Source organism: Metopolophium dirhodum, chromosome 4 (assembly GCF_019925205.1).
Source record: "Metopolophium dirhodum isolate CAU chromosome 4, ASM1992520v1, whole genome shotgun sequence".
NCBI classification, from domain to species: domain Eukaryota; kingdom Metazoa; phylum Arthropoda; class Insecta; order Hemiptera; family Aphididae; genus Metopolophium; species Metopolophium dirhodum.
The window spans coordinates 39,023,233-39,090,823 of NC_083563.1; the positions used below are offsets into that span (position 1 = coordinate 39,023,233).

Sequence of the window (67,591 nt, forward strand, 5' to 3'; positions counted from 1 at the left end):
ATTATCGGCCTGAAAACGGTAATAATTTGTCATATGGGAAAAATAATAATGAGTACGGATATATTGGTTTGCCTGGTTAGTTTCACGCCTATAATAATTGTTTATGCCTGTGAATTGCCCACCCTCAAGGTCGTCCTGACGATTTGCGGGGCCCAGGGCAGAGTAAAATTGCGGGGTCTAAAATTTCATTACTCGTTATCACCAGTTGGCAGTGGCATATATTTAATATTATGATAATATATTATATCTCGGTAAGGGGCAACGCGCAAATATACTTAAAAATATATTACCTTATACTTACAACAATTATTGTTATTTATATTAAATAAATAAGTATATTAATTAATAATAAAACACGTCATATATTTAAACATAATATAATACTATTTATACATTAATCTATATATATAAAAAAGTGGGGAAGTGGATGTCGCTCTGCTGTACAGTAGGTTACAAGTGGGTCACTGTAATCGATGGTGTTAAATTTGAATTCAATGATATAATATCATTGTATAAGAAAAACGATTCTGAGCGAAAACGGTCAGTCAGCCTATATTACCAAGTATGTTTGATGGTATTATTGTGAATAAAGTAATTTATATGTAACCTATTTACGTGGAGTCTTGTTTTAAATTTTCTATCCTTAGCTATAAAAGTTGAACATTTTATAAATTTTTAACTAAAAAATAATTATTAAAATTAAAATTTGATAATTTTTGTCAAAATTTGAATTTTAAATACTTATAAAAAAATTTGTGCTTATGTATTTTTAATATTTTTAAATTGCTATTGTAACAATATATTATCAGGTGCCTTGCATTAAATTTTCACGCTTTGTTACCCAACAAACAAAATTTTATTGATATTTATTGAAAAAAAAACTAAAAAAATTTAAAAACTGACAATGTCCATAAACAGTTCAAAAAGAGTCAAAATATTTTCAAAATTTTATCGTGTATAGAAAATGCTCATTAAACATTCAGTGATATTTTTAAATATCTACAGTCATGTGTTTATTAATTACAACAAAATAAGAAAATCGCTACATGAGAAATCTAGTGAATATCAAATGTTGTAAAAATATGAATTTCAAACGCTCATAAAAATTTAATTTGACTTTCTTGTAGACTAATTATGAGGAATCTCGTATTACATTTTAAAATCTTAGATTTAAAAAGAAATTTTTTTATGAATTTCTAACTTAAAATAATTTGCAAATTTTCGTCATTTTTACGTATTTTGTCAATATTTGAACTCTAAATGCTTATAAAAACAAAATTGTGACTGTGGACTTGTAATTTTTTCATCTGCCTCTGAAACAATATACTAGGAGCTATCTATTAAAATGTTAAGCTTTTAATAGGAAAAGTTTTGCAATTATCAGTTTGGGGTATGAACGACATTCCGTCATTATGTGTTTGTTTGTAAGACAAGCGCCACACGATGGACATATTGAAGGGTCCTTTTTGCTCATTAGATGTCTGTGAGTGATTTGCATGTGTCCGATGCGAAGTCTAGTAAGAATGACCTGGAACTATCCTGGAAGGTCAGAGGAATGTGGCCATGTGAATACATCTTTTTTTGATTTCATGGAGTTTCGTGCAAACGAATGTCCAGTTTACCTGCCACATCTTAGTACAATGAAGTTTTAATAAGGGTATTACATATAAGTAAGTAGAGTAATATTACACTTATACATTTTTGTATTATTCAATATCCTCTGCCAAATGAGATTCGAACAAAAAAGAAAGCAAGTGTATATAGTTTACAGTTATTATACACTCAATTTGCATTTACGATTCACTACATATTAAAAAAAGGAACCATTATAAACTACAATTTTTATTTTTTGAAAAATCATATATATTTGTTTTTTTTGACTATACATTCATCACATTTCATTTATAGTAGAAACACAGTTTTATACATTTTCTTCCTTCTATGTCCATGTATTTATAGTGATATTTGGATAACTGGCAAAAGGAAAAGCTTCAATTTTTGTTGTTACCTAAAATCAAACTATAATGTAACTAAGCATAAATTTTAATTAGTTTTATTAATTATGCGTAAATGCGTTATTATATTTAAATAATTATTCATTATACATCCGTGAAATTTTCCTCCCTCCAACCATGTGGGACAACATACTTCAAGCTGGTATCAAAATTGTTCATATGAGGGGGGGAGGAGGCAACGTCTTTTACTTTTTTGAACAACAGGAATTTTATTGCTCTTATGAAACATTAAAAAAAAAATGTTTGACATTTTATTGTTTAAATATAATATAATGAAATCATAACTGAAGAATGTAATAAGTCTCTAGCCATTTAAATTATATAAAAATAAATAATACTTATAGAATTAAATAGGGTGTTCCATAAATTAATAAATGTTCTTTCGCCGATAATTGTCGTTAGATAGTTTTTTATAATGCGTAAGCAAAATTATTTTAAGGATATATTAACTTAAGAATGTTAATGTTTAAATGGTTTGTACAGTTCTTATGGTATTGAGTTGTAGGTTTAGGTACACTCACATTACTGTGACACAGGTATTTACGTAAGTATAAATATTTGTTTTCATATAACATTTTACCTTAAAAGTAGGATACAATAGTGTTTTCTTTGTTCTCAAATTTGTCCCCTTTGAATAACCGTCCCAATGATTTCCAGCTACTTCAATCTCGTCACCTACTTCTAGATCCATTTCTTCTGGTCCTTCTGATTTATGAGATATTATAGCTACATTCAGTCTGTGAACTTGACCACTAAAATAAAATGTGTCATCTAAGGAAGTGAACTTGGCTGATGCATCTGGTTGGAGGCTGTTCATAATTTCATAGGATAACCGGCACACCTGCAACGTATACACAATTCGTTGAAAACGAATTTACGTAAATAATAATTTTATTTAACAATTTCTGTTGTATGAAAGTAACATATTTAATAATGTATGACAATGTATAACAATGAGCTGATATAATTAAATATTTATGTGACTGGTATATATTATATTCTATCAGAAAATGCCCCACAAAGTACATATCATGAATTCCAAATATCTTACTAAAAGATTTCTTATAAGTTATAAGTTATAACCTTCTGGTTCTACATATAAGATGGCACTGTCATTATCGATAACTTATGTATAAGGTGTTTCTAAATTTCCATGCTTTTTTCAGGAATAGTAAATTTTTGTTGCAAACGAACCGGACAAGTTAGGATATACGGGTAACTTTTAAAAATTAAATATTTATTATTAAAAAATGAAACTGTTTTTAGAAATAAAAAATATTAAATTATTTGATCGTTTTTTTAAAGTTTTTTTTGTTTTGATTGTCTTGAGACGTTTTGAAAAAAAATGTGGTTACAGTTAGTTTTGTAAGTTTTTTTTTTTAAAACGTATTATTTCCATTATTTTAATTTTGTTTAGATTTTAGAAAAATATTAAAATATTTTTTCCTATACTTGAAATCAAGTTATAAAGTAACATTTTGAATACCTATGTTTGAAATATACAATAAGCACATTGAAAATATGTATTTATATTAAACCCAATAAAACAACCTTGGTACATATAAAATTTAGTATATGATTATTGATGGTTCTTCATGAGATCATACGTACTACATATATAATAATGTATAATAATAAAAATATGTAAATATAATAATATATTTACCTTCCTAATATCAAAAAAAAAAAATTAAGAATTAATGATTATTCAAAATGCATTGAATCATGATAACAACTAAATTATTTAATTAGCACATGGAAAATGTTTATTTATATCAAACTCAATCAAACAATAAGACAGCTTTGTTAAATTTAAAATTAGTACCTATATGAACATACATGACTCTTCATGAGATCATACTAAATAGATATTAATGTATATTATCCGCCAAAAGTTTGGCTCGCTTAGATTTCAACATAGCTTCTAATAGTTAAATTTTTTTTTTATAACTTCGGAGTTAGTAATATCCAAGACAAATTAATATATTTACATTTTAAAGTATATATTTTCGTCATTGAAATAAGCCGAAATATGGTAGTATGAATATTAATTATTAACACGATAACACAGCTTTGAGTACTATCACAAAAGCAGCTATCATGAACTTTGGCGGGAAATTACAATCATGTAGATATGGATGGGCTTATCTTATAATTTTTTTTTTATTTTCGTATAATTTTTCTATCCATAATTGTTGGTTTGTACTAAACAACATCATATTTTAATACGAATCAATGAAATAATTTTAATTTAAAAGGATTAAACCATTTTGGTATTAGCACGTTTTGAATTAAATGTAGTTTAATAATAATTGCTATATCAATAACATATATAATAACACGTTTTGATGTAAAATGGAAATAACTTGTTATGAATTCAATTATAGATATACTACGTTTTTCCAATAAATGAGAAGTAAGACATATGATTTAGTACAAGAAATAGTACGTTTTGACAAAAAATAAATCGATTTATCGCCATTTTTTCCATAAGAATTGATGTATAACTCGATTTTATTTAAAATAGAGATAACACGTTTTGCATAGAAAAACATCATTTTATGTTTAGCAAATCTACTAAGGGCCGTGCTTACAATGTAGGATAATTTATTACCGGCAGAATTCGGCCGGTTAAGTGTCGGTTAACTTTAACCAGACATTGTAAGAACGGCCCTAAGAAAAAACGCTAGCTTTATTATCTGGATTTAACTCCCTGGCGTTTGTGGTAACGAGAATAATACGATGTGAATAATATGCAGAGATTGTACATAGACTCATCACGGATCAAGTTATTAATTAATTTTTATAACTATTAAATTTGCGTGCATAAGTAGATATCTACAATTTTTAAAAGTGCACAAATGTCTTATATGTTTATTCAGACTTTGTCCGTGGAAAAAATGAACAAACATAAAATATTCGCTATATAGGTGTACATAGGTTTTATTGTACCTCAGGCCATCGGTGCATCTGGCTCTGTGAACTAATTCAACGGATATAGGAAAAATATGAATAAAGCACTTGGTATATTTTTGAAAGTAGTTCAAAGTTTTCTTTTCTTTCTAAATTCTCCTAAATATTTTTAAGAACACTCAATAAAACTTTCGTTAAAATCATTCAATTTTGAATCTATAACCTACAAATATACAGACATTGCCTTTTGTTTTACATTTGATTAACAAGCAATAAATCTAATATTATTTTCTATCCCTTCTATCTATTATTATCTAAACCTAATTATATAAAAAATGTTCACTTTTATAATTAGTTATTAATGATAATGCATAATGATTTCGAGAAAATCTAATTTGACATACATTTGACGAAAAAGTACAAACTAAGTAGTCACAGTGATGAGACAGAAAATATACGTCGGTGATGATATCCATAATCGAATCGTCCAACTCACGCTTTCGAAGGGACGCTGCAGATTTGGATATTTCTGGATCACCGATAATATCGTACTCGGGATATCTAATAAAACACGATTTATTATTTACTATGTCTACAAATGAATGAAAGTATGAGAATATACTAGTTAAAACATGAAAAGTTCGAACACACTTGAGTCTAGCTTCATCAAACAATGTTGGCTCGTCAGTGGCCAAATAAATGCGTTTCGTGTCGTATACGCCGTCCAATTCTTTGAGCTTGTAATATTCTTCAACGTGGTACATATACTCTTCGAGTCTGTGCAACGAAGCTTCTTTGATGAGTTTGTCCGTTCTTCTGATATGCAATCTGCACACCAACACAAATTTTATTCATAACTATATAACACCAGTGACCTATAGCAATAAGGCAGTGTACGTGTACATGGCTTGAAAGTACAGTAGTTGCCGCTTATTGGACTCACGTCTAATAGACTCAATTAATTGGCCAGGCCCGGTGTACACTTACCTATACTAATACACATAAGGACAGTATGTCTATTGGACTCCCTACACCGGTTTTATTGCTGTAAATATTCTCTATTTTCAAAGACATATTTCCAAATTTATCTGATTTTAGTATTTTACTTAAAAAAATTTTTGAAAAAAAAAATATTTTCTATTTTTATCGTTATCCCAACTGTATGTAAGTGCGTGACGCTAGCACCCGCAAGTTTGAAAATAAACACAAAAACCTCTTCAGTAATAATTGTTATACAATTTGTACAAATTTGTAACAATTAATGTTGTGGTTTTTGAGTTGATAGTACAAGTATATTTGAAACTGGATGGCAGCGTCACGTGATGCTGGCACCCGCAAATCAATTTTGAATTTTACAAGCGATGGGAGGGTGTACACATTTTGGAATTGTGGTTACAAATTTGTATAAAGTGTATAGAAATTTCTGAAGTGATTTTTGAGTTTAATTTCAAATTTGCGGGTGCAAGCGTCACGCACATTTGTTATGTTATTTTTCTTTAAAAAGGACAACTTGCGTTTGAAACACATATATTAATATAAATAGATAATAATGAATATTTATTGTTACAAAACCAAATTAAAAAATTTTATTGCAATAAATATGTATTAACCATTTATTATCTGGTCCCAAAGTACAATAATAGAAGACAACTAGCTATTTTTTTTTTTTGCAAAATACATGGACACATCTTTTCTTCTTTCTCCCTCCACCCAGTATCTAATTTTGTAATTAGGGTTATGAAGGGAAATGTTAACTGAATGAAGTCCAATTGCGATTATCACTTATGAGTGATTACGCCTTCTCACACAGAATAAGAAACTAATAAACAAGTAACAACTACTATTAAAGTATCGTTTTGTTACTGGTTAAATATCTTGTTCCAACTACGATTATCATTTATAAGTAAAAATATCATAATTGGGAATTGAAATTGTACATAATACGACTTACGAGTATTAGTATACTATATACTAATATATAGTATATAGTATATATATATAGTAGTATAGGTATATTAGTGACGCATTTCATCAACAGCTGTATACTCATGCCACTTTTGGGCTCTGGTTAACTACGTTCTAATTTATTTATTTATTACGTGTAAACTTGACTTCATCGCGACCCCGGTCTTTTCAAAATTATTAATTGTAGCAAATACGGTAAATATTGGTTAAATTGAATATTACAATACGGGTTGAGTGATGTGTCAATAATACGATACGATGTAATATAAATATGTTTACCCGACAATTGGCTTTTGGAAATGTACACGCTTGGCAAACTCGTTAAACGCAATGGTAGTGGATGGTTGCGGACGGAAGATGTATTTGAAGAACTGGCCTATCCACCATACAGCGGGATCGCCGTGCAATATGTTTATTCGTCCAGCTAAGTCCTCGGGCAACACGACCGGAATGTAAGGAGGATGAAATTGTTTGGGAGTTGATTCGGGTGTGGGCACAATATAATTTATGACTTGAGTGGTTTCATTACCTATAAATTATAATATTATGTGGGTAATCAATAAATTCAACGAAATTGTTCATTACGTTTGGATGGTTGCGGTATACGGGTATACCTATAAGTATTATTTATACTCTATACTAAGGTACGTATTTGCTTGGGGAAACGGGACATTGGGCCACAACCACTCGAACAAGGACACACTTCCCTATGTTGTAATTCATTTAATCATTGCGTACTACGTGTCATTAGTGCAATTCGACATTTTTGTGTGATGAGGGTCCTATCAAGAAATGTAAGTGTGAATTTGTTTTATTATCATGTATTGAAATAATAATATTGAAAAACATAATAATATTATTAATCATTATTTATTACTAAGGTTGGTCAAATAAGAAATATTTTAATTAACGTTTTTTATCACATATCGTACAATGTGACAAACATTTTTGTCGGTGGGAGGGGGTTTCAATTTGTTAATAAATCGGTACATAAAACACCATATAAGACAGACTGAATAATTGGACGGTGCGCGGGTAAAAGGGAATAAGTCAATTTTTATAATTAAAAATATTTTGTTTTGTTTTGTAGGTAATTTTATGCTGAGTCGACTGGTGACACTGAAATTTGGATATCTCATTCTTAACAACGTTATAAAGAAAGATAGCCAAAATGCAGTGTCACCAGTCAAACCAGCGTAAAATTACCTACAAAACAAAAAATATATTTTTATTTATAAAAATTGACTTATTCCCTTTTACCCGCGCGCCGTCCAATTATATGGATACTTTTATAATCTAAAATGTACAAGAATAATGTTTATGTGTTTGATTTATTATGATCAACGTTTCACTTACCTGGCCAAGGCGAAACTGTTTCACCGTTTTTTGATGTACACGTGTCACTAAGTGGTAAAAATACATTTTCAAAACCACGGCTAGTAAACTCCCATTTTTTAGGATTGTCTATAATCATTGTCCTTTCGGTAGCGTAGGCGACAATCAAGCACTTGACGAAATGGTGTACGCGACATCCATATCCACAACAATTCTTATGTGGACAATTCTATAAGTGCCACGTGTAGTATGTAAAATTATTTATTCATAATAGTGGCAGTCAAACGTATGTTGGAGAGAAGTAAAGATTCAAGACCATGACCAATTTTTTGATACTTAAAATAATATAAATTACAAACTATATAGTTAATAATCAAATAGTAATGATAAAAAATAAGACCTCCCCACAACCACATAATATGACTATTTGACTGCCACTAATTAAAATTATATTATTAAATTATAATCCATATAATATGTATTGTACATGTGAATATATACAACCTGTATACACTAAAAACAATAAATTTATAAATAAATTAGTAATTAAAATAATTGAAATATTCTTTATTTTAGGATTTATATTTGATTATCTATAAAGGATGTGTTAATTCACACTTATACAGAATAGTTGGATTGGACTAACTTACGATGAAGAGATTGCACAAGAGTTTTTTAGCTTTGGAACAGTCGGGTGGATTTTGCGTATGTCGAATTCTCTTTTCGACCAGTCTACTCAAAGAGCGAAACTCTTTCCACCTCCACTGTGAATAACCGTCGACATCGGCCAGCTTGGCGACATCTCTCAATAACGATCTATAGTGTTCGTCGACCATTATTTTCACATCAGAAACTTTTGGTTTCAAATCATCGAATTCGTTGGCCAACGATCGTAATGTAGAACTGACGTAATACCAAACTTCTTTCGTGTTTGAATAAATACGGCGACGCAACAACTCGTACTCCTCAGACGGTGGGTATATAATTTTCTTTTTATTCTTCATCTGTAAGATGAGCAATTAATATTGACATATATTATTATTTTAGAACATCCGAATGTCTGATTCTGGTTTAAAATATTTTATCTTGAGACAAACAAAAATGTATTTTCTTAATGTTTATATACGATTTTTAATTTTCAACGTAGCATTAATGTTACGCGTATATCTAGACACTGAAATCTATACCGCAGTCCTTACAAAACATAAACTTTTGATTACTTATCCTAGTCTGCTTGCATGATGCATAAACATTTTTATTTCATGAAATTTTTATCGTAGAATTATTTTTTTTATTATATTATTATTTTATTCTTATTTGTGATAAAATCTATGCCATGGTCCTTAAAAAACATAAACGTTTGGTTATATCTTATATTAATATTATAACATGAATGACGCTTTAAATAAATAAAACCGAAGTTTCTTTCAAGAAATATTGTTTTTGCAGGATAGTCTGGTTGTTGCAGTGGTATCACTTTTGCCGTTATCGATGAACGCAGAGGTGTGACAAAAAATTGTCTGTCTTGCTAGTGCAATTTCAGTCTTGTGCGAAATGTGGCTCTCAAATCGTGCCACACACATCATCCCCGACTAAAATTACCCACTTCCCGCCATTTATGTTGTGTACACATAATTTCAAAACATCAAAAAAATGCAAACGTCTGTACATAATGATATTTTGTTCGTTATTGGTATGATTTATAGATAAGATATAAAATACTGTAATAGGATGGCTTGTGTACTTTTTTTTCGTTGAATCTCAGTCTAAAAACATAAAACATAAAATATAAACGTAAGCGATTATCATATTATAATACATCTTTGCCAATATTATATATAATATCATACTTAATAACTATTCATATTATAATATTTTATTACACTAGCGAGTTGAGAGTTAAAGAAATTACAACCATATAACCGTAGATTACATGGCGTATCAAGTGACACAACAATTTATCTTTTATCAGAAATAATTTGTTGTAAACAGTTAAAATTTAGTCGACGATTTCGTGAGTATATACTATAATTATGCATGGGATATACAAACTGATTAATTAATATGTTCTAAGCTCTGCATATTTTGTAGTATACTATTATATTATAGTATACTGATTATTGGCGCGATGTCAAAAAAATAATGAAAGACACCTTCAGCATGACGTACTTTTGACTTAGATCGTTCCTTATTTCAGTCAGTTCGATATTGGTTCTGTGCTCCTCGACGAGAAGTTGATGTGATATGGCAAGCGTTTGTTCTAGATCATCGTCAAAGGGTTTTTCGCAATTGAAATAAAAAGTCACATAAAATAAAACGACCCATACGAGCACTGAGAACATAAATATTCGCTTCCAGAACCGATTGTAACATTGGGTTATCTTCATAAAATTCATGGTTGATTTCATGACCGTTCTTGAATTCTGTCAATGTTAGACGGTAAAAATGAAAATTATTTTATTATTCGATCATAGTACAGTATTGTATACATCATGTATTATAACCACGCGCTTACACAAAATAGTTGTAAGATTATGAGCAGATCGATGAAAACATTGATTTTACAGTGATATGTGTTTTTTTTTGTCATCTCCTGTTGGGTTATTAAAAATGATTCGATATTCTACTCCAGCATCTTTTGCGGTATATAAGTGATCTAGTAAGTACTCAGAGGAAGAGGGTCAAAATTATAATATCCCCATTTTTTTAAAAGAATGTTAAAAAAAAAACATAAAATTAAGGAAAATTTGAGCTAAATCAGTTTTTTGTAAACGGAATTTAATATACTAAACTAAGAATAAGGATTTTGTTGTTTAGTTGTAATTTAATTAAATTTATTATTCCTGAATACTTGAAACTTTTAAAATATTTCATTATATTTTTTACTTATAATGAAATTATACATTTATACATAGATATACTAATTAATAACACATCCATTACTGTGACTATTCTAGGCATGTAATGTACAGCAGAGCATAAGTAAGCACTTGCCAACCTCTTTTTCTTCTAAATTTCTTGTAAAATATCTTCAGTTATCAGTATAGTTCCATTTTCAAATACTTTATGGGTGAACGATTATCTTGATTTGATATTGAAATGAGAAATAACTAAAAGTTACTGCCTTGACAGGAGTATTGATAATCAATTAAAATTTGTTCTAAAAAAAAAAAAAAAACGTAAAATTACTTAAAACACGACATTACAATATTAAAAAAAATCTTAAACTACTGTAGTAATCAAATATTTCAATTAAATGTAACCACAACCCTATGTTATGATGTTTTATAATAACTCGAAGTAAAGATTTTTAAAGGCGGAAAAAAGTTAATTTATTTCTTAATTTTGTAAAGGGCTTTTTTTCTCATAGTTAATATAATTAATTACTATAATTCGTATTATTTTATTCATCCAGATCGAAACTCAAAATATGAAGATCCCTCAAAAAGTCGAAGCACTGGCTCACTGCAACACAACTATTCAAACGATGTATCGAAATAGCCTAATTTTTAACTACCTACTTACCGACAGATTTATTTGAAACAAAACTGTTTAGGTACAGTGTCTGATTTCAAGAGGAATTTTAATCAGTGTACCTTTACAACTACTAATTTATTATCACTTCTGAGCCGTAAAGGCATATACAACTTACCCCGAAAAAAACGTTAACCGGATGTTCGCAAACGATCTTTGGAAATATATTGTAATATTATTACTGTGAATTATTATACTGGTATTCTTTTAATGTTTCAAATGTAAAATTCAATTACTCGTCCACAACCACATATAATTACATAGGCGACTTTGAGTGGTGTGAAATGTGTAAAAATTATCCTGTACCAGAAAATACCTACCAATAAATATCAATAAATGTTTCAAATGTAAAATACGATTACTCGTTCACAACCACATATTATTAGGCGACTTCGAGTGGTTTGATATGTGTAAAAATTATCCTATACGATAAAATACCTATCTATAAATGCTATATTTTAGTATTTGAATAACATTATAATTTATAATTATAGTTACAATTATAATTATAATAAATTAGGTTTGTGTTGAATAGTGTTCACGTCGTGTGTTTAGCGTGTTTAAATATAGTTGGTAAATCAATAAAATATATAGACTGGTTCTGTGTCAACACTAATGTTTGTTTTAGGTAGGTACTATGTACCTACACTAACCCCTGGTACTACTAAACAGTACAATTTTTTTTTGTATAATATTCTACATAATCTTGGTGCACCACAGTTTTCATCGAGATGAGAATTAAAAAAAATTGAACCAGAACGAATATTTAGCGGCCCGTCTCGTTTACGTGAAATGTAAATCATCACTATTTTTTTATTTACACATATTATATTTTATTGCATATTATACGTGATAATTGTCTGCAAGAACAATTATTAGATTCGCCATACTATTTTGTGTAGTGTAAATTTGGAACTTTGTTTTTAGGAACAACTTTATAGCTATAATTTATCTACCTAGGAACTACCTAGTCATTAAAAGGTCTTATTGTTTTTATCGCTCGTATTTATTGTTATATCAGCCTGTATAATGGTAATAAATAATAATCATAAATAACAATTTTGCTAACATCGGGACACTTTTCGACTATACCCACTTGTCATCCCAATGTAAATCATATGCCTAATATTGCAATTTGAGGATTGACACAAACAGTATAATAATATCGGCCTGAAAACGGTAATAATATGTCATATGGGCAAAATAATAACGAGTACAGTTATATTGGTTTGCCTGGTTAGTTTCACACCTATAATAATTGTTTATTCCTCAGAATTGCCAGGCAGGCAGTCACCGCCACGGAAAGGATTTTTTGAGTACATAACTACTCCATGGTGTGTGTCGTCTCCAGATTCTCTATAAAAAAAAATAATAAAAAATAACACTAGTACACCACATACACCAAGATGCGTTGGTGGTTATGTGGGTTATTTGATTTGGACCGAAAAATCAGAAGAAGTGAGAGAACAAAATAGAACTTAGGATTTAGAAATTTCAAGTGGTGTAGGTAATGTGGGCAGCTCGTAATCGTGAAACGTTACGTTATTAGGAAATGTACAAATAAAATCATACAGTGATACAGATAAACGATAACGATAACGACTATTAACACTTTTTTGTATATTATTTTTATAATAATAATGACACACGAAGCTGGTAAAGTTTGTCGCGTTACAACATACATTCCAGAGTCTAGGTACATCACAAACAAAATTTATTTTTTGGCCACACATTTTTTTTCACGATACTGAATATAATATGTTACAGGTAGATTTATTAGGGATTACATTAGGGAAAAGTGAACGCTACTCTTACCCATTGGATAAAGTAAAATATTATATACAAAATGTGTAATTTGTAAATTAACTATGCATAATTTGTAGACTAGGGTAGTATTCCGAATTCTTTTTACAAGTATTCTGAGTACAGTATTTGGAATACTCTTTTTCTTATATAGGTATACTCTCATATAATATTACTAATTATTACTTATTAATTATATTAATTTGAATATAATTTATAACTGCTAAGTAATAGATAGCCAGATAGGTGTGTATTATCAAGATTATAATAATGTTCAATGTTCATTTGTAAACACAGAATTGAAAATATAATATTTTTGATATTGAAATCTAAATCTATTAAAAAAAAGTATTCAAAAAATATTTGGAATACTTTTTGTGAAGTATTCAAAATTCTTAGGAGTATGATTATCATAAATTATTCGAATACATATTGTGAATACTTTTTTTTTAAGTATTCGGAGTATGTATTTTAAATACTTTCAAAAAGTATTTTACCCAAGTCTGATAATTTGTACATATTATCTACTGCTGAGAGGGTAAAGTACATACTTCGACGAAATGTACATTAAAAAATATATTGCATGGCATAATATAACCATACAATTAATATAATATAGTTTCCATGGAAGTGGTCAGCTAGACTGTTAAAATATCTAACATTTTGGGACGGCATGCTAACGTGCACCGACGGTCATTACCATTGATTTTGCGTCGCCAGAATATGTGTTAGGATGAGAAGATATAACACAAATCACCTATTGAGGATTGTAGAAGTCTGAATTTTATTGAGTCGAAAAATAGTGCATTAGTGCATAGGGTTGACATTAGATTTTGATAGTTTGGTTGTGTGTCCTGGTGCCGGATTGAGTACTTATTTACAAACCCCAACACAGCTAACTGAACCCTAACTGAATCCAGTTAAACGCCGAAGTGAGCGTCTTTAATACGTTTTCTAACTGTGTTATAGCCTTATATGTATTATACACCCAAGTTGCATATACGATACACTTCATACGGGCAAAGGAACCATAATATAAACTACAATTTTTATTTTTAAAAATCATATTATTTTGTTTTTTTTAATTATACAGGCATAACATTTAAGTGATAAGTAGAAATACTGTTTTTATACATTTCTTCTTTCTAAGTCCAAGTATTTGAAGTAATATTTGCATAGCTAGCAAAAGCCAAAACTTCAATTTTTGTTGTTACCTAAAATCAAATAATAATGTAACTAAGCATAAATTATTACTTATTAGTTTTATTAATTATATTGTGTTATTATACTTAAATAATAATTTATTATACATCCGTGAAGTTGTCAACCCTCCGACCATGTGGGGCAACATACTTCCAGCTGGTATCAAAATTTTACCTTTGATAGTGGTGGGGGGAGGCAACTTCATTTACTTGTTTGGACAATAGGGACTTTATTGCTTTTAGGAAAATTAAATAAAAAGGGCAAGTGGGTGTCGCTCTGCTGTACAGTAGGTTATAAGTGGGTCACTGTAATCGATGGTGTTAAATTTGAATTTAATGATTTAATATCATTGTATAAGAAAAACGATTCTGAGCGAAGACGGTCAGTCAGCCTATGATATTACTAAGTACATTTTATGATATTATTGTAAATAAACTAATTTATATATAACCTATTTACGTGGAACCTCGCTTTAAATTTTCGATCCTAAGCTATAAAAATTAAACATTTTATACATTTTTATCTAAAAAATAATCTTAAATTTGATAAATTTTGTCAAAATTCGATATAATTTGCTTATAAAAAAAATTGTGCATATGTATTTTAAATATTTTCTAACTGCTTTAGTAACAAAATATCAGGAGCATTGTATTATATTATTATTTTTAGAATTTTTTACCAAACAAATGAAATTTTATTATAATTATAGAAAAAAATTTAAAAAAAATTAAAACTGAAAATGTTCGTAAACAGATCAAAACAAATCAAAAAATTTTCAAACTATTATGGTGTAAAGAAACTAAAAATATAAACATTCAGTTAAATTTTAATGTATCTACAGTTATTCGTTTTCAAATTGCAACAAAATAAGAAAATCGCTACATGAAAATTCGAGTCCAATGATGTAAAAATTTAAACTTCAAACGCTCATAAAAATTTTATTTGACTTTCCGGTAGAGACTTTTTTTTATAAAATTAGACAAACTTATGAAGAATCTTGTATTACCTTTTCAAAACTTCAAGATTTTTCAAGATTTTTCTTCTTTAAGATTTAAAAAGAAAAATTTTAATGAATTTCAAACACTACATCGTTTGCAAATTTTCGTGATTTTTATGTATTTTAACAATATATGCACTTTAAATGGTTATAAAAAAAAATGTGACAATGTATTTTTAATATTTTTCATTTACTATTGTAATAATGTATTAGCTGGAGCCTCGTATTAAATATTCAAGCTTTTTTACCCAACAAATAAAATTTTATTGACGTTCATACAAAAAAAAAAAAAAAAATATCGGAAACTGAAAATAAAAACTCCATAAATAGTTTGAAACAAATCAAAGTATTTTAAAAATTTTAACGTGTATAGAAAAGGCTAATATAAACCGCCGGTGAAAATTGTATGTATCTTTTTTTTTTTCCGTTTGAACCGACAGCAGAGGAGGACAATTGTATGTATCTACAGTGAATTGTTTTAGAGTTTCGCCAAAAACCGAAATCGATTTTAGACAAAATTCCCGAAAAATTCCCGGTTTTCCTCAATTTTTATTTTGTTTTTCTCGGTGCTTTTAAAAATTACTGGGAGTTTCAACCTTTTAAATTTCAAATTTTGACCTCCCTAATGCACAAACTAGATTCTCCCATAACACTTCCCCACTAAACAAGATCCTGAAGTTGAAAATCAAATCATTATTTCGACTACTTATTGTGAACACAGACGAAAAAAATAAAAAATAAAACATTATAAAATCAATACATTCATCGCTTCTCTAAGAATCTAAAAAGTATGTCTTTTGTGTTCTATTAATTTTTGTCTGAATATAAAACGATATTAAAATTGAAGAACGTTATAAGTCTCAAGGCATTTATATTATAATATATAAAAAAATAATACTTATAGATTTAAATGGGATGTTGCGTAAATTAATAATTATTTTTTCGACGATAATAATTATCAGAACATTATTTTCATTGCTTAGTTTTTTCTGGAAATTTTAAATAATTATTTTAAGAGATATAATAACTTTAGAATTTTAATGTTTAAATGTATTTTATAGTTTTTACAGATTTGAGTTGTAGGTTTAGGTACACTCAAATTACTTTGACACAGGTATTTACGTAAGCATATTGTATAAATATTTGTTTACACATAACATTTTACCTTAAAAGTAGGATATAATAGTGTTTTCTTTGTCCTCAAATTTGTCCCCTTTGAATAACCATCCCAATGATTTCCGGCTACTTCAATCTCGTCACCTACTTCTAGATCCATTTCTTCCGGTCCTTCTGATTTATGAGATATTAAAGCTTCATTCAGTCTGTGAACTTGACCACTAAAATAAAATGTGTCATCTAAGGAAGTGAACTTGGCTGATGCATCTGGTTGGAGGCTGTTCATAATTTCATAGGATAACCGGCACACCTGCAACGTATACACAATTCGTTGAAAACGAATTTACGTAAATAATAATTTTATTTAACGCTTTCTGTTATATGAAAGTAACCTATTAAATAATTTATGGGCATGTCGCAATGGGCTGATATACTGAATCAAGTATTTATGTGACTGGTATATATATTATATTCCATCAGAAAAGGCCCCACAAAAAAAAATATCACGAATTCCAACTATAATATTTTTATTTATTTTTATTTTTATTTAATTTCATATATATATATATGAATACTGGGCTCTACTGAGATTACTCATGTGGAGGCCCAGGAGTTCAGAAATACAATTACATATAAAATATTACAAGAACATAGTTTTGAAAAATAAATTAAATTACAAGATTAAATAAACTTATAAAGAATGTAAGGTGTATACAATTTGAGTTAGTTTACAATAGTTAAACAAATGAAATAATAGTAAAATCATATTATTATAAACTTAATTCATAAGGAGAATCCAATAGCCACTGTAGAATGTGTTTTTTAAATAAATTTACTGGGAGGTTTGTTATATAAGATGGTATTTTATTTCATAGTTTGGTACCAATTATTTCAAAATGTCTGCTAGTAGTGGTTTTCTTTATGAAAAAATGATTTTTAGCATATCTTGTGCAGACTCCATGCGTTATTGGTTGCAATAAATTATGGTTTTTTAAAAGATTTCTTATAAGTTATAAATTTATAATCTTCTGGTTCTACAATATATGATGACACTGACATTATCGACAACTATCGGGCTACTACAGTGTTTTGTTTAGTCCCATCTATGCCTATATTATATATATAAATCTACTGAGGAAAAACGACATCTTTACTATCTGGATTTATCTCCCTGCCTCTTGGCGATTATAGCAACGACAATAATACGAAGTGAATAATCTGCAGAGATTGAACATAGAATCATCACGGATCAAGTTATTTAATTATGTTTATATTTATTCAATTAGCGTATACCTATAAGTATATAGCTAATATTTTTAAAATCGCACAAATGTGTAATATGTTTTTTTCAGACAGCCCGGGGAAAAAATGATCGAACATAAAATATTCGCTGTAATAGGTGTATATAGGTTTTAGTGTACCTCAGGCCATCAGTGCATTTGGCCGTGTCAACTAATTCGACGGGTATAGGAAAAATATGAATAAAGCACTTGGTATATTTTTGAAAGTAGTTCAAAGTTTTCTTTTCTTTCTAAATTATCTTAAATATTTTTAAGAATACTCACTGCATCGTTCGTTAAAATCAGTTAACTTATTAATCTATTACATACAATTAATATACGGACCTTGCCTTTTGTTGTACATTTGATTAAAAAGTAATAAATCGTTTGTTTTTCGTTAGTCAAAACAAAACTCACGTGTAGAGCCATCTTAAATCAACCTCGAGGGTTCAAAAGAACAGCTTAAAAGTATACTATCCGAGTTTCAATAGATATATTGATATAAATTATATTCAAATTTGTCGAAAGGTGGAGAGGTATGGATGTATCAGGCCTTTACAACTAGTTATAAATGATAATGCATAGTGTTTTCAAGGAAATCTAATTTGACATACATTTGACGAAAAAGTACAAACTAAGTAGTCACAGTGATGAGACAGAAAATATACGTCGGTGATGATATCCATAATCGAATCGTCCAACTCACGCTTTCGAAGAGACGCTGCAGATTTGGATATTTCTGGATCACCGATAATATCGTACTTGGGATATCTAATAAAACACGGTTTATTATTTACTATGTCTACAAATGAATGAAAGTATGATAATATATACTAGTTAAAACTTGAAAAGTTCGAACACACTTGAGTCTAGCTTCATCAAACAATGTTGGCTCGTCAGTGGCCAAATAAATGCGTTTCGTGTCGTATACGCCGTCCAATTCTTTGAGCTTGTAATATTCTTCAACGTGGTACATATACTCTTCGAGTCTGTGCAACGAAGCCTCTCCGATGAGTTTGTCCGTTCTTCTGACATGCAATCTGCACATAACACTCAATTTTACTCATAACTGTATAACACAAGTTAACTTTACCAACATCATCTCAACATAACCTACGTATTGTTCACACAATATAAGAATCTAATAAACAACTACTTTTAACTGCTGTTAAAACTACTCTTGTTACTGGTAAAATATCTTGTTCGAACTACGATTATCATTTACGAGTAAAAATGTCTTCATTGTGTATTTGTATTGTACATAATACGACTTACGAGTAGGTATATTAGTGACGCATTTCATCAACAGCTGTATACTCATGCCACTTTTGGGCTCTGGTTAACTACGTTCTAATTTATTTATTTATTACGTGTAAACTTGACTTCATCGCGACCCCGGTCTTTTCAAAATTATTAATTGTAGCAAATACGGTAAATATTGGTTAAATTGAATATTACAATACGGGTTGAGTGATGTGTCAATAATACGATACGATGTAATATAAATATGTTTACCCGACAATTGGCTTTTGGAAATGTACACGCTTGGCAAACTCGTTAAACGCAATGGTAGTGGATGGTTGCGGACGGAAGATGTATTTGAAGAACTGGCCTATCCACCATACAGCGGGATCGCCGTGCAATATGTTTATTCGTCCAGCTAAGTCCTCGGGCAACACGACCGGAATGTAAGGAGGATGAAATTGTTTGGGAGTTGATTCGGGTGTGGGCACAATATAATTTATGACTTGAGTGGTTTCATTACCTATAAATTATAATATTATGTGGGTAATCAATAAATTCAACGAAATTGTTCATTACGTTTGGATGGTTGCGGTATACGGGTATACCTATAAGTATTATTTATACTCTATACTAAGGTACGTATTTGCTTGGGGAAACGGGACATTGGGCCACAACCACTCGAACAAGGACACACTTCCCTATGTTGTAATTCATTTAATCATTGCGTACTACGTGTCATTAGTGCAATTCGAAATTTTTGTGTGATGAGGGTCCTATCAAGAAATGTAAGTGTGCATTTGTTTTATTATCATGTATTTAAATAATGACATTGAAAATACATAATAATATTATTATTCATAATTTATTACTTAGGTTGGTGAAATAAGAAATATTTTAACTAAACATTTTTTATCACATATCGTACAGTGCGACAAACATTTTCGTCGGTGGAAGGGAGTTCCAGTTAGTTAATAAATAGATACATAAAATACCTATATAAGAGAAACTGAATAACTATATACATACTTTTATAATCTAAAATGTACGAGAAAAATGTTATTGTGTTTGAATTATTATGATCAAAGATTCACCTACCTGGCCAAAGCGCAACCGTTTCACCATCTTTTGATGTACACGTGTCACTAAGTGGTAAAAATACATTTTCAAAACCACGGCTAGTAAACTTCCATTTTTTAGGATTGTCTATAATCATTGTCCTTTCGGTAGCGTAGGCGACAATCAAGCACTTGACGAAATGGTGTACGCGACATCCATAGCCACAACAGTTTTTATCATGGGGACAATGCTATAAGTTTCACGTGTACTATGTAAAATTGTTTATTCATAATAGTGGCAGTCAGACGTATGTAGGTCAGAAGTAAAGATTCAGGACCATGACCATTTTTTCGATACATAAACTAATTTAAATTATAAGCTATATTATTAATGATCTGCAAATAGTTATAATAAAAAATAAAACCTCTCCACAACCACATGATACGATTATTTGACTGCCACGAATTAAAACTATTTTAATAAATTATAAACCATAAACCATAAAATATGTATTGTACCTTTAATAATTAAATAAATTGAAATATTCACTATTTTAGGATTTATATTTAATTATCTATGAAGGATGTGTTTAATAATTCACCCTTATATAGAATAGTTGGATTGGACTAACAACTCACGTTAAATAAATTGCACAAGAGTTTTTTAGCTTTGGAACAGTCGGGTGGATTCTGCGTATGTTGAAGTCTCTTTTCGACCAGTCTACTCAAAGAGCCAAACTCTTTCAACCTCCACTGTGAATAACCGTCGACATCGGCCAGCTTGGTGACATCTCTCAATAACGATCTATAGTGTTCGTCGACCGTTGTTTTCATATCAGAAACTTTCGGTTTCAAATCAACGAATTCGTTGGCCAACGATCGTAATGTAGAACTGACGTAATACCAAACTTCTTTCGTGTTTGAATAAATACGGCGACGCAACAACTCGTACTCTTCAGACGGTGGGTATAACGTTTTATTTTTGTTCTTCATCTGTAAGATGAGCAATTAATATTGACATATATTATTATGTTAGAACGTCCGAATGTCTGATTCTGGTTTAAAATAATTTATTCTGAGACAAACCAAAATGTATTTCTAAATGTTTATTTACGCTACGATTTTTAATTTTCAATGTGGTCTTAATGTTAACGTTTATAAATAAACGAGAGGCGTTGAACGTTTATTAAACCTATTATTTTGTGTAATTTACTGTGGACATATTGTATGAATATTTAGTGTGCCAGCACTTTTTAAAAAATGCCGGGTGGTAAAATGGAAATCCCCAAAAGTGCTGGGCGCGAATTCACTCGTATCCTCTGCACAACCAGAAACTTGAATCTATATCACGGTCCTTACAAAACATAAACTTTTGGTTACATATTATATTCATATTAAAACCTGCATGCATGACTCTAAAATAAATAAAATCGTTTCTTTCATGAAATATTGCTTTCGCAGAATAATCTAGTTGTTACATAGATCACTGCATCACCTTTGACGTGATCGACGAACGCAAAGGCATGACAAAAATAGTATGTGTGGTTCGTGCAGCAAGGAAGGAAATTTCAGTCTTGGGAGAAATGCGGCCTTCAAATCGTGCCACACATATCATGTGTGACTGAAATAGCTCATTTCTCGCTATTGCCACACAATATAATATTTTAGAAAAAAAAAGCAATGCGAACGACTGTACATCATGATATTTTGTGCGTTTTGGTATAATTAAAATATAAGATAAACTATACTGTAATAGGATGGCTTGTATACGTTTTTTTTGTCGAATCTCAGTCTAAAAACATAAAATATAAACGTAAACGATTATTATATTATAATATTCCATTATAAATAATAACATACTTAATAATTATTTATATTATAATATTTTAATACACTCGCGAGATAAGCGTGAAAGAAATTACAAATGCCATCGTAGATGTCATGGCGTATAACGTGACACGATGACTTCTCTTTAATCAGAAAAAAATTGTTTTAAACGGACTTCATTTAGTCGACGATTTCACGAGTGATGAGTATTACTATACTTTAATACTTCTTTGTCATACATGCAAACTAAGCAATTAATATGTTCCAAAGGTCTGCATAATTAATTTGTGGCATAATATTTTATATATTGATTTACAAGCGCGATGACAAAATAATAAATAAAGACAAATATATCATGACTTACTTTTGACTTAGGTTGTTCCTTATTTCTGTCAGTTCGATGTTGGTTCTGTGCTCCTCGTCGAGATGTTGAAGTGCTATGGAAAGCTTTTGTTTAAGATCATCGTCGACGTGTTTTTCGCGTTTGAATTTACAGGTCGCATAAAATAAAACGACCAATACAAGTAATGAGAATAGAAATATTCGCTTCCAAAACTAAAGGTAACATTTGATTATCTTCATAATATTCATGGTTGATTTCATGACCGTGTATAAATTCTGTCAATGTAAGACGGTAAAATTGAAAATAATTTTATTATTCGATCATATAGTTATAGTTTTTCGGATCTTATGCCTCAGAACAAACAAACAAAAATATAAGGAAAGACTAAGAAAAACCAGTTTTCGAAAAGAAATTACTAAGGTATACTATGAATTGCGATTTTGTTGGTTCGTTGTAATTAAAAAATATTATTTTGGGGTACTTGAAACTTTTAAGATATATAATTATATTTTATACACACAATGACATTTTTTAAATGCAATTCTTGGCAAAAATTAAAGATATTACTAATGTATAACAGCAAAATAAATAAATTTTATACTATGTGATAATATAATACATATTTTATACATACATATAATTAGTTATATTATAGACTGACAGACAGTTTACTTTGTTTTCGTATATAATTTTTTTATATCATTGAATTCAAATTTAACACATCCATTAGAGATATTTCTAGGGACCTAATTACAGCAGAGCGTTAGCTATTTGCCCCCTTTTTTTTCTTCCGAATATCTTATAAAATATTTTCAGTATAGGGAATTCCATTTTAAGATATTTTATGGGTGAATGATTATCTTGATTTGATATTGAAATGAGAAACGACTAAACGTTACTGCTTTGACAAGAGTATTGATGCTCGGTTAAAATATGTTCTAAACAATTTAAACCACGAGATATAACTCAATATCGAACCACTTACCGGCATATTTATTCTAATCAAAACTGTATTTGTTGTTCTATTTGACGCGAAGTATCAATCAGTGTACATTTACAACTACTAATGTATTATTACTTTCGATGCCGCTTAATGCATGTACAACTAATCCCGAAAAAAACGTTAACCGAATGATCGCAAACAGTCTTTGGAAAAATATTGTAATATTATTACTGTGAATTATTATACTTTTATTTGTTTAATGTTTCAAATGTAAAATACAATTACTCGCTCACAACCACGTATAACTACATAGGCGACTTAGAGTGGTGTGAAATGTCTAAAAATTGTCCTGTACGAGAAAATACTTACCAATAAATATCATATTCTAGTATTTGCAGAACATTATAATTTATAATTTATAATGTTCGACGTGTTTAAATATAGTTCGTAAATTATTAAAATTTATAGACTGGTTCTGTTTTTGAAAACGAGTCAACACCATTGTTTGTTGTAGGTACAAGGTTGTATATTCTACATAGCCAAACTGTACCCTTAGATCATGTACTATGGATGAAGCTACAGCGTATGATTTTGTTGCCGATGTAGTGACGAGTCACCAAACTAGGTAATCAATGTGCGCAAGCGCAATGCAACTCCTCGCATAATTATTCATAGGAATAATCTGTGGATAAATAGGCGAGAAGTCATGTTGCGCATGCGCATATCGACTACTTAATTCGGTGACTCGTCAATATATCGGCCACGTTTTTTGTATTGATTTAATACGCTGTGGGTCCATCCATAGTCTATGATCTAAGACTATAACACAGTGTTTTTTGAGAAGAGAGTTAAAATAATCAAACCAAAACGAATATTTTGCGGCCCGCCTCGTCTACGTGAAATGTAAAGCATTGCAATTTTTTATCTACTCATATTATCATTAATTGCGTATCTTACGTGATTATTGTTATATAATTAAAAATATTAAAATTGCCTTATAGTGTTTACTTTGTTCTCAAATTTGACTCCTTTGAATAACCGTTCCAATGATTTCTAGCTACTTCGATCTCGTCACCTACTTCTAGGTCTATCTCTTCCGATCATTCTGATTCATGAGATATTAAAGCTACATTCAGTATGTGCACTTGACCACTAAAATAAAATGTGTCATCTAAGGAAGTGAACTTGGCTGATGCATCTGGTTGGAGGCTGTTCATAATTTCATAGGATAACCGGCACACCTGTAACATATACACAATTCATTGAAAACGAATTTGAGTAAATAATAATTTTATTTAACGCTATCTGTTATATGAAACTATGAAAGTAACATATTTAATAATGTTCTGGCTTGCCAAAATGAGCTGAGATAATCAAATATTGATGTGACAGGTATATATTATATTCTATCAGAAAAGGCCCACAAAATCACATATCATGAATTCCAAGCATATTATTAAAAATTTCTTATCGATAACTATCGGGCTGGTACCGTGTTTTGTTTAATCCCGTCTATACCTACAATATGTATAGCAATTCTACTGAGGAAAAACGATATCTTTACTATCCGAATTTATCTCCGTTTATGGCAACGACAATAATACGATGTGAATAATCTGCAAAACATAGAATCATCACGGATCAAGTTATTTATTATTTTTTATATTTATTCAATTGGCGTGTACCTATAAGTATAAAACTAATATATTTAAAAGTGCACAAATGTGTTATATGTTTATTCAGTCTTTGCCCGGGAAAAAATTAACAAACATAGAATATGTGCTATATAGGTGTATATCCGTTTTAGTGTACCCCAAGCACTTTAGTGTGTTCAGGCCATCGGTGCACTTGGCTGTGTCAACTACCTCAACGAATATTGGAAAAATATAAATAAATCACTTGGTATATTTTTGAAAGTAGTTCAATGTTGTTTTTTCTTTCTAAATTATCCTAAATATTTTTAAGAATATTCACTACATCGTTCGTTGAAATCAGTTAGTTTTCAATCTATAACCTACAAATATACAGACATTGCCTTTTGTTTTGCATTTGATTAACAAACAATAAATCTAATATTATTTTGTTTTATTTAAAAAAAAAATACCATAGCATTCACGTAGCAAGCTAGCTAGTCTATACCAAATTTAATTTTCTAATCAATGGCAATCCCTATATTTTATTATAAATAAAAAATTGTTCGATTTTCTTTTGTCAAAACAAAACTCACGTGTGGAGCCATCTTAAATCAACCTTTAGGTGTCAAAAGAATAGCTAAAAAATATACTATGACATATAAACATATCTCTCTTTAACGATCCCTAGTGTTCGTCGGCCACTTTCGATTTCAAATCATCGAATTCGTTGGCCAATAATCGTAGTGTAAAACTGACGGAATACCAAACTTCTTTCGTGTTTGAATATAAACGGTGACGCAACAATTCAGACTCTTCAGACGGGCCGTATAACATTTTCTTTTTGTCCATCAACTGTAAAACGAGCAATTTATATTGACATAAATTATTATTATTTTACAACGTCTGAATATTTGATTCTGGTTTAAAATATTTTGCTCTACGACAATCCAAACTTATTTTATAAATGTTTATTTACCCCATGATTTTTATTATTCTATGTGGCGATAAACGTTTACAAATCAATGGATGGCGTTGAGCGTTTATTATACTATCGTCTATATGTTACTGATTATACTTGGCATTTTTTTTATACGCTTTTTGGTGGATGGTTTTTGAGATATAATATACTTTTAAATAATAAGCATTGAGCAAAAACATAAGAAAAAGAGAAGTGAAGAACTTAATCCAAACTTGAACCATCAAAGAATGCGAACGTCTGTACATAATTATATTGTGTGCGTTGGTGCGATTAAAAGATAAGATAAAAAATACTAATGTAACTCGATGGTTTGTGTACATTTTTTTTGTTGAATCTCAGTCTAAAACCATATAGCATAAACGTAAATGATTAATTATATAATAATATACCATTTTATATATATTATATTATTGTACTTAATAATTTTTTGTATTATAATATTTTTTTACACGCACGAGATGAGCGTGAAAGGTCTCGGTTTTTTCTTTCATATTTTATTCTGTTTTAATGAAATCACGAAAAAACTTATATATTTATTCAAATTAATATGTTGTGTGGCAATATCGGGAAGTGAGCTATTTTAGTCGCGGTCAACGTGTGTGGCATGATTTGCGGGCCGCATTTCGACTGAAATTGCCTTCCCACATGAGCCACATAATATACTATTTTTTGTCACGCCTCTACATTCAACGATCACGGCAAAGGTGATGCAGGGAACTATGCAACAATCCAATTATTCTACAATTTCATGAAGTAAAAGTGTTAACGCATCATGCAAGGAGGTTGTAATACGAATAAAAATGACGTATACAAAAGATTTATGTTTTGTAAGGACCGTTGTAGATGTCGGCATTTGGTTGTGCAGAAGATACGCGTGATAAGCGCGCCTAAAACTTTTGGAGATTTCAACTTTGCCGCCCAGCATTATGGGGATTCCCACTTTACAGCCTGCTAGACGGAAAAATGATGCTTTTCGACACTTCATTTGTCATCAAAAACTAAACTTTCGTCGCAGACGTGACAAAAATCGTATTACGTTTTTCGTACGTCTCCATAAAAGATTGTATGTTATTTTTTTTAAACGAATATTGAAGTAGGTATTTTCATATTATTACGATTATGTCGTAGACCTCGGACAGTAAAGGAGACAATACAACTTTGTGAGCGCATCGTACAACCGTAGATTGCACGGCGTATCACGTTGAGGTTTTCGCGGAATTAAAAATCAGTAAAAATTTGTTGTAAACAGTATACATTTAGACGAGTATATCGGTACAATACATTTATACTTCTGCACGGGACATACAAACTAAGCAATTAATATTTTCCAAACCCTGAATTTGTGGTATAATATTATTATATACCGACTTCTTCCGCGATGTAAAAATAATAATCAAAGACAACTGCAGCAATGCATCATGACGTACTTTTGACTCGGATCGTTCCTTATTTCAGTTAGTTCAATGTTGGTTCTGTGAAGAAAGGCAAGCGTTTGTTCTAGATTATAGTCAAAGAGTTTTTTGCATTTGAAATAAAAGTCTCATAAAATAAAACGACCCATACGAGCACTGAGAACATAAATATTCGCTTCCAGAACCGATTGTAACATTGGGTTATCTTTATAAAATGCACGGTTGATTTCATGACCGTGTAGGAAAGTTAGTAGGAAAGAAATCTAGTTAGTATTGTGAAGGTGGGGGGGGGGGGGGTATAAAATGTCCATTACTTTTCAAAAGTCTCTGAAAAAATCAACATACATTTAAGGAAAAATTGATTAAAACCAGTTTTTGAAAACGGAATTTAATAGACTATTCTATGAATATTCTAATAATAATGATTTTAGTTGTTTTGTTGTAGTTTAAAAATAATATTCCTGGGTACTTGTCACTTTTAAACTAAGTATATTATTATATTTTATACACACGATTAGTGATGTACCATTAGGAATATTCCCCAACCTCTCAGGAAATTTCTTTAAAAATAAAAATTATTATTTTTATGTTATTCAGTATTTCAATTTCAGTATGTTTGTTATTATTTTTTCAACATAAATAAATGAAAGTTGAATCATTTATTTTGTGATCATTGTACAGATTTTAATTAAGAATTTAAATTATAGTTACCTGATAACTATTTTTAAGGAATAAATATCTAAACTGACATAATATCAATAAACAGCTGTCATTTGGATCATTTACAACCATAAATTTAATTTAAAACTGAACATTTTGATCAATATTTAAAAACTTATTATATTCTCGGTAAATTCCCGGTGTTGGGAAATTCCCGAAACTATATTCCCGGGAATTTGCCCATCATTACACACGATGACATTTTTAAATTAATTTTTTTGGAAAAAGTTAGTTAAACCTACTATATTACTTATGTATAATAATACAATTAATTTCTTTAATAGCAATAATATAATACATTACATAAATATACTTAGTAATATTATAGGTTACGCTATGAAAATGTAGTTTATGGTGTGTGAAAATTGTGGCTATGTATTTTATTTTTTTAGTAACTGCTTTAAGAAAAAATTATGACCTTCTGTCAGTCAAACCTCACATATATTTTTTAATACACGGTCTCAAATGTCTTTAAAATGCAAATTCATTAATATATAAAACGCAAATACAATTTTTTTGAGATTGGTCATGATGGTTCTTAGACGACGATATAATATTATGAGATACCTTGTATTGAGTTTTAATCTTTTTTTATGAATAACAAACATTTTGATCAACATACGAAAACCAATAAAAGCAGTAATTTTAATTGTCTTTAAATAACAGAAAAAGAGTACAATTAATATACTGAAAAATGAAAATTATATTACCCCCGAAAATTCTAATATACAATATATTTTGTTTTACTTCAAGTTAATACAGCTTAATTCATTTCTGAATTAAAAAAATGAAACAAATTACGTCAAAAATTTTCGTTCCATAAATATTCTTGTTTGAACGATGTTGCCTTGTTAGTTCTTCACAGTTATTATAGAAAGTACTGAAAATGTCCTTTCTTTGACCCATAAAGTACCAACTAGATAAAGATTTGATACCAAAACCACCGTCAATGTCACTTAAACTTAAAACCCTCCCTGATTTCGCCTATGATATTATATACTTTCAGTAGTTTGGTATAAATTATTATGATTATATACAAATATTATAAAAATATTATGAAAAAAATTTGTATATTTTTTAGATTTTTTGATTACAATATAAACTACTTATAGACACTTTCTTTTAAATTTTCAATACTTATCTATAAAAATTAACATTTTATACATTTTTAGTTGCAAAACAACTTTCCAAATTTTTGAGATTTTGAAGAAATTGTCGAAATTCTAACTTCAGACGTTCATAAAAATGTATTGTGGATTTACGCTCAACTATTTTTAATCACACTAATAACAACTTATGAAGAGCCTTGTATTAAACTTTATTGTTCGCTTTGTTGTCGACAGCCGCGTCATAGTATTAGAGCGAGTTATACAATTTTAAGTCAAGAACATTATCTGTGTCTGGAATAAAAGCTTTGTACATCATATTTTAATAACACTTATGAGCATTTTTTGCATTGTAATTATTTGCATAGGTACTCATAAATTGCATAATTATTTAAGCATCGTAAAAATCTCAACGAAGAAATATTCAGATTGACCATTTAAGGGGTTTGACATATTGACCATTGTACCAACATAATCAGCATACGATCAAGGTATATCATCCTAGGTATCTTTACGTTTCATGGAGTATCCTTGTAAGAGCCCGAATTAATAAGACTTGACCACTAAGTCTACTTACTATAACCACAGCTCATCGCTTAAGTATAAATTATCTGAATAATGGCTTATGATTGTATACATATTTTTTCATTTTTAAGGTGGACAATGTATACACTATCTTGTTCATATGAATAAAGGTTTACAATTCCCGGGTAAAATGTACGTTTCCCATTTTTAGACCATACCTGTAATAAAATATGCATCGAATAAATTTACTACCTATAAGTTTTTTTATTTTCTCAATCTTCATTACAATGTTCCTAAGTTAAAATTATATTATATATTATGTATTAGTAATGTAAAGGTATTGCGCAATAATTAATCTTCCAATTCTTCAGAGCTTATTTTGATATCAGGGTAACTGGCAAAATACATGACTTCATTTTTTTGTATTAACTAAAACAATACTAATATGTTAAAATAATATAAAATACTATAATATTATACAATTTAATACTCATAAAAAAATATAAAACGTATTTAATAAGCACGTGATGCAATGAGCTACTAGAAATAGCTACCTTAAAAGTAGGATACAGAAGAGTTTTGTTTGTTCTCAAATGTGTTCCCTTCGAATATCCATTCCATTTATTTCCAGCGACTTCAATCTCGTCGCCCACTTGTAAATCCATTTCTTGTGGTCTGTTTGATTTATGAGGTAATATAGCAACATGCAGTCTATGAATTTGGTCGCTAAAATGATACACGTCATCTAGCGAAATAAACTGAGTTGATGCATCTGCATATTTGATACCATTAATTATTTCATAAGCCAATCGGCAAACCTGCGAGAAAAATTAGGTGTTTAAAATGCAAAATTTTTCTTCATTATGAAACTAACATAAGCATAATTAGTTTTATTTTATTTTATTTTAGGCAACAAATTATATTTTATTCAGCATAATAGGTATAAAGTTATAATAATTCTATTAGCTTTCTAAACAAGAGTTTATACACAATACTCCCACATTGTATCCGTTATCTATCCATCCGTCCAATCGATAAGTAAATGGTAGTCATCAGTATCAATATTTATTTTTCAATTTATTTATTACTAAAATTGATAACTCTTAACACAGAAAAATTATTCAAGAAGAAAATAATATATATTTATAAAAGACGATGATAGAAAAAATATGAAAATGTAAACAAGCACCTGTTTGTTGTTTAATATTTAACCTTATAATAGCCAAAATTAAAATATAATTATATATGAAATTATGGCTGTTTACATACTATAGGAAGCTTAAAAATTTTCTATCCATTGTACCTATACCAATTAAGAAATTAAATTGATTCATGTTTCTTACATACATAAGTATAAAGTTAAGCAAATTATTTATAGTATTAATGTATTATAATAGTTATTATGAGTTTAATAATTGTGTCACTAGCAGAATGGGATTTATTAAATTGTTATAATATTTTGTAAGATAATTAGTTATACGTACATGCGACGAGAAAGTACAAACTAAATAGTTACACTGAGATAAAAAAAATAAGTCGATGTTGATATTCATAATGGACTTGTCCAACTCACGGGTTGCGACGGACCCAGTTTTAGATAGTTCTGGGTCACCAAATATGTGGTAGTCAGGATACCTAAAACACAGCACTGTTAGAATAATTATATAATTAAAAGAACACAACTTCAACTCGCTTCTTATAAGCTTCTTTGAACAATGTTGGATCGTCGGTGGCTAAATATATTGTCTTATACAGATCTTTACCATTCATTTGTTGCTGCTTGTAATATTGTTCGACGTAGTACATGTACTCTTCAAGCTTGTGAAACGAACCAATTTTGTCCGTTCGTCTGATGTGCACGCTAAAGACAGTATGTACAATGACACATTGATAAATTACAATGTTACTATAGTTTTCTTTCAATTTTGTAACAAACCTAATCTCTTTACAATATGTTTTAACCAAAATAAGTCCTCGCCATCATCTTATCGTTGAAGTTTATCACACTTACGCGGAAAAGAATCGAGTTTTTGGTTATTATACGTCTTATTCTATATTTTATTAACACGGCGTATTGTGTATGCAATTTTACTACTGCGTAACACATAATATTACTACATTTCACTAAATTATGATGAATTAATTTTAATAACTATTGTGATCAATTAAAAATAATAAAATATATAATTTACATAACGAATACAATTATGTTGTTATCACTTATCAGTTACTGTATAAACTAAAATAAATCGCTATGTTCGTCTAAAAACTACAATTTATTATCCACACGTATGTTGGACTACAGACTCAGTTTTAGGTATATTATACTAGCTGATCCCGAGCACTTCGTTCCCCGTTAAATGTATCAACTCTATATGACTCAAACTTTATTCAATTCCGAATTCTTTATTTAATATTCGGTGTATGGTGTTCCAAATTATCTTAACTTTTCCGTTGCCCGAAATAAAAATTCTGATTCACATCAGTACATTATCAGGCAGGCAATCTATTCTATTCTAACCTAACCGTACTAAAATCCGATGAATAAAAAAAAACAAATTTAACTCTTTGTAAATTAACCTATCTTTTTCCCAGAGGTCTAACCAACCCACAAACATTAATTTATATATATATATATCTAACTATATAAATACACAGACTATAACTATACAGACTAAACTCTGGAACTACTTATCAGATCTTCTTGTATATATTATAAATGTCTTGATTTTTTTTTTTTTAAACGATAGAGTATTTCACTGAGAAGGTTTATATAAAAGAAAATGTTAGGAAAATCCACTTGTATATAATATATTGGTTGCTATTGGTTAATCGGGCATATTTGTTGATTTGTATTATTGTCTTTTGTCAATATACATATATCTGATAACTAGTTCCAGAGTTTAGTCTGTATAGTTATAGTCTGTGTATTTATATAGTTGGTAGATTAGACCTCTGGGAACAAGATAGGTTAAATTACAAAAGGTTAAATTTGTTTTTTTTATTCATTGGGTTTTAGTACGGTTAGGTTAGGATAGGATTTTATATAAATTGATTATATTAAGTAAAAACGACAAACTTGGTATAACTTTGATACTTTAGAGTTAAATCATACGTACAAACAGCATACATGCATACATACATACATACCTGATAATATACTGCTGTGTATCAGAATTTTTATTCCGGGAAACGGAAAAGTTAAGATAAATTTTGAGTACTATACACCGAATATTAAATAACGAATTGAACAAAGTTGTTAGTTACCATTGTTGAGGGTAATCTCTGGAACTACAGAACCGATTTCGAAAATTCTTTCACCAATAGAAAGTCACATTCTTTGTGAGTGTTATAGACTAATTTAAAAAGGGAATTGATCACCCCTGGTAGGTTCTCAAACAGGAGTTTTGAGATATACGATAGTAATTGTTGTTTATTAATGGTTGCTATGGGTTATAGGAGTTGAGAATAATACTGATTTATTATTATTATTTATTATTACGTAACAGGCCATTAATTATAATAATTGATAACTCCTTTGCTTATTAAGTTAGAGAATCGATCAAATGCCATAAACCTTCTCCGCAAAGAGCTCTTCAATTTAAAAAAAAAATCATAATGATCGGTTCAGTAGTTTCCGAGAACATAAGCCTCAAAGGTTTTCATTTTCACATTTATATATAAAGATTATTATGTACCTACTACCATTGATTATAAATACTATAGATTGGTCACTGGCCGGTTTTTCGGTGTCACGAAATATTCACTCCCAGTAGATAGCGAGGCGACGTGACTACTAGCGATTACCTACAACGTTATCCGATCTGACTAAACCGGGCGGCTGTGTTAATGGGTGCGGGCTTGTGGTTAGTAATGTCGGGTAACGTTGTAATCGCTAGTAGTCACGTCACCTCGCCATCTACCGGGAGTAAATATTTCGTGACGCCGAAAAACCGGCCAGTGAGTAATCTATAGTATTTATAATCAATGCTTACCTATACTATAATATTTTGATATAGTAGAGTGGACCATGGTGGGCCTTATAATTTGAGATTTTTTCTAGTTAAAATTCTAAAATCATATAAGATGAATTCTGACAAATTTATTCAAGTTTTATTAATGACAAATCTTTCTACATTGATAGTTTTCAATCACAACTATGAGAAAAAAAATCCATTTTATCATATGGTTGTTGTACCAATATAAAAGTATTTATTTATGTATTTATTTATCCATGAAATTGATTTCATGGAAAAGTAAATTTCGGAAATATTGTGACTTGCCGGGTTGTTGCAGCTGGGGACCCATAAATTATAGCAAACATAATTTACAACGATTTGTTACATATTATTAATATACTATACAGTATACACATTTTTGTAACAATTAACTCAAACATTTGAGTTAATTTTACATTGATATAATATTTGAAAGGGTAATGCCAGTATAGGCATTAATGTCTGGTGGTATAAAAAAATACAGTTAAATTCAAAGCGTATGACTTTTTAACAAAGTTTGTTTTGTTTTGATTTGATTTAATTTAATGATTAATCTGATTAATTTGTTTTGATTTAATCTTGAAAAAAAATATATTTTAATGTCATTGATAATAAATATTGAATTGATATGGCATTTAAAATATGTATTATACAAACTAGATCTAGCGTCGACAAAGTGGCGAATATATAATCTATATAATATTATAATAAACATTTACCCGACGGTTGGCCTTTCAAATTCCAAGCTATCTTCGTATCCTTGAAACATGTCGATAGTTGATAATTGTGGCCGGATTATATAGTTGACGAATTGTCCTATCCACCAGACAGAAGGGTCGCCGTGCAACACCTGTATCCTACGGCTCAAGTCTTCGGGCAGCACAAGCGGGTCGAACGGCGGCGGTAGTTGCCTCCTCATACGATTCGAACCATCGGGCACTGCGATGGGAAGAGTGAGATTCACCACTTGGACACTTTCGTTGCCTATATTTAAGTAAGTGAAGAAACATTATTTTGTTATACCACGTGTCGTGTGTAAATATTGCCCACTTATTTGCTAATGGCCAACCTTGCAGGGTGCTCGATTTAGAGACTTATTCAAATAGTTTTATAGGATTTTAAATACGGTAAGTCCTTGTTTAACGCGTGCATCGCATATTTTAACGTTGTTTCGTTATTTTTTGGATTTTAAATCCTTGTGTTCCGTCAAACGGTGCTACTGGATAGACGTGAGTCGTCGTCCGGAGGGAAATGTGTTTGTAAGGGTCGCAGAAGGAAATTCATATTTGCGAGACCTAGTTTTATTTTTTTTTTTTTTGGGGGGGGGGGTCTGTATTTGCTGGTAGTTGCACCACATCAAGGCTATCTTTAATAAACAGGTTTGTTCTGCTAAGGACCACCCAGGCATTTTTGTTCCTTAAAAACCGTCACCCGCGGCATCGTCCGGACATGCATTGTGTTTATGGTCGGTCACTGTCATATTATATTAAGTACGTGATATTTTATATTAGTTCTCGTTTGATCGATTTTAAATAATTTAATGACGCTTTTCCTGTTCTGCACTAACAGTTGTCGTGTATTTCTTATTACTAGATACGTATTATATTTTACTTCGTTATATTAATTGAAAGAAATATAATTTCTAATTAAGTAAGTACCTTTAAAAAGTATCTCACTTTACGATTTTTCGCTTAAAGTTGTGTTTTCTAGGAACCTAACCTCGATGTTAAACGAGAACATACTTTATTTCCTAAGTATTTATTTATTTTTTATGCTTTTTTGAGAGATTCCCGAGTGCGTCCAGAAATTATCTTTATTTAATACCCTGAGTACGTCCCAAGGAAATAATATCTACAATGGCACTAATTCACACAGAAGTTTACTGCTTACACTTTTTCACTGCAAATTAGTCGTAGCCGTGCTTAGTTATAATCAAAATTAAAATAAAATGTGGTTTCCCACCTTTACCAAAGTTGACGTAGTAAAAATTACGTATACAATTATGCATATTTTTTATTCGAATAGTTTTGGCTGCGGACCGAGGTCGCATTCAGGCTATGGAAAAGGTAAAAATTAAAAACTTTACAAACTCAGGAGTAGTAACATCTACAAATTGCTATCGCTAGTGTCTTTATATATTTGAATAGACCTATATTATAGATACGACTGTTTAAACTTTAAAGTTAAAAAAGATAAACGCTATTGTATTTAAAAATAAATATGTCTCAAATAAAAATGAAATGTCCCGAGTGTCTGCAGTTTTTAATTTTTACCGTTTACAACCTAGCCTAATAGATATATATTTAAATATAAAGGCGCTGGTGATAGGAATTCCATAGTTGAACCGGCAGTTCCGATATAAATAAAATTATTTACTCAAACATAATATTTTTATCACTATAATAATGATATTGGAAAACGTCGTCATCTCCCATTTATAGGTAACTAGCTGATCCCGTGCACTTCGTTGCCCATTAAAAATGCCAACTCTATATGACTATATGAATAATATGTTAACACATTGCAACCATTTATAAACAAAAATGCCCGTCGGATATCTCAAAATCCCTGTTTGAGCACCTCTCGGGGTTAGTCTTCTTCCTTTTTCAATTAGCCTATCTTCTGCCCAGAAGTCTAATCTATTTATATATTATATAAAAATATCTGATCCCATGCACTTCGTTGCCCATTAAAATTGCCTACTCTATATAAATAATATGTTTTTACACCATTTATACACTAAAAATTCCATCGGAAATCTCAAAATAATATATAAATGGTTGCCATTGTAATATGAACACACGGACACACAGACAGACAGACAGACATATATTCATTTTTATATATATAGATATTACCTGGCCAAGGCAGGACCGTTTCATTGTTGTCCAATGATGACGTACATGTATTGCTTAGTGGAAAAAACAGAGATGAAAATCCACCGCTTGTGAACCCCCAATTGTGGGGATTGTCTAGGAACAATGTCCTCTTGGTAGCATAAGCGACGACCAAGCAATTTACGATATGATGTAGACGACAACCATATCCACATGACCGACGGTCCTAAGAGCAAACAATTAAACAGTTGCTGATTTAAAGGGGACCAGATGGGTCTGCCCTAACATGGCACAATAACTGTGTTATATAATATGCTAAATATAATACTGTTCCCACCAAAAAAATCCTAGATACTCCACTGTACTTTAATATACTACACAGCACGCTTTCGCATACAATACTACAGACGAAACCATAAATGATTTTGTGATGAGTATAATATTTGTATGCATTTATATTTACCGAGATTAAGTTGCAAAAGAGTTTTTTCGCTTTGGAACAGTCATCCGGATTTTGTAAAACTCTCAGTCTCTTTTGGACTAGAGTTCTCAAATAGATATATTCTTTCCGTCTCCACCGTGTATGGCCATCGACAGTTGCCAATCTGGCGATGTCGTTCAATAACGATAAATATTCTTCGTTGATATTTTTTTTCATTCGAAATATGAACGGTTTTATGACTTTGACCGTCTTGGCCAACGACCGTAGTTCATAACTGATGTAGTACCATAATTCCTTCATGTTGAAATAAATACGGCGGCGTAATAGTTCATACTCTTTGGAGGGGCCTCCTAATTTTTTTTTGTTTGAGTACTGTAAGTCATGTGCATTTAATATAATATACATGTTTATTATAGCTGAACTTATGCACGGTAGGTATCTAAATCTAACAATGTTTATTATTTTTTCGGTATATTAATATTGTATTTAAAGGATATGTTATTACTAGGGTTCGGATTTAAAGGCAATATAATCAATAAAAAAGGCTGCCTTCAGTAAAACGGCTACGGTTAGGGGTTAAACTATTTTTGTACATCGAAAACGATCTTTCTACGTCCACCGAAGTTATCAGGGCGTATTTCATACTTAAATAATTATCTAAATTAAGATTGCTACTTGATAGATCGTCATTGCTTGTGGTTTCTCCAACCAATACTTGGTTGATCTTTTTGAAATTTTCCCATCCTTTGTTCTTCGATATAACTTTGTTGAATTTATTCAAAATCAATTTAGCTATTTCGCCATTGCATTCTTCGAGTTTAATCTGTATATTATTTACAATATCTACACTTTTCGATAGTAATACACCTAAAACATACACAGTATAATATTTTAATATATAAAACATGTAAAACACATGAAAATAATATTTGTTACCTCTTGTTTCTAGTTTTGTAATTGTCTCAGGCAAAAATCCAAAATTAGATACAATATACACCAGATTACTTTGTATCGATGGCATTTTAAAAAGTCTTTTAGCTGCTCTCACACATTCAGATTCTTCTTCGAATTCTTCAATTATAGATTTCAGTTCATTGAAATTTATACAATAGTATTTTACTGCATTAATCCATGTACCCCAACGTGTAATTATCGGTCTAGGTGGATTTGGCAATTCTGGACATTTTTCTTTCAGAACTGCGATTCTCTTAGGACATTTTAAAAATGTCTTTTCATTTCAGAAATTAACTGGTCTACATTTTTATAATATGCTCGTACTTCTTCACAGACGTTATGACATGCATGAGCCAAACAAGTTAAATGAATAATATTCGGGTACAAAGTTTGAATTGTACTACCCGCTTTCTTCATATAGCCCGGTCAGATATAAAAAGCAAAATATTGTCGTATTTTACATTAGTTGGCCACAATATATACATTGCTTTGTCAAATAGCTGGGTAATTGTACTACTATTTACCTTATCTAAATAGTCTGTGTGAAGAAGATACAAATTCCCAGGACTTTCTGGTTGTAGAATTCCAACTATTATGTTAGCCACGTTTCGGCGTTCTGAATCTGTGGTTTCGTCAATTCACACCCATATTTTATGTTCACCTACAGCTTCAAGAATTTTCGACAAAACCTCTTCATAGCATTTATCAAAGTATCCTTTTCGTAATGTCGATTCGCATGGAATATTTTTGTTGCAATATTTTGATAAAAAAGATCTAAAAACGTCATTATTCAATGTATTCATAGGAATATTTGCCGCAACCTACGCGTTACACAAATCGTAATTGAAATATTATGACTTAATGGTATTTTTATGAATGAAAGGTTTTTTCAATTTTTGCAAGCCCATTTTTGTGTTTATCTCTTCCGATATGTTGCTGAATATGGAATTTTTTCTCACTTGACACTTTGACGTCACAAATTTTACAATATAAAATTAATCCATCGGTTGAAAAAATATTTTCACCGAATTCTGAAACTTACTTTTTCAACTTGGAATTTTGATTTCGTTTAACTTTTGGCATAATTAAAAAAACAGAATAAAATAAACGTGTGGAAAAATTATTGAACGACAATTATTGCGATCGACAAATGCAGGCGGACTGACGAACAATCTTGAATCTACGCATTACGAACATATCTTAATCTTTAAATAGGTGTACGGGTAATTTTATGGCCATACCAAATACTCGATAAGACGATATCGATAAATATTGCGAATAATAAAACCCATTTGTAGCGATAATACGCAAGCTGTGTATAAAATTATAAAATCAACTGAAAAATTAAACACAAAATAGGCATTTATAAGTAAAAAAGGTAAAAAAAAGGCAAAAAGGCATTTATAAGTAAAAAGGCAAAAAAAGGCAAAAAAAAAAGGTTCCATCGTCTAAGAAATTAAATGAAACACATTTTTGTATAAAAATTATTTTTCTATTATGATTAATAAAAGAAAGGCATTTGCCTTCAAATCCGAACCCTAGTTATTACTTATTATAGTTATTATAGGCATTACAATAAGTAATGACAAAAGTTACGTTTTTTCGATTGAACAAGTACAGAAATATTATCAACCGTATGATAATTGAAGTTGAGTATTACGTTGACCAATGACAGTCTTCGAATAATACCACGATGTTGATTCAAAATTAGTGTAATGTCTAGTACTAAATCAGCGTTATCAGTTATCAATAGGTAATGACGATTACCGGGTGGCATTTTTCTTCGGGCAGTCAAGGTATCCGGAGAGAGAGGCCGCCATCCCCCACCCGGGCATGGCAGATACCTACGGGTGCCCACTAGAAAATTCTGCCAAACACAAAAACGTGTTCCTCCAACCATGTTCCCCACCGTACGAAAAACCCTACAGTACCATCACACAGCTAATGACCTTAGTGCCGGGTAAAGACCAAAAAAAAAAAAACAATAATAATAATATTTTATATTTCCAATTTTTTGACTTTTTTTCGTTTATAAAAAAAAAATATACAAAACAAAATCTATTTTAAATTAATAGAATTATATTAAGAAAAATATAACCTGTAACTAAGTGAAAATGAAATTAATTAACTCATAAGTTACCGTATGTCTGCATATCAAGGGAAACAATTTTACTCGTTAAGTTTGAAGTTACATCTAAAAAAATAAGTAACCTTTATGTAACTTATTTAAAAGTAACTTAACTTTAACTTTTAAACTCGTTAATGTCCGGCCTTGTGAATTTGTGATTTTAGTATTTTTTTTATGGTGTTAGCCGATATCAAGCAAATCTGGGCATTAACGAGTTAAAAAGTTAAAGTTAAGTTAAAAAGTTAATTTTATTTTAACTTTTTAACTTAACTAGTTACTTTTGGGTTTTCATTAACTTAACTGTTAACTTACTAAATTTCTTTCTTAATTAACGTGAAATTAACGAGTTAATTTTTCATTTTAAGAAGTTAATTAAGTTAATTTATTTTGTTTTTAATTTTTTAATATTTCACTATTTCAGTCTTTCGTTTTCATGTCGAAAAATATATATCGTAAATTATTTAAAGTTAAAAATTTTTATCATTCAAATCTAACTTATATGGAAATACTGTATGAAGTATTAACATTATATCCTATAATTTAGTTTTGGGTTGGAAAAAAATTAAGTACGCTAGCGTTGTATAAACAAATTAACTTTTTTTTAACTTAACAAAAAGTTAACAAAAAGTGTGTATTAACTTTTAACTTAACTGAGTTAACCTATAGTTAAATTTACTTTTAGCTTTTAACTTTTTGTTATTGGTGCATATTAACTTAACTTAACTGAGTTAAAAAAAATCATTAACTTGCCCAGCCTTGATATCAAGTATTGATATGGAAAGTATTGGCCAAGCGGCAAGCCGTAATTTGAACAAAACGGCTCTTTTTTGACAAAGTATTATTATTCTTTATATTCAGTATAACACACGATATTAATGGTGGTACGATTTATGGACAATATTAATCTAACACTGACTTAAACTGGCCACTGCATTTAGATAAGCAGGTAAATACTTCAATGTATGTTTCGGAAAAAATGTTCTAAAATATAAGAAGTATACATTTTTAGAATTTTTATTTTATGTACGTATCGTAAAAACATTATAATTATAATATCTATACCAATCTAACGTGAAAGTCTTTGGTTAATGAGAACATGATAGTATAAATGTATACTTACACTATTTTTGACAATCCTCAGCCTGAAAATATAAAATATTTGTGTACAAAAATAAACGTTATATTTTATGATAATAACACATGGGAGAAATCGAATCAGTATAATAATATGATGTACCTTTGAGTTAAGACGAGAATTCGATGATTTAGTTCAGCATTATTTTTTTGCAGAAAATCGAGCTCTAGAAGAACTTTGAATAGCTTTTCATTTACATTTTTTTTGGTGATTTCAACTTGTTGCTGTTTTTGCTTAATAGTCATCAATAGAATACAAATACACAAAAGTATAAAAATAATACAACATTTCAGCCAGAACTGACAGGTCTTCATTTTTTTTGTTACCTACTGATTCAGTGTCTGTTGAACATATTTTTAAGATGTTCAAAATATAATACAACAAATTATTACGAATATAAAATAAAGGAATACAATATATGAGAAATTAATATAGGTAAGAATTGCGGAGGGATTTTTTTTGTCATAAATAAATGTGTCAACAATTTTTGGGAGCGTCGACTTGTTCATAGAATGTTGATATAAATAAAAAAAAACATTTGTAATTTGAATGTATGAACATTATTTTAAATGTTGTAAATTATAATTACTTTGTTTTGTAAAATTATAACGGCGTCTTGCAAGTATGAAAAAATACATTTTGAGTAGCTAGTAAATATATTTATAATAATAAGTAGTAGCCACTAGTAGGTACATAATTATATGATTTGAATTAATAATCGTTTTTTTCATGTCGATTGATATATTATTATGGTATGATAATTACCCACCAATACGTAATATTTATTCAGATAATGATCTAATATTATGTCAATGTATTGTTGTATATTACGTGTTATGCCAAAATCAAAATTAATAATTTTTTATCATGATTTATCTATTTGTTTTAATATGAAACTAACGAATTAGTCAAAAAATTAATTAGAAAAAAAAAACCTAACCTAATTATTACCTGATTTAAATCCTTATTATTCGAACGAAAATTATAATCTCTGCGCTCAAATAATATTACGCGATACATTAAAAGTAAACAATGGAGTGAAAAACGATTAAGTTATTTTTGTCCACAATAATTTCTTTATTGTTCAGACCGACTTCGGGCATTACCGTCAACGGTATACGACGGGTTTTTGTTGTTCCTCGTAACTGATTATTTTCAGTTTTCGAATGAATTTAAATTACATAGAAATCATATTTAAATAATTATTAATTATACTATTATATTATAAGTACCTACTGTTATTATATATATGAATCGTATCGCAGGTGTATCAACACGTGTGTCAACATACCGCCACTTCGAACCGTTGGAGATAGATAAAATATGTATAAAACTAATAAGCTAGGTATATAAAACAATACAATTTATATTATTATGATATTTGTATTGGGTATTTACAATTAATTTTTTTGTTACATAAATATGTAATACTATTATAGTATCCGACGTATCCTACGCGTATACTACGTGATTTTTGGTTCCTAATTTTAAATTCTAAACTGAGCCGGGGTGTCACCAATGGGCAACTTCCCCCTCCTGTAAATCAATTTCCATCACATTTACTTATTGTATAACATGTAAATACAGATTGTGAATATTATGTTTTGTTCAATAAAAAAAGTATACAGCCAAACTGAGCGACATCACGTCTTCTCAGGAGCAGTAAAAATACTTAAATCTTCAACTATGAGAGAGCTGCTTCTGGAGAAAATTGGTTCTAGGCAAAACTCAAAATAATTGGGGCAAAAAACTTACGGAAAAATGAGAATATTTAAGCAAAATCAGTTTTTGATAAAAAAAAAAAATAAATATCCTCATAGGCTTCACATTTTTATCAAGTTTTACAAATTTTTGTTTTTCTAGATATGATATAATGTTATAATTAAAAAAAATATTTTGTATCTATTGTGCTATTTATAGACATTTGAAACGTTCGACTCTTTTATATTTATTTACGATATAATGTTGGTTTGCAAGTTAAAGAGCTGGGAAGCGTAATTCAAAATTCCTCATAAGATGTTATTACTAGAATAAAAATAAAGTCTTGCGTATAACCATAATATTCATTTTTTATGAACGTTTGAAGTACAAATGTTGACGAAATTGGATATATTCAAACGTAAAATAACAATTTACCGCTAAATAACTTTTTTGTTTTTTTGTTGTAATTCGAAATAATATATATTTTAAATTTAGGCACTCCTCACTTTTCTCCATTACGGAGATTATTATTTTCTATACACAATTCAATTTTCAAAATATTTAGACTGATTTTAAACTATTCTACCATGCACAAACCTTTTTATATTGATCTACTGTAGGTCAGCATTTATGTATAAAAGATGTATACATTATCTATTATATATTAAATAAATGAAATATTATAAAATTTAGTAAACATAGGCTATTACATGGCGTTTCCGATCATAATTGGTTTTTTCTATGCAGTGATTAATCATCACACACACACACACACACATTACAAATACAACGGAACAGTGCATGTCATAGTGACATTAAAAATGGTGTGTCGATAAAATAACCAGGCAATATTATTATCATCGTATTTATGTGTCGGGGTCTAAATGACACAGTGACATAATTTCTACCCGTTTTGATTTCGCATGTGATAAGGATATTTTTTTTGTTGTGTTTTTCATCGGCTGGCAAACGACCGAATTGATTGAGGCCGATTTAAGTAATGTGAATGGTTGTTGGTTGACAATGAGCGTCAGCAGTAAAAAGAAAGAACGCTTTTAAATTATGGCTTATTCGTCTGCTTATTAATGGCATCTGTCGTACCGTGGCATAGGTTGATTTTCAGCATAATATTCAGTTGAATTTTTTTTTACTATTCATTTTTCAAAATGAATAATATGGTGGTCACGTGAAGCTATTAAATTCGATTATATGCTAAACCTTTTTTTGTTGGGACACTTGGAATAGTTTTTTTTAGATAAATTAAAATAGTTTTGATTACAAATAGTGATGAAGAATTTACGTAAAAAAAAAATATCGGTCAATTTAACAATAAACGGTAAAAATGGTAAACATGGTAAAATAGAATCTAAGGTTAAATAATAAAAAAATTTAAAGCCATTTTTATTTATTGGTAAACACGATTTTTATTTCTACTGTTGTATACTTGACAACTTTACTTCTTTCTAATAATAACAATAGATAACTAAAAATGGATCTATGGTTCTATATCAGTACATAATATAATGAATATTTAATTATTCATAATACATTTCATATAAATTATTTAAATTAAATTATCAAAATGTACACAGAATTTTATTTATTTTTTTATGTTCAAAAGTCAAAACATTTATTTTTATTTATTTTTAACTATTACTTATATACATTGTCGAGAAAAATAGGAAATATGATAAGTACAATAATTTATTATTGTATCGGTATTTATTATCAGTTTATAAAAATATATAGCTTTGCAATGCGGGAAAGTCGTTTTTGATTGCATAGATTAGAGGTGCCCACAACATTTTTTTGGGTAAAAAATAATTTACTGGTGAAAAAACATTGGTGAAATTTACGGTAAATTATTTTACAGATAAAAAGGTACCTGATAAATTCACAGCATTCACATTTCTACTTACAATTTTTTATTTTTTTATTTATTGAATAGAAAGTCATAAGTCATTTGTGTAAAGCATTTTTTTTAGCCACCTATATAATATATATTTTATTCTGTACTTAAACGGGCGTACAGCTAAAATATGTTTAATTTTAAATATTATACAAAGTGTACAGATATTATATTAAAATCATAAAATAGTATAGTATAATATAATATTAGTATTAAACTGATATATCTTATATGAACTTAAAAATGTTAATATATTTATTGAATTAATGACTGTATATTACATTTTATATAATAATATACGTATATGAAGCTAGTATAGGTACCTATAATTCACTGTAAATAATTCATATAAACCGTTTACAATTTTACCATTATTAAAACGCCGAATAATATTTTTTATTCCATACTGCATATTATAATATGTATTACAATATCTAGGTTAAACGAGTTCAACTCGTCAAAACTTTTGCCGAATCGAAGACAATATAATTATCATTACGCACACTATTTACTTATAATATATTATAGGACTTGTGTATTAAATGTATAGCTGTTCAAAATATTCAGAATAATGTATAATTTATTCCAATATGATTACCTACAAACAGTCGCATACATACGTAATATCCTACCTCATTAATGATTAAGAATAATAACATGACTATTTGTACGAAATGTATAATTATTTTGAATGAAAGTGCGCTGACACGTAGGTGCAGGAACACTAATTTACACGTGTACAACGCCATTTCACCGCCACCGTACACCTGAGGAGTGAGGAGACTTAAAACGCGACGGAAATCGCATAACGATATAATATTTATACACATAACATAATAATAATATGTACACACATTTTATTATAATTCGCGTATTATTATTTAGCAAAATATTGGTTAATATAGTGTTTGATACGTAAACTGGTTTGCTGGACAGATTTCAAATGCTCTACTCGACGAGCTGCAATAATATATAAGTAATACTTATATATTAAATATATAGCGTTTGTTGTATCTTCGTATTAATATATGCGATACCGAAACTTATAATAATATATTATAATATATAGGTACTAGGTAGATATTAGATTTGTATAATCGTACACAAATTTAGAGAAAGGTTGTCACATCGTGGGGTAATAATACATCGGCATACCAACATCTAAAGCAGTAGTCGTTGATTAACTTTAATTTCCACATACAAACCTATATATTATATATAAATCTATACTGTATATTATTATAACTACTATACAGTGGAGTCTTCATAACTCGAACCTCGAAAACTCCAATTTTTTTCTGTCTCTTGATGTGTTTTTAAGTTGTTTTGTGGTAGGTATATAATGTAATAAATACGAATAAGTCAAATTCATTTGTATTCCCCTTGTGATTCGAGTTATCGAGACTTGACTGTATTGCTATTAGTAATATTATTTATTTATTTATTTTTAACAAGGATGTTACCAAATTATTTTAAAATCATTTAAAATATAGATTGGTTTATAATTTATACTTATTGGTTGTGATGAAGAACAAGATTTGAAATTTCTTGTTTCTTAATTATGTCTGTACAAGGAGCAGAGGACCAGTAAAATGATAAATATCCAATCTTATAATTTAATAATTATTTTTAAATTCCATTAAATTCATCTATCTAAAAATATAGTTTTGTTTAACATTATTATTATATAATATTATAACTTTATTATGTTATAAATTATAATATTCTAATTTATTAGTAATCTATGGAAGTACACAGGTTGTTACGACGTTACCAACTTTAAGATCCGTTTAACGATCTGTAAATAACATAAAAATTAAATTACGTATTAATGGTTTTATATTTAAATATTAGTATATTTTATTACCTATATTTGATTATATTATTGGTATTCATATAATATTACAGTTATAATAAAAAATACATTATACATATAATAACAACTAGTTTAGTGTAAAATTAATTAATGTAAGACACGTAAATGATTTGGAAAAGTCATTATAAATAATAAAAGAGTTATCCTTAGCATCTGCGTCATTCTACTTTCGAGACTTAAACGATTAAGAACTATAATAAACTATATCGTGGGGTGACGGAGTGGCCGAGCGGACTAAAGCGTCGGCTACGACACAGCCGACCCGAGTTCGATTCCTCGGCCGCGGGTGGCATTTTTCTTCAGTCAAGTCACGGTGTCCGGAGAATAAGTGCCGCCATCCCCCCACCCGGGGCATGGCAGAAACCTACGGGTGCCCCATTAGAAATTCTGCCAAAAACACAACACACACGTGTACCAACCTACCCAATTTAAAAACCTACAGTTTCCTCCCCCACTCCCAATGACTTATGTTTCCGCGGGTTATCCAATTTAAACAAAAAAAAAAAAAAAAAAACTATATCGTATTTTTAAACAACTATTAAAACGTATTAGTGAAAAATAATTTCTATTGGATCCAGTAAATTGTTCAAATAAGTCTATTCTTTAATATTGTCCATAATGTTTTTTTCATAATTTCTCATGTTATACGGCGTATTGTATAGGCAATGTAGGTACATTGTTATGTTTTAATGAATAATAATAAAATTATAGTTATGAACCATTAGTTTAACGAAAGTTGAAAGAATAAGACAAAAATATTTTTAGAAAGGTAAGTTATATAAAGAAAATCTATTGAAAAAATGGAGTTGACATACAAATTAAATATCATGTACTTGTTGCGGATGCCCTATGCTTAAATATTATAATATATTAATTATCATGAAATTTTGTTTCCACTGAATAACACTTTTATAATAAAATAGAAATTAATTTAATTATATTATGTATAGGGTTGAAGGTGATCTGTTCAAGTGTCGACACTCATAATTTCGAAAAGTTATGACTTTTTAAAAAACATAATAATTATTAATGAAACAATATTTTAAAAATTGTTATCTTGATAATTTTTTTAATTTATTTACTAATTTGATCAACGACACATATTTTAATTTAATATTCCAAGGCAGAATATTTTTCTAAGTGTTTTCGATGCATACAAATCGAATTACGAAAGAGTAGATACTAGTTTTAAATATATATTTAAACTTAAAACTAACATTTTCGAAATTTTGTTTTTGTAATTTTGAAATGTTGTTTTTTGCAAAAATGTAGCTTAACGGTGCCGTAAACTACCTAGCTTAGTTTTGATATTGGATCGAAAATCCTAATACTGCAAAATTCAAAAACATGTAAAATATATATGAAAATGTTAATCAAGTGGTGTCACCAGCGCTAAAGTTCGAAAAAAAAGAAAATTTCCAAACTTTTTTTTGTCAACTTCTAGATTTCCGTTTACTCAAGTGGTCAAGTCTGGTTGGAGCGGTCACAATACGCTTCTTCTCCTTCAAATTATATTTGACTTAAACTTTTTGTATAGTTTCAATTGGTTTAAATGTCACCGTTTTAAATCAGTGACATCAACATTATATTAAAATAGAACTGAAAATGATTCCATTATTTTCTAAGTATGACAAGAAATGCAAATCAAAACGGTCAATATTGGTCTAAAATCTAAATACATATTTGTTTATTAAATAATATACAAATAGTTATTATTAGTAAAGTTATTACTTTACAGTTTATAGTTTGAAGTTTTTTACTGGTTATTATTTGTTATTACTTTTTAGTTTATATTAAGTAAGATTTAATATATTTTTATTATTGTTGTTACTCATTTATGGCGTGTGTGCATAATATTATGTTCCTATCGAAGGTTAATCTGCATAATCAAACATGTCTCAACATTTACCAGTGACTCGCCTTCGTGTGCTTATCATTTACATTGGTTTTTGATTTATAAATTGTAATAAATATTATTATTGCAATAAAATTAGTTGCTGTGACATAATATATTGTACAGCTAAAGTTTACTAATGAATCTAATTTTATAATTGTATAATAGGTATACCTCATATATGAGTTTAAATTTAAAATGTTAAACGTATACTTAATACATTTGTATTAAAATTATAATATTACAACCTCAATATCAAAAATATTTTTGAATTATTTCAGTCACTATAGGTGTACTTTTTTTATGCTATACGTATATACCCATCAATCTGGTATTTAGTAACAACAACGTATGGCGCATGGGCAGTGGCGGATTGAACTTACATTTTAATAATATTAAGTACTTATCACCACCACCACTACCACCCATTATAACAAAGTTATGATGTTTTAAATAAAATGTGGTCAAAAGAGCCAAGAGGTCTGGCCTTACCATATAATTCTGCGCCACAGATTGGACGGAGTGGAATCACCCCCTTTGAAAAGTTGACGCAATTGCATCAAAATTGAGCCCTTCAGTTTGCCACTGGGTCTAATAGGTATAATGTATAAAACGGTTAACTCGTTTATTATTATCACGCGATTTTAAGCACCATTATTAGACAGTAGGTAATAATAATAGCAATAAACAATAATATATTATTATTGTAAAGTTTGAAGTAATTAATTTGTCCAATTACACGAATAACGCGCGTAAGTATAATATATATATAAAATTATATTTACAATGTATACATGTCAACATTACATTTTTACTATAACCTGATTTTATGTATATCAAAAATATAATTAGGTAGTACGAAGGATACACGTAAGTACCTACATAGCTGAAAGTCTTGCATCGAAAGTAAATGTTTTGTTACGTACCTACCAGAGGACTGTGCGTGTACCGGACGCGCGACAGCAATCGTGGTTTCAACTTTAATTACTCATAAATTAATTTTTAATATTTACTCAACCTCACGGGTAATAATTATTACACCGTATACTGGTTATTCGTACACGCGTATACATATATATATATATACACATATAATATATAACTATTTTAAACTAGTTATTAAATACCATATTATTAACGGCTTATTATATGTGTACTGTTCGTTTTCATTGCGCGTGTAATTATTTATTGGCTGTTGTGGTACTTACATATAGGTACGCGATGTCTTCTAGTGCAGTTGGATACTATTCGTATTTTCATAATATACAACAATACCCGTTACCTGCCCATGGGCATTATAGAAATCAACGTAATCGACGTTTCCGTTGGACCCATAGCATAATAATATGATAACATTAGGTACTTATAATAAAATAAAATATTATGTGTAACAAACTAAACAATATTTGCTCATAACAATCTTTTGGAATGAAATCAACATAAAATGTCACAAAAACATTGTAACTTATTGGCATTGAATGCGCACACACTCATACGTCATGCTATCTGATGTGCAAACGATATAAAGTTGTAAATTTACATGCCTAAGTTAAGTTGTGGTATAAGTCAGAAAAACTTTTAATAATAAATATAATAACAATCAAATATAGTGTACTATACTGCACCTTCATCTTATAATATTATGCTATTCGGTATTGTACGTTTAAAAGAAAAGAAAACACGAAAAATGGTAAATTTTTTTTTTCTGTACTTTCGTGTATGTAATATTCAAAGAAAAATTTAGGTGGTACAGCGGACATTATACGAGTAGTATCCGCGAGCTTTGTCGATACTTTCTCCTCGGCTGTAATTATATTAATTTCTAAGATTATGAAAACGTTATTTAACCTGCACACGTCGTTCGATCTGACTTAATTAACGTTCTCGAGCCTTGAGTGTTCGAATTAAAATAATATATAATAACATATATATTACGCCCGAGCCGTCTCAAGCTTCACGGCGTTGTGTGTGGGTACGTTTCATTTTTTATCTCGCGGCCTCTCGCCGACAGCTCAAGGACAATAAATATAACGAGACGACGTATCCCGCGCGCGTCGGTCAGCCGCCGTGGACGACCCGCCTTTTCGCGTAACCGTGGTCACATAGATACGTTCGCTTTTGCACAGACCGTACCGCGTTTACTTGGCGAGTACTTACTACGCGGTTATTAGTCGTTACTATATATGCGTGCTAATGATCGGGGGGGGGGGGGGGGGGGGGGGGGGGGGGTTAGGTTACCGTCTCCAATCGTCGAGACATCGAGCCGTCGTCGTCGTCGTCGTACGCGAATCTCGACCGCGAGTCGTCCGATTTCCTCGTCATTTTCAGTCGGGGCCATATTATCTCCTCCGCGTCCTGCAGCTGCAGTTCGCACTATTACACACGTCTACTGGCCAGCGTTAGGTTTAAAACGAACAATTTTTATATTATATTTTACTATAAACGGGTCGTACGAGTGCGTAAGTCGCCGTAAGTACATGTGTGTGAGTGTGTGTGTGTGTGACAGTTCCAGGTCGGTCTCATTACGTTGCATAACTATATTATACGTTACTTCTCGTTTTGGACACACTCGTCTTGGCTATATTATAGCAGCTGTGTACCTACGCCGCCGCAACATTCTCGTCGGAATAGAAAATAACGCACATAAAAATACGTGCGGCGGCGGTTGTTTGCACACATACCACACTGCACAGGTATTATGTATTATATATATATAGCTCGATCCCACATCAGAGAGATTAACATAAATAACGAAATATATATATCAGCCTCGGGGGCGCCTCGGACCGGTTTTTCGAAGACCGACTACGCCACCGCACCGCCGCCGCCGCGGTCGCCTCACGACGACGCGTTTGGGTCACCTAAATCTCGCGGATAAAATCCCTAGAGGCTATTCCTCTTTCCCGTCCCGCCGACACTGCCAAAAAAAAAAAAAAAAAACAAGATATTGTGTTGGTAACTACGAAGTTTTCATTTATAATAAAATATATAAGTCAAAAATTGCTATCGACCTATTATCGATTGATCGTCATGATACATAATACAATATAATAATATAAAAATCAGATGAAGATTGTACACGAAGATTAATAATACTACAACTAATAATAATAATAATGATGATAAAAAAAAATAATAAAATAATAATAAAAATTTTACATCGAAAAGTATAAATATATACAATTGCATAAGGTACAGAATTAGGAAGAAGGTAATTCTATTATAAAATTAGACAATTTAGATATTATTATGAACGTGTTTAAATGTTGTGGGCTTTCGAAAAAAAACAAGTGACGAAACCATCGTTGACGGCAACCTTATTTTCTACATGGTTTAATATAATTGTCTCACTGATTTATTGTGTTTCATTCGTGGGTATTTGTTTTTATTCGTTCCTTTTTCATTAAAGTTTAAACTAATGAAATGTTAATAAAATAATTGAAATAATATGATTGTTGATGCTTATAATAATATAATGTCACAAGTAGACGCGGATTTAATTTTGATACGTTTTTCGATGTTGTTGTGAGATCGTTTCTTTTTATTTTGATTCGAACAAACTATAACTTTTCTGATCTCAATCTATATAAAAAAAATTGTATTTTATGGTCTAAAAATATATACGCGAAGCGCCGGTAACATAATTACAATAAGGCGTTGATGAGTTACATGGTTTTTGCTATATGATGGGACTTACGTATTTTGCATAATATTTATATCGTAACATCCGGCGTATAGAAAAAAAGAGTTAAGAAATATATTAAGTTTATACATTTATATTTTAAAATTAGTATTTAGCTCCTGCTGCTGGAGTCTTGGAGACATTGGCGAAAAATCCGTTGTCCCAGTCGGCGTAGTAGGTGACTGTCCTTATGGAACCGTCCGGCTCGACAAGGCTGTATTCTCCTTTCACGACTTCACCATCACGTTCTTCTTTTTGGCTCTTCTTGTCACCTGTGTACGAATCGTCTACGCTGTATTCGTAGGCGTATCTTGGGTTCTCATCCTGAAATATGTATACAAAATACAATAAATCGCTGGGTCATGGGATTCGTATTTAGCTTACGAGACATGTATATACTCGTAGTCTTTGTATTATTGCAATAGTAAGATTACATAATGACATATTTTTAGCATACGAGCTAGTTGATGCAAAAATAAATAGGTAATAATATTGTCCTACGCCGAGTGACAATTAATATTTGTTTTCACGCTATATTGCGATAAGATTTAGATTTCGGAAATCTGATTTCTACGCTAATAAGTAACGATTTAATACGTTTTCCGTCGATTTTAAAACGTACGCAAATATAAAATATTTACATTTGAACCCAAACATTAACCGATTTAAATCTAATATAGAATATAATAAATGCCTTCATATTGTTTTGGTAAATACTTAGCTATTATTAGTATTACTATTATTATTTTTTATTTTTATTATGCTTACGTAATTTTCCAAGTGGGTGTTTACGACGTTCTTGGTCGGCCCAGTTTTTGGTGGTGTGACGTAGCTCGCGTAGGTCTTAGCTGGTGCGTATGACTGGGCTGCTGGTCCGTATGCTGGGGCTGCTGGTGCGTATGACGGGACCGCTGGTGCGTATGACTGAGCTACTGGGGCATATGCTGGGGCAGGTGCAGGGGCGTATGACGGTGACGGGTAACTTGGGGCGGCAGCAGAGTAAGATGCCGATTGGTAGCTCTGGGAAGCAGAGTACGAAGGGGCTGAGTAGCTGGGAGCGGCAGAGTATTCGGGGGCTGGGCCGTAAGAAGCGACTGGAGAGTACACGGCGATTGGAGCGGACGAGTAAGATTGTTTCGATGACGAATACGCGGCCGGCGAGTATGCTGGAGCTGGGGCATACGATTGTTTGGAATCGTAAGACGGAGCTTTGGTAACGTATTCTTGTTCGTGCTCATCACATTTTGGCGGGGCCACTGCGACGTACGATGACGGAGTAGAGTATGCTATGGACTTATGTGCTGGTGCAGAGTATTCGGGTTTGGCGGCCTTGTAGCTGCTGCTTGAGTACGAGTTGTAGCTGGATGGCTGGTATTTGGGTGCTGGAGTAGAGTATTTTGGTGCAGAAGCGTACACTGGTTCTGGGACGGCATAGCTCGGGGCTGGTGTAGAGTAGCTGACTGGGGAGTATTTTGGTGCGGCCGGAGAGGCGTACACTGGTTCTGGGACGGCGTAGCTCGGAGCTGGTGTGGAGTAGCTGACCGGGGAGTATTTCGGTGCGGCCGGAGAGGCGTACACTGGTTCAGGGACGGCGTAGCTCGGGGCTGGTGTGGAGTAGCTGACTGGGGAGTATTTTGGTGCGGCCGGAGATGCGTACACTGGTTCAGGGACGGCGTAGCTCGGAGCTGGTGTGGAGTAGCTGGGTGGAGAGTATTTCTGGGCGGATGGTGAAGCGTAGTTCGGTTCTGGTACGGCGTAGCTGACGGCCGGTGCGGAGTAGCTGGAAGATGAGTAGCTGGATGAAGAGTAGCTCGGTGCCGAGTATTTTGGTTGAGAGTAGCTGGCCGGTGCTGGTGAGTAAGACTGGCTAGGCACTGCGTAGCTCGGGGCGGCGGTAGAGTAGCTGGATGATGAGTAACTGGATGAAGAGTAGCTGGATGGCGAGTATTTTGGTTGGGAGTAGCTGGCGGACGCTGAGGAGTAAGATGGGTTGGGTACAGCGTAGCTGGGAGCTGGAGTCGAGTAGCTGGATGCAGAGTATGCAGCTGGCGCTGGGGAGTAGGCAGGTTTGCTTACGTACAACTGTGGTGCTGGAGAGTACGAGTAAGACGGTGCGGCGGTAGTGTATTCGTGTTGTGCAGCGTCTTCACATTTCGGGGTAGTCACTGAGTACGGTGCAGCTGGTTTGTAATCGCCTTTGTATTCATGTGGTGTGTATTCGGTGGTGCTAGACACGTATTGTGGAGCTTCGTATTTGGGTGTGGAGTACACTGCTGGTTTGTACGCTGGGGCAGAGTACGCAGCCTTTGCTGGCTTGTAATTGTTGGTGTAGCTCGGTGAAGAGTATTTAGGGGTGCTTGGTGACGCGTAGCTCGGGTCAGGAACTGCGTAACTCGGAGCTGAGTAGCTCGGAGCCGAGTAGCTGGGAGCCGAGTAGCTGGCCGATGAGTAGCTGGCAGCCGAGTAGCTAGGGGCAGAGTAGCTTGGTGCCGAGTAGCTCGGTGCTGAGTAACTCGGGGCCGAATAGCTTGCTGCTTCATAGCTGGGCTTGAAGTAAGCTGGTTTGGGTGCTGCAGGAGCGTAAGATACAAGACTTTGGGTGTAATCAGATTTGCTAGGTCCATATTTTGGTGGATGAGAGCACCCATCATCGTGTTGATGACTCTCTGCCTCGTATTGGCAGCTGCAGCTCACAGCCAACAACAACGTAACCGCTAATACCTTTTAATTATAAATAAAACGATTTAAAAAACGTTAAAACCGTGTGACAATAATATATACGTAAGTTTATAATACATTTTAAAAATGTATTAAATTATAATTATGTAAAACTAATGTAACTAATTAATACGTAGAGGTATATTATGAATAAGTATAATATTATAGAATATTATATTATATGGATTGATGTAAGTACATTATATTATTTCGTATTTTTTTTTTCTTATTGAATATGTATTTAAAAAAAATTAAATGTCTTGAAAATAATTTAAGACAGTGAACATTTAAAAAAAAAATTGTTTTTACATACCTTTAATTCCATAGCGGCGATTCTCTGGATGCTCGGGGAAAAAAAATCACTTAAACCCGCGAGTAAATCGAATTTAAACTAACACGAAAACCAACACACTGCGCACGATTCGATGCGGTTCGTTAGACGGACACCAATCACTAGGTGCAAGCCCGCGTTTAAGATTTTATACATAATACATCCCACTTCTGTCATGAGACTAAAAAAACAGACCAGCGTACGGTTATCCCCTACCCGTTGCAGATTACTATCACCTTGTCACCAGTTAGAGCCCCCGAGGCGGTTTTTTGGTCCAAACGTTTGGGTGTGGTTACTAAGGGGGCCGGTTATGCGCTGGTGTGGCTATAATATGCAACACCGTTGCCCCCTGGTCAATATCGATGTTGTGTATAGTTATTTAATATTATAGCCATCGTTTTTATCGTCAATAATTATAACGGCCACGGTATATATTTTGAAGCAGTCCGCATAACCGCAAAACAAAATATCAATTTACAGCTGAGATATTATAGCTGTTATACCTACTGAAGCCTGATGAAATATTATGTTTGTTACGAACGGCCTTGAAATGTATTAGATAACGCGCCCAGCGTTCAATACGTTCAGAACGTTTAAAACAAGATTTCATTTTCTTTTGGGAAATACCTATCGAAAATGTGCGCATTGTTATACATTGATATGACGTTTGACCGTTCAAAATATTTAGCACCCACTTTCAATTAAAATCACACCTCGTTTAATTAGGATTTATTTTTGAGCGCATTAACTTTTATGCGATGCTAATACGTCGATTAATTTATTAAGTAACGCCTTCGGTTTTCATGTTCATTAGTGATACATAAAATGATACCCCGGGGTACTTAGTTACAAGCCCATTATACGATGTAATGAACGAAAATCATTAACAATTCAGTCAACGCTGACATGATATACCGGTTTTTTCCCCGTTACTATTAAACGAAACACAAGTATTTGACAGCGAACATTTGTTCGATGCGTGTGGGTACGAACGAACTATGTTGGACAATACAATAATAAAAAATATGAAAATAGAATAATAATTGCGTAAAAAATTAACTATTTAAAAAAACATTTAACTCGCGATATTATATTATATTATTATCATAATATACGGCCGTGACTTCGGGCTTTGAATTTAATTACGACCAGTCACGGTGCGGTGATTTTCGCGATTTATTACGCGTTCGTACTGCAGATTTTGTTGTATATAGGTGATCGGTTGTATGCTGTATATGTTGCGGCGGTCCGCGTTATGGTTATCGTTGAAAGAAATCGAGGGAAAACAGCACAAAATGCCACCAAGCATGGTGAACTGTTACGTAATTCGTAAATAAGGGACGGGGACGGGGATGGGATTAGGATTGATTAGCTCTCTGTGAGCCATTTCATGCCCGATGTATGATGACGGTAATTTATTCATTCGATTAAGAATCTGATATTTGCAGGTTGTAATAATTATTTTATTACTTGATTTTAATTGTTATGAGAACACAATTTATTTTCATTTTTATTCGATATAATATTATTATTCACAGTCAAAGGTCACTCAAAAATGATCTTGATAACATAACAGATAATTAATTGAATCTTAATTTAAAACTTACATATTTTGTAAAATAGAACTTTTGCTATAAATATAATAATATACACATAGGTGAATTTAACGAATTTACGAAAACTATTTACATGTATATAAATATATATAATATTCAACTATTCAAGGGTACTTAGCATACGCATTTGAGTATCAAGAATCAGTCTTTTATTTTGAATAATATTATGATTACGGTCAGCCGTAGGTCTAAGTTAAGTCCCAATCTTAAACTCCATGAAAATAGTAATTGGTAAGTTATTAATTAATAACTGTAGTTGTATCAAGCATTTGATATATTCATAAATTAATTTAGGTAGGTACCTATCAATACAAAATATTATTATTAAAAATTAGGTTGAGAAAGTGTTTATGCAATAAATGACAATTAGTATAATTTTACCCATAGTTAGTAAGTGCGGGTCAACCATTGACAATTAGCTTATAATTTATTAGGTTAATAATTATTCTATTAGAGATGAGATGAGACTTTTCTGTAGAAAAATGCTTCTTGGTAGGTGATCGTTTGACAGTGATCACTTATATAGAACACCGGCTTTAAAAAAAGCGTTTATATTTATTAATCGTTCGTTTATTTGTGTACATTTGAAGTTATTGGCGTATACGACATAACATATATTAGGTGTAGGTACCACCTATGTAAAATAATAAAGTATGCGATTGAACATAGTTCGTTAAAAAAAAAAATACTGTTGATTTACCAATTCGTGAATTATACAAAATTTATTTATATTTGACAAATCTTATTGTTAATAGAACCAACTCAACAGGCTGGAAGTTCTAAAAATCAACCAACAACCAGTGTTCGGATTAGATAAGTAGTTTTTTATCTAGATAAAGATAAAGATAAATACTTTTTATCTAGATAAAAAAAATATACAATTTTCTTTAAATGGGTTTTAAATTTAGGTATATTTTATACGATGATATAAATAAAAATAATTACATTATTTATAAACCATAAACTTGGTTTGAGAATCTGTATACATATTTAAATGCGTTTGTACAATTTCGTGATTTTTATCAATAAAAAATGTATCTAGATGAATTCATTTAGATGAGTAAAAGAATGATCTAAGATGAATGTTTAGATACCTTGTAACTATTTATCTAGATAAGATAAAAGATGAACAAATAATTATCTAGATATTCATCTAGATAAGTCCGAACACTACCAACAACCCAGACAGCATTTTGTAATGATAATATTATAAAAGTATTATAATAACGTTATACTACTATTATTCGTGATTATAATGTTATAATACTATTATTAAACAAACAATTGCTACCTGGGAAGTTAGTCGAGTTGAATAATAAATTTTTTAAATATTTTTTTTTGCAACAATGGCAAACGCATCATTACTTTCGAAAAATTAACAATCAGCTTTTGTTAAATTAAATGGACATTAATTTATCATTTAAAATATTCTATTTTTGCGTTATTCTGTATATTAACGAATGTGTTTTTTCTGCAGGGTTCAACAATGCAGTCCCAACGGTCCTATATATTATGCGTTTACGGGGATTGTGTTATTTTCGATTTTTTTTTTTATCGCGATTTTTAAGGTTTCGTATACACGTAATATTCGCAGGGATGAATATGTGCGAATATAGTCCAGCCGAAGTCGTCTCGCGGCAGTGGCGGAAACGAGTGGGAAGGATCACGGATCTGCTGCGCGCAGAAAAACATTAATCACGTGGAATGCCGCTCGTTAAGAGTAAAATAAAAAAAACTTCTATATTATTATGAGATAACATAATATTATAACGTTGCACAATCTCTGGGAAGAAGAGAGAGAGAGAGATAGAGAGAGAGAGAGAGAGAGAGAGAGAGAGAGAGAGAGAAAGAGAGAAAGAGAGAGAGAGAGACACACACACGACTGTTATATTATTATACAGTCGCAGAAAAGATTCGGTACGGAATACGTTTGCATGTCCGAAGGCGCACTGCCCATAATATATATTATTATCGTTATTATTATTATCATATTATATATTTTATTATATTATTATTCAGTGGCGTCGAATTATTAGGTACACGCGTCACACGACGCGCCTCGGCGGCCGAGATAAAAATCGGAATGCGCGCGCGCTCACAGAGAAATACACGACGAGATGGCAGATAACCCAAACTGTCATCGAGATAATACATAATAACAATAATAATAATAATAATAATAACAATAACAATAATAATAATAATAATAATAATAATAACAATAACAATAATAATAACAATAATAATAATAATGACTGTAATAATAATAACAGTAATATTATTAATAATAATAACAACAACAACAACAACATAATAATATGAATAATATTTTTCGCGTGCCATCTAACGGGCTAGCCGCGGCGGCATCGTGTCGCCCCCCGGCGCGCAGGACCCCCCCTGATCGTCATCGGTCCGTCAACGTGTCCGCCGCACACGCCAAAATTATATCCGTCGCTCCGGAGCGTCCGCGCGCGCTCATAAATACCGCCGAAGTCCGCACGCGCCCCCGCTCATCATCCCCGGGACGCTATTGCAGTCGTCGTCGTCGTCGTCGTCGCTGTCCGCCGTTGCGCAACGGACTTGTGGTCAGATTAGAATCGTTGCGCGGACAATTTTCGCCGTTTCCAATTCGCGCGTACTGCGCACGGGTACGACCCGTTTCGATCATAATAAATAATAATACGCTCGTGATATTCCGAAAAGAAATGGGGAAAAAAAAAAAAAAACATTGTGTAATTAAGTTGAATAACAGCCAAACAAGTTCACCCAATCACGAGCGACGAGTTATTATAATATTATTATTATTATTATTGTCGGCATGGCTATATGGATATTACGGTACACAGAGGAAAACGGTTTTAATTGTGCGGCGCACAACGTCTATACACACCCGCGCGGCGTATATTATTATGTTATTATGCATTAACAATTTTTTTTTTTGTGCTTTAACGCATGACGCCCAGCGAACTGGTTCTGAAGTTTTGTGGTGATCTAACATTCTGACCGTTTTAATAATAATTGAAAACCTACGCGACGTTCGATTGGTACCGCGGTATGTTATAGGTGTTGCTCGCATTATTATAACATAGACGTTTCCGCGCGCTTTATTCCACAGAGGACATTAGAAAACGCTAGGCTTATACACACGTCACGGACTATTTTAAACATTTATATAACGAATTAAAGTATATTATATTATTTAAAATTTTCTCAATGGGAATTTGATGTGATTTTTTTTTTCTGCTATTGTAAATCCACTGGACATAATATCGAGGCTTATCTTATAGATCTAACGCCGTTGTATAACACCGTTGTACAACACGTCCTGTTTTCGATATTTTATTGTCACCGCGTCCTCATTATTATTGATATAATTGGGTACTGAAAATGTTGTGCCATGACCTACGCATAATAATGGTTCCGCGGTATATAGCTATTGCTCGTATTATATAGAAGTCTCCGCGAGCTTTATTCCACCAACCAAAAAAATTAAAACACTCAGATTTACATGCGTTGATTAATTTTCAATTTATATAATGGATTAAAAATTATTTTTATTTCAGACTTTTTTTTTTTTATTGATCCTTAATCCCGGTATATGGCCATAGCCCATAAGCTGTTTGTAGGGTTGTATTGTGGTGGTGTTAGGGTTTGGTTCACGTGAGTGTTTGGCAGAATTTTTTAGTGGGCACCTGTAGGTATCTGCCATGCCCGGGTGGGGGATGGCGGCCTTTCTCTCCGGACACCGTGACTGCCAGAAGAAAAATGCCGCCCGTAGGATCGAACTGACGTCTTAGTCCACTCAGCCACTCCATCCCCCTTTAAGACTTTTAATAGGAATTTTATGTGATTATTTTCTTACTATTATTGTAAATTTATTGACAATATTGGAGATTAGCTTAAAGATCTCACACCGTTGTATAACACCGTTGTTGTATAAATCACGTCCTGTTTTTGATATTCTATTTTCACTGTGTCCATTATATTACTGAGATTACTACTGATAATATTTTATGCCATCACATACGCACAATCGGTACCACAATATATATTATTATAGGTCTTTACGCTCTTAATTCCACAAACAAAATAAAAAACATTCAACATATATGTCATATAAGATGACTTGTGTCTTGAAATTTCTAAAACGGATAAGTATAATATATTATACATAATATTATAATAGAAATGGGTGTGATTTCTTATCATTATTATTGTAAGTCTATAGCAAATATCGAGGCTTATCTTATAGATCGAACACTGTTGTATAAGTATAACACCTGTGATTCATTTTGGAACTTATTGTTTCTATGTCCGAATCATTACTTACTGAGAATACTACAAAAAAAGGTTACGCAATGACATTTTGTTCCGTGTGCAGCAAAATAATTAAGGGAATTATGTAGGCACACTCAGAACGCTCATATAAAATATAATAATTATAAAACAATTCAATAATATTATAATATTGTGACTTATGTGCTCTGAGTGCCAGCACCGTCCGGCGGTGTTGACCAGTTAAATCGCCAAATAGAAAGGGGACAAGTCCATTTATATCAATTTCGATTTTGTTATCATTTTTAATTAAACACGCACAAATACATCGTTTACTGCAGAAAGGAGTCAAATCCGACTATCCAAACGCTAAATATAGTGTTTGGAAATTTCAGTTTACTACAGAAAAGGGACATGTTATGATTTCATTTTTTGTCTCTCCTGGAAAGTTATAAAAAATGGACCTATCCCTTTCCTGCAGTTAGCAAATCTGTTGCCCTCAATGGCTGTTTTTTTGCATTTTAAAAATGTACCAGATGCCCTCACATATTATTACATACATGAATATAATACAAACCTGTAAAATAGGGGAAACATGTATCCTCCTATAAAATATAGTACTTATTGCATAAATAATCAAATTTAATAATTAAAGAAAAGTAAAATTAATAAAAATTAATTATTACAAATCGAGAATATCACATGGCTATAAATAGCGTAACTTTCCGGTGAATTTTTTTTTTTGATAGTTGCCACCAGTTTTATGGGTGAATATCCAATGTCTAACATCAGACGCTCATAAAAAAATATTGTGGATTTACCCTCAACTGTTTTTGTAATTTTCACTAGAAACAACTTATGAAAAATCTTGTATTAGATTTTTAAGTATTTAGACCAAGCAAAAACATTTGTATGCACTATAAATTTAAAAAAAACTAAAAAAAAAAAATCAAAATTTTCTTCTGCCTATAAATAGCTTAAAAAAAGTCAAAATATTTTGTAAATTTTACTGTGTAGAAAATTGTAATATAAACATTTGATAAAAATTATATTAATTTACGGTACGGTTATTGTTTTTAGAGTTACACCAAGTACCAAAATCGGTTTTTTAGAAAACTAGTTATGCGTAACAACTCTGTTTTCCTTAATTTTTTTTTTGTTTTTCCGACGCTTGAAAACTATTAAGTATTTTTCACTTTTGCCTAACACTTTTGCTCTATTTTTATATATAGATATAGATAAATTTATAGATATAATACAAATTATAATTGCAAATATCAAAAAAAAATTTTATCATTTTATACTATTTTACATTTTTGACAAATTACATCATATGCTGCTTATAGTTATAATTATTGTATTTATTCTTTTATTATACAATATGTTATTATTATTATTATTATTATTATTATTATTTACATATTTAACTCCCCTGTTTTACAAATTGGTATTATAATCGTGTATATAATAATATGCAAGGACCACTGGTACATTGGTTGAGGGAAACTGGTACACATCCCCGATCAGTGCTACTAGTTCCTGGATGGGTGACCATCTGGGTTTTTAGTGGCAAATCTGTGCCACACACGTGTTCTAAACCAACCGTTATAAAAACTATTAAATAACCCAGGCTAATGATCACAGATGTTGAAGCATTAACTTAAAAAAAAAAAAAATATTTGGTTGTCATATTATTTCAATTATTGAAAAACATATATTTATTTATTTACACTTATTTTAAACAATACTATATTGTTATATTACATTATTTTCCATAAGGATTGTGACATTTTGATATATTACTGTACACGATTATTTGATTCAAATGCTACTGAGTTGTAAATACTGATCTACAACCTCGTTTCAAAGAATGTTATATTAGTTGTATAATTACCATTTGTAAAAGTTTGGAAATTTTCCTATATGTTGTGCCGTCAAGGCGATATAGTAAAAAATTAAATATCTTCGATGGTTTGAAGTGACTGCACAGACTCTTAATTGTTGTTTTCCGATGACTCAAATCGAATTCACGGATTTATAATGTAACCGTAGGTGTGCGTTGTACCAATAATCAATGACAGACATCTCTTTGTTTAAAGATCGATCGATCATTTACAAGTTGATATAATATGAAGGGAAGTTACATTAAACAATTAAAAATTAAAACTTATCATATTTTTGTAATATTTTAAACGATTGCACATTAATTGTCAACACTATAAATACATATGACGTCATAGCTCATAATATTCAATGCGAACATAATGTAATAATACGTATATTATGTCGATTTATATGGATTATGAATCATATAAATCATGATAACTATTGATCGTTATTTTACGTACAGAAAATCCAATTTTTTCATAATCTTCGTAATATCTTTATGGATATATAATATTTACATGACATACCTTCATAGAAACGGTGTCGTCATTGTCGCACTTCACATAATATAATAATGATAATTGATAACATAATTTCAGTACCGGATTGTATTTTTATCGTTCTAGTTATATTCTTATATTCACAAGGACGCGAGTGGTAAATGACATGCAACTATGCGAAGAATGAGAATGTCAGAAATATTATTATTGTAGTGATACTGAAAATAGTAAATCACATTATTTACGTTTACATTTTTTTTTAGTGTAGCATTCAACTGGTGGCCATAAAAGACCCTTTAGATGAGGATATTGTGTATATAATATTTTTATAAACATCATGACGACCCAAATACGATGGTAATATTGTTGTGCGACAATGGCAGCTTGGCGTGTCCAGCGATAAAAAGGTTTTTTATAATTTGCTTTTTTTAAATCGTTTCGGAAAGTGTAACGCAGAATATTTATTGTTATTATTCAATCTCGTGTACCCGACACTTTGGTATAAACGTATTTAAAACGAATTTGTGCGAGTTATATATTATGTATCATATTCAATATATGATATGGATTGCACAATGTGTATAATAAGCATTATACAGTGTGATTCATTAAGCATATTCACCCCTTTTTTCTTCAATAATTTTAAACTTTTGTAAAACTATTTTCAAGGACTATTATTATTGATATAAACATTTTAATAACTCTACTCGTTTGAATTTTGGATTAGTTACCTTACAATTTTCAAAAAGATTACCTACAAATTAATTTAAAATACAAGTGGGGGATTGTCATTTTAAAAACAGAAGTCTGCATAACCGCGGAACACTTCTTAAGTAAAAAAAAATATATCAAGAATTTGAAAATTTAGTCTTAAGTATATTTAAAAATGCCAACCATCAGAATTTGAATAAATTCATTATTAAAATAAAAATGAAATTGAGCATGTTTGGTGGAATGTTGTATATTATATTCTACACGTTATTTATGTAGTACCTACATTAGACGTGCGTAATAACGTATTATGTAGTATAATTTTTTGATGAACATCCACCTGCACTATGAACGATTCATTGCCCGAATCCTTCCATGTCGCCATCGTTAAAATACACTGAATATTATAACAGGTACTGTCGCGTGGTGCACGCGTTTATGATTATTATGTGTTAGCATAATATTGTTTAGGACCGACGTGTGAAACTTAAATATTTGTGCGCCCGTTTGTCAACTACTCGTCGGTTATTTATTCCGGACTAACGAGGACGGCTAATTTGATAATCATTACAGGACGTACGGTTCGAGGGACGTTATTATTCTTAGTCGCAGCAGGTCGTGTAGCAGTGTGCGGAGGAAGCGTGTAAACACACGTCGGCATCGCCTCGATGTGTAGTATATTATTAACACGATGATGTGTAAAAATATATTATTATAACAAATACCTATACACGTTTTTCGAGTGGTTTGCGGATATTCGTATAATATTAATATTATTATTATAATAGATACACGTCGGGGCGGTTCCCGCCCATATGCGCATATATACCTCATAAATTATCTTACGATGTTACAAATAATGTTTTCGATTATGAAGACTCCATTAGTCGGGCGACGTATATATTATTATTATTATGCCAGTGTGTGCCGTGTGCGTATACCTATGTGTAATGAAATCATTACCCGCCGCATGATCGACGGCGGCTTCGGCGTCCGTGATTGCTATTAGTAGGTATACTTATACCGAGACAAATTCGTGACTGGCAGCCAAACGAAAAACAACCAGCAATTTGTGTGACCCATTAAATTGATTTGCATTTTTAACGATAACATTTTTGTCTCTATAAGATCGAGACGAAAAATCACGTCGTGTATAGTAATAATTCACTGTGGTGATAGATGCCAATATATAATATGTAAACAGAACGACGGCCGTAGAAACATTATTATGACAATGGAGACCTCCGCCGGAGAAGCGGACAGCCTCGAACTTTGAGGTCAGTGCTTAGTGAAACATATTTTTAGATTATTGTTTCACGACAATTAATCCGTCACAGTTGTTATATTATAGCGGCGGTCACACCAAGAAATTCTTGTGCTTTATTGGATTTGTGGACCCCGGGCGTTTGCTATTAACGCTGTGATCCGGCGCAAATTGAATTATGATTATTGCCGGCTAGTACAGGTAGGTAGATAGGTAGGTACTTATAGTATAACACGTATACTTAATACTTATAGGCTATAATATTTTATTATTTTATATTCAGTTACAACGCGAGAAATACCGACAGCGCACAGAGATTTTAACGCACGAACTAAACGAAGTCACGCTGTCTGTACGTCATGATGATGGACACGTAAATGATGCGCCGCGCCGTAAAAACATGCTCCACAGGAACCATTAGAATAATTAATAAATTTGTAGGTGTGAAATCAATCTAAACATTAAACTCTCTCCTTAAAACTGTTAATTTCTCTCTCGATTGTAGAATATTAAATTAAGTTTCAAAACATATTCTCATTTAATATTTGTATAGATATGGTCGGTAAAAATAAGAAATATGTAGTATCATAATAACTTGTATAAACCACCAACGTTTTAACTCGAAAATCTGCGATTCAAAGTATTCTAGGTGGGTCCTCAAAGGCAGCCATTGCGCACGCACACAAACTTGACATGCGTCGTAGGTACCACTAGGTCAACCTATAGTACTTACGGCGTGTGGTTGTTATATTATACGCACGAGGTGTTACAAAACGTATCGAATAAAAAAGGGTTCGTATAGGCTATACGGCCCCCAAACCACAGTGGTCATCGTCATCTCCGTAGGCTAACGTCATATTTTGTCAAATCTCGTTTACCGAAATCGAAACTGCGGCCCCTGGTCTGACCCAGATACCACGAGATGCGGTGGTGAGCTGCGTGGTGTGGACACGCACACACTCGATGGCTCAACGACTTTGACGCCGTACGCATATCATAATAGTATACGACGAGTTGCTCAATTTGTGCGTACGAGTGTATACTAATAATATAATACGTATAAAAATACTGTACCACTAAAACCAGTAATAATCGTTTTATAATTCGATAAACTCTGTGCAATAACGCTCGCGATATACGCACAATATCTAAATCTATATCTATAATCTATGCGAGTATTATGACATTATATAATACTAGCTGATCCTGCATGGCGTGCCCGGTGACGAATCAAATGCCATTAAATATACCCCCGTCTTAAACTCTGTTAAATACAAACTGCACAGATTTTTTATAAAACTACAGTTATTATTTGCGTTGTTTTGATCATACGCAGGCCTAAAACGATATCCACTCATAATAACGAATTCCTTTTGTGTATCCAACGGCCACAATATATGAATAAATAAAAAAATACTGTCTTTTGTGAGTCAACTATATTATACTCTGCGACATTTATGTGTTGAACAGTAAAAAGTAAGTAATAAAAACTAAAAAGTAGTTCACAGGCTATAACACTACAGACCTTGCAGCTGAATATATCGACGAACATATATTTACGATCCGTCAAAAACTAAATATTTGCACAAGGGTTATCTGGTTTAGACCTTTGGTTTTATAACATGATGGCAGTTTATTGGTAGCTTATCAATTATAGTTGTATACGTCCGACATTGTCCAGATTAAAATCAACTCTATCTTTCTATCGTTTTCTGTTTTGTTTCGGTTGAAGTATATAACACAATCGCAATTAAAATTAATAATTCTATGATTTTCCAGTTCT

The 67,591-nt window shown here is 31.1% G+C and overlaps 4 protein-coding genes and 1 pseudogene across 7 annotated transcripts; all 5 read right to left on the reverse strand.

The window, feature by feature from the left end:
* Nucleotides 1-1,889: 1,889 nt before the first annotated feature.
* LOC132943819 (alpha-(1,6)-fucosyltransferase-like) lies at nt 1,890-12,173 on the reverse strand. 2 transcript variants are annotated; one of them, XM_061012935.1, is made up of 12 exons: nt 11,881-12,173; nt 11,227-11,388; nt 10,744-10,821; nt 10,398-10,651; nt 9,973-9,994; nt 8,879-9,232; nt 8,250-8,457; nt 7,173-7,422; nt 5,580-5,756; nt 5,333-5,489; nt 2,596-2,856; nt 1,890-2,008 (listed from the first exon to the last, which is right to left on the reverse strand). In XM_061012935.1, the coding sequence occupies exons 3-12, from the start codon at nt 10,816-10,818 to the stop codon at nt 1,940-1,942; spliced, it is 1,827 nt and encodes a 608-aa protein (XP_060868918.1). In that variant the 5' UTR covers nt 10,819-10,821; nt 11,227-11,388; nt 11,881-12,173; the 3' UTR covers nt 1,890-1,939. The 2 variants fall into 2 exon arrangements, with proteins under 2 accessions (XP_060868918.1, XP_060868919.1); XM_061012936.1 differs by lacking the exon at nt 10,744-10,821.
* A 2,487-nt stretch (nt 12,174-14,660) lies between these two features.
* Nucleotides 14,661-25,457, reverse strand: LOC132943006 (alpha-(1,6)-fucosyltransferase-like). The gene is made up of 9 exons (XM_061011757.1): nt 24,583-25,457; nt 22,653-22,906; nt 21,101-21,454; nt 20,502-20,712; nt 19,677-19,926; nt 19,025-19,201; nt 18,776-18,932; nt 16,931-17,191; nt 14,661-14,779 (listed from the first exon to the last, which is right to left on the reverse strand). The coding sequence occupies exons 3-9, from the start codon at nt 21,452-21,454 to the stop codon at nt 14,711-14,713; spliced, it is 1,479 nt and encodes a 492-aa protein (XP_060867740.1). The 5' UTR covers nt 22,653-22,906; nt 24,583-25,457; the 3' UTR covers nt 14,661-14,710.
* A 435-nt stretch (nt 25,458-25,892) lies between these two features.
* Nucleotides 25,893-27,840, reverse strand: LOC132943654 (uncharacterized; annotated as a pseudogene).
* A 2,338-nt stretch (nt 27,841-30,178) lies between these two features.
* LOC132943824 (alpha-(1,6)-fucosyltransferase-like) lies at nt 30,179-42,593 on the reverse strand. Of its 3 annotated transcripts, none has more exons than XM_061012942.1 (10): nt 42,396-42,593; nt 41,547-41,677; nt 41,430-41,451; nt 37,249-37,599; nt 36,807-37,011; nt 34,668-34,932; nt 31,644-31,811; nt 31,435-31,585; nt 30,505-30,768; nt 30,179-30,379 (listed from the first exon to the last, which is right to left on the reverse strand). In XM_061012942.1, exons 1-10 carry the CDS (start codon nt 42,462-42,464, stop codon nt 30,302-30,304), a joined length of 1,704 nt encoding a protein of 567 aa, XP_060868925.1. In that variant the 5' UTR covers nt 42,465-42,593; the 3' UTR covers nt 30,179-30,301. The 3 variants fall into 3 exon arrangements, with proteins under 3 accessions (XP_060868925.1, XP_060868924.1, XP_060868926.1); XM_061012941.1 differs by having other exon boundaries at nt 41,547-41,785; nt 42,396-42,530; XM_061012943.1 differs by lacking the exons at nt 41,430-41,451; nt 41,547-41,677; nt 42,396-42,593 and adding an exon at nt 37,903-38,049.
* A 9,178-nt stretch (nt 42,594-51,771) lies between these two features.
* Nucleotides 51,772-55,694, reverse strand: LOC132942646 (DNA-directed RNA polymerase II subunit RPB1-like). The gene is made up of 3 exons (XM_061011212.1): nt 55,538-55,694; nt 53,275-55,227; nt 51,772-52,830 (listed from the first exon to the last, which is right to left on the reverse strand). The coding sequence occupies exons 1-3, from the start codon at nt 55,547-55,549 to the stop codon at nt 52,612-52,614; spliced, it is 2,184 nt and encodes a 727-aa protein (XP_060867195.1). The 5' UTR covers nt 55,550-55,694; the 3' UTR covers nt 51,772-52,611.
* Nucleotides 55,695-67,591: the final 11,897 nt, after the last annotated feature.

Coding starts and splice junctions, on each gene's coding strand:
- LOC132943819 (XM_061012935.1), bottom strand. CDS start 10,818: ATGACAAAAAAAAACACATATCACTGTAAAATCAATGTTTTCATCGAT. Junction 10,652..10,743: donor TAATCTTACAACTATTTTGT/GTAAGCGCGTGG, acceptor TAACATTGACAG/AATTCAAGAACGGTCATGAA. Junction 2,009..2,595: donor TATTGTATCCTACTTTTAAG/GTAAAATGTTAT, acceptor GTTTGATTTTAG/GTAACAACAAAAATTGAAGC.
- LOC132942646 (XM_061011212.1), bottom strand. Junction 52,831..53,274: donor ACACCCACTTGGAAAATTAC/GTAAGCATAATA, acceptor TACATATTTCAG/GATGAGAACCCAAGATACGC.
- LOC132943824 (XM_061012941.1), bottom strand. CDS start 41,758: ATGAAGACCTGTCAGTTCTGGCTGAAATGTTGTATTATTTTTATACTT. Junction 37,012..37,248: donor TCTTTTGCAACTTAATCTCG/GTAAATATAAAT, acceptor GTTTGCTCTTAG/GACCGTCGGTCATGTGGATA. Junction 30,769..31,434: donor TTTGTACTTTCTCGTCGCAT/GTACGTATAACT, acceptor TTTTTCTCGCAG/GTTTGCCGATTGGCTTATGA.
- LOC132943006 (XM_061011757.1), bottom strand. CDS start 21,454: ATGAAGAACAAAAATAAAACGTTATACCCACCGTCTGAAGAGTACGAG. Junction 19,927..20,501: donor AACGGTTGCGCTTTGGCCAG/GTAGGTGAATCT, acceptor TATAATTTATAG/GTAATGAAACCACTCAAGTC. Junction 19,202..19,676: donor TTCCAAAAGCCAATTGTCGG/GTAAACATATTT, acceptor TGTTATGTGCAG/ATTGCATGTCAGAAGAACGG.